General features: G+C 41.1%; 1 protein-coding gene across 2 annotated transcripts; it reads right to left on the reverse strand.

The window, feature by feature from the left end:
* Nucleotides 1-13,460: 13,460 nt before the first annotated feature.
* Nucleotides 13,461-38,411, reverse strand: RAD21 (RAD21 cohesin complex component). Of its 2 annotated transcripts, none has more exons than XM_061994970.1 (14): nt 38,271-38,411; nt 29,823-29,996; nt 29,256-29,385; nt 27,066-27,165; nt 25,993-26,099; nt 24,936-25,139; nt 24,268-24,393; nt 23,950-24,072; nt 22,529-22,752; nt 22,061-22,223; nt 21,004-21,155; nt 19,357-19,506; nt 18,064-18,147; nt 13,461-15,009 (listed from the first exon to the last, which is right to left on the reverse strand). In XM_061994970.1, exons 2-14 carry the CDS (start codon nt 29,964-29,966, stop codon nt 14,818-14,820), a joined length of 1,899 nt encoding a protein of 632 aa, XP_061850954.1. In that variant the 5' UTR covers nt 29,967-29,996; nt 38,271-38,411; the 3' UTR covers nt 13,461-14,817. The 2 variants fall into 2 exon arrangements, with proteins under 2 accessions (XP_061850954.1, XP_061850955.1); XM_061994971.1 differs by lacking the exon at nt 38,271-38,411 and adding an exon at nt 33,639-33,656.
* Nucleotides 38,412-72,089: the final 33,678 nt, after the last annotated feature.

The following is a 72,089-nucleotide window of genomic DNA, read 5'->3' on the forward strand; positions in this document are numbered from 1 at the left end:
GGTACCCTGAGAGGAGAGTGACCACGAAGATCTTAACTAGACACAGGAGCAGCTGGCAGACAATAACCACAACAGGCCAGCAAAGCAGGAAAAGAAAATAACAGACTAATGATGAGTATTGAACCATGATATCACCCGGCACCAAACCCTCTGCCTAACTCCCTTGGGCCAGCGAGCAGCTTGTGCCAAGACAGGCAGTTTGCCCATGTCTCTCTCGAAGCCCCAAAGAGACCATCACTTCCATCTATCCTGTTCAACCTGCAAAAAATTAAGGGTCTCTCTTCCTCCCTCTGGACTGCAGTTTTAACTGTACTAGACGTTTGCAGTGTTTGATAGGTTCATATTTCAGGGCAAGAAGGTACTTCTCTGTGCCCCTGTCTCCAGTAGTGGTCACAGCATGGGTGGTGAGTCAGATGAGGAAGTCTCTGCTTGGACACCCTCCTCCCCTGCCAACTAAAGCTAAAGGGCAGCACCTAAGTTAACACACCAAACTGGTCAGTGGCTGTAGTGGGTCTGGGATGGTAGTGATTTTCCACAGCAGCTCCTGCAGTGCTGTGCTTACTGTTGATATCAATATTATGACTACTGCTTGCACAACATCAGGGCTGTCCCTCCAGCATTCCTTCCCCCACCTTCACCAATAGCTGTGGGTGGGCACAATCAATCTGACCATGGCCAGGACAGCAGACCCAGGCTGACCAAGGAGATATTCCATACCATATGACGTCAGCTCAGTAATATAAACTGGGGGAGAGGAGCAGGAAAGGGAGGCAGGATTAATTTCTGGCCTTCCCAAAGCAACCGCTACGCGTACTGAAGCCCTGCTTCTCGGGAGGTGGCCGGACATCGCTGCTGATGGGAAGTAGAGAGTAACAGCTTTATCTGCTTTTGCTTTGCTTCCCATGCACACAGCTTTGCTGTTTCTTTATTAAACTGCTTTTATCTCAACCCACGAGACTCCCATCTTATTTTCTCCCCTTCCCTGGCTTGCTGAGGAGGTGGGGGATAGAGCAGTGTGGTGGGCACCTGGCATCCAGCCAGGCTCAAACTACCACAGTGGCATAATCACGAAAATGACAAAATGTTTGAATGTTATTTGTATTCTCTTAGCATAAGGAATCAGGAGAGAATGAAGGAGTGGCCAACATCAGCCCAGAAGAGTCCTCTGGGGACACTAGGGTGCTTGGTTGCAGAGGATCCCGTCTTCCCATGAGGTGATGAATACCATCTTTCCACAATACCATTTCTGTTTGTTACAGTGCCCGGTGGTGAGTGAGAACAGTGACACAGCACCAGCTCCCATGGCACATGGTCACCAGCGTTTCTGGCCAAGATTCTAGTGTGTCTCCCAGCTTCATGGTCCCAAACTCCAGGACTGAAGCTCCAACTTCACTGAAAATCCATTAGGATTTTCCACTCCTTCAATAGCACTGGCATTTCAGCCAATTTTACTTCTTTAGACAAGATGCCACATTTTCCCAGAGCGATTTTTCTTCATCCATGCCGCAAAGTTTCCAGCAAGTATTGGATAGACTTTCACCTGCCTTTGGCCCAGAGCAGGTGAGATCTCCACACTTGGAAGAAGAGAATGAAACATTTGCCCTGTACTTCAAATTTAATAAAGGAAAAGAAAAAGAAACAGAGGAAGACAGAGCCACAGCTGAGGAGGCTAGGACACTTGAAATGAGAAAGTTCTGAGGAGATGGAGTATTAGAAAGACAATAGGTCACAGCCACACAATGAATTTAGCACCAGGCTCTGTTGTTTTTCACATAGTTGTATCATCCATCACAGGGGTGTTTTCTCTGAATGAGTGAAGTATATGACAAGCTGCCCTCACAGTTACATGCACATACAGGAGTAAAATACCTTGGCATCATTTTTGCCAGAAATTTCCAAGGATGCTGAGAACATAAGGAGATTTTTTTCCCCCTGATTTCATTTACTGTAGGAACATTCTTTTTTTCCCCCTGTTTTATAATAACCCTGCTTTGAAGGTGGGACATCAGTTGAATTCATTCTACTTCCTTATCAAGTTTGCAAAGATACACAGAAGACATCCCTTGAGGGATGGAAAGTTCTGATACTTACAGAAATAAAATTTAATATCTACTTTGCTGCTGTAATGGAAAATTTTATTACTTTCAGAAATATATTTCAAGTTGGGAGACAAAGGTTTTAGGCAGATCTTTTGGAGAAAATAGTGTTTTATCGAAAGTGGATATAAAAGTAGATTAAGTCTCTCCCTATACATTAATGCAACACACCTTGGTTTGCTTCTGTCTGGCCAGCTTGTGAAAAATGTGTAGCTGATAGTCAAGTTTATCAGGAGACATCCCACAGGTAAGCCCAGTGTTTACATGAGAGCATCCTGAACAATGGGAATAGGCTATAAAACCAGACAAAAGAAAACAAAACTAAGCAATTAGAAACCCCCATACTAACTGAAAAAAACCCCACATTTGACAGACAACCAGGCAAAAATCTCAAAAGCTGCGAAAAAATGTAGCAGCCATAACTTCAGCAGACAAACTGAAACTGGTGCCTTGGAGGCATAAGCACAGTTTTGTCTTCTGCTCTTCTGGCAGTATCTGGGCAATCAGCTAAGGTTTGATGCCCTTGTCTGAGAGTTAACCTCTTGGAGAGAAATGGCATCCACTGGTGTTAATACTCTTCTTACTTTCCAGTGGACTTACTAAGCAGAGAGGGCAGGACATCACCAGAGAACTCTGGCTGTGGGGTCTGTTGGCTTAGAAGGGACTCTCATCACCAAGAGGGCTTGAGATAACCATCTCAGTGTCATGAGGAGATGCAAAGTTAGGTCAGCACAACCCTGTGACAGGCTGTGACTAGCACCACTGCTAAGGAGGCTGGCTGTCCCAGATGCTGCTGTGGGACAGTGACAAGGTGTCTCAGACCTGCCTGAGCCTCTAGTAGCAAATAGATTGAGAAATGACAGCCTCCAGAAAGAGAAAATAGCGTTTTTATGAATGAGTCAGGGGGTGATACTGTTGTTAATCTGGTGCCATTAAAAACACAATGACAACAACAAAAGCCTAAGTAGCTCTTTGACCACAGAAAAACTCTCATTGTTCCCCAACAGTTCAAATTCTCCCAAACAGTTGAAATTCTTCTGAACAAAATCTATCCTGCCATGTGTCCCCCATGCTCACCAATACGAGCTCCTTTGCCCAGTTCCCTGCAGACCCAGTGTACCTCACTGGCCTCATCTCCTTCCTTCAGGACAGTCAACATCTTCCCATACTTCACCCATGGACAGTGCATGAGTGGCTCCCTGCCCAGGTTTCCTGACATAGCTGCATTGGAGCCAGCCATCTCCCTTCCTACTGCCTCTCTTAGGGCCAAAAGTACTAGTTTTTTCCCTAGGTGCCTCCATTCCAGCCCACCAATAAACTTTTGTGCCAGGGAACATGCTGTGCATAGACTCAGACAAACAAGCAACCACTCATGTACACTTTCAACATGATGGACAACCTGAAAAGCCAGAGTGTCATTTGAATGCTGCTTCCATCCCATCTACAAGAGAGAACGAGAAACAAGATGATTCATTTGGGGAAAGTGCAAGAGGGAACTCTTTTATACCACTGCAGCAGGATCTGTGGTGCTTTGCTGAACTAAGCATTGCTGTTGATAGCAGATCTGTACCAGAAGTGCCCTGGGATGGGAACTTAAGGGAGTGGAAAGAGAACAGTTGCCAGAAAGGGTGGGAATCACAGTTCTCCAAAGATTTTTTTGTTGTAAAGAATATTCCTAGCTGGGCTGTTTCCTAACTGTGTAACTTTATTTGATATTTTATATTCTCTGCTCTTACAGGTTGTTTTTAACCGTTGAGTAGTTTGGGTGTATAGTGGTTTTGCCTGGGCCAGGTTTTGGTAGTAGGGGGCTACAAGGGTGGTTTCTTTAAACAAAGAGCTGCCAGAAGCTTCCCCTGTAGCTGATAGGGCAGGTACCAATCAGTTCTAAGATGGACCCCACAGCTGACACAGGCCTGGCCAATTAGTGTTGGAGGTACCACCTCTGTGAATAAGGTATTTGAGAAGGAAAAGTTGCTGGGCAGTTGCTAAACAGCAGCAGCAACAGGGAGTGAGAATGTGAAAACATCTCTACAAACACCAAGGTCAGTGGAGAAGGAGGGGAAGGAGATGCTTAAGCCCAGGAATAAAGACTCCCCTGTGACCTGTGATGCAGCACACGGTGAGGCAGCTGTGCCCCTGCAGTCCATGGAAGTCCATGGGGGAAGCAGAGACTCACTCGCAGCCCGTGGAGGAGCCCACGCTGGAGCGGGTGGATGCCTGAAGGAGGCTGTGACTCCGTGGGAAGCTCACCATGGAGCGAGTTCCTGGCAAGACCTGGGAGCCCATGGGGAGAGAGGAGCCCACGCCAGAACAGGTTTGGTGTCAGGACTTGTGACCCTGTGAGGGATTTAGGCTGAAGCAGTCGGTACCTGAAGAGACTGTTCTCCCCATGGATGACCCACGTTGGGGCAGGGTGTGAGGAGCTGCCCCTGTGGGAGGCCCCATGCTGGAGCAGTTCATGTTTCGGAGAAGTTCATGAGGGACTGTCTCCTGTGGGAGGGACCCCACAGTGTAGCAGTGGGAAGTGTGAGGAGGCCTCCCCCTGAGAATAAGCAGCAGCAAAGTCCATCTGTAATGAACTGACCATAGCCCCCATCTCCCATCCCCTGTACTGCTGGAGGGGGTAGCAAGGAGAATCCTGGGAAGAGGGAAAGGTGGGGGCAGCTTTTAAGATTCAGTTTTATTTCTCATTTCCATGTTCTATTTTGAATGTTCATTAATAAATCAAGCTGAGTCTGTTTTGCCCGTGATGCAAATTGCCAAGTGATCTCCCTGTCCTTACCTTGACTCACAAACCTCTTGTTATATTTCTCTCTACCCTGTCCAGTTTAGGAGAGGGAGTGATAGAATGACTTGATGGGCACCTGGCACCCAGACAGGGCTAAACCGCCACAGGATGATTCTCTTTGCTAGTTGTGATCACCTAAAAGGCAGCTGGCTTGGCCTTCCCTGGGAAGTTGGAGCTCCAGTGCTGACAAACCTGCCTCAAGCCTCCCAGACCCTTGGAAGCATCTCCTTGCTCAGAAGCAGTCCTTCCCTGTCCCCAGCCATGACTGCTACCCCATGCAACACAGCTCTCTCTGTGTGTCTCTTGTTGGCTAGAGGTGCCACCACTTTTGGAGTGTCAGATGACCTCAGCCTCAGGGATTTCAAATGAAGACTCCAAAAAAGCTAGTTAACCTAAATCCAAACCAAGTAGGAACTGGACAATTGCTTTCATAGTTTTGACACATACCTAAATTACACAGCAGCATCATGAAGATCTGCTCTAGTTCTAACTAGTGGGGTGAAGGGACTCAAGAAGCTTCTTCTGCCTAAAAGACTTTTCAGATTTGAAGACAGAGAGGAAGGGAATAGACAGAGTCTCAAAATCTGTTTTCTATACAACTGAACTTCTCCATGGCAAAGAAAGCATATGGTAGGAATGCAGAAACTCATTAGTGCAGACCTTTGGGAGACACTGTGATTAAGCAAAACAGAGCATGATGAACATTTGAGAAAAACAACAAATTGCCAATGCTGGAGAAAAATATCTGAGAGCAAAGTGGCTACAGTTGCAGCCTCATGAACAGAATATCCAGCAGTGTGATTTCTGAGAAAGACTTTTTCCAAGAAGGGTTTCTGTCTCTGTGAGACTAGTCCAGGCATGGAGAGAGTAGGGTGGCTCAGTCCTCGGTGGCGGTGCAGACAGACACTTAGGTTGGTAGCAGAGAACTGATGACCTTTTTCTGATGACCGTTTCTACCTTATAGTACTTTAAATATTTCTAGAATTTAAAATCTTTCTCTGGACTGCTTAGATTCTTGGTCCTTCTTTTGCAGTGAGGTACTCTAAAATTAAACTACCAGTGCAGCAGTGCCATGAAGACAAGTTTCCTTCCTGTTCCAGAAGGAAATGTGGAGTCACCATGGAAGATAATGATTTGCTAACCCACACACATCCTTCAGTCAGCAGGAAATTAACTCCTTTAAATTTTCTTTTCTCACTCTTTTGCCCACCATTACATGGCTTTCATCAAAAACTCATAGCTACCAGATTTTATTGCGTTTCTAAACTCCACACCTGAAAAAGAAGACTAATTTAGCTGATTGGAGGAAAAAAAATGAGGAAACTACAGTTTGTAAGAGATTATTCAAATGCTAGCTACTTCTACTATGTTTAACTGGGATCTAGAAGCTGTTTATAGGAAGGTGTGTTTTAAACATATGCAGACTATGTATTGTGGTGATGATTTGCCAAATTATGAGCAAATTAGTTCTCCAAACTTCTTGAATGTAACACCTCGTTGCTATCTGTACCTTTTGGTTAAACCAGATTTCTCTGTCCTGTGTTCAGAACAGAATTGCTTTGGACAGCATTAACTAGGAGCTGAAGTTTTCAAACAGTACACATTTTTTTTTGTAGCAGGTTAATCCAATGACCTTAAAACATTCATTTTTTTCTTTGCTTTAGCTGTCAGTCACAAATTTAGTGTGAGAGTTTAAGTTACCTCTTTGGATTTAAAACCTGGCACTGACTTGGCACCTTCCTATTGGGGCAGGTGAAAAAGAGTCAGAGATGAACATTCACTACAGAGCTCAGTGCAACATGTGAGTGGAACTGCCTTGATTTCTGCTTAATGGTTGCATTGTTTTCCCATTGCTGTCATGGATCTCTTCTTTCCAGTAATGAATGATAGGACACAAGGAAATGGCCTCAAGTTGTGCCAGGGGAGGTTTAGATTGGACATTAGGAAGAACTTTTTCACAAAGAGGGTTATTATGCGTTGGAACAGGCTGCCCAGAAGGAGGTGGTGGAGTCACCATCTCTAGAGATATTCAAAAGATCAGATGCTGAGGAATATGGTTTAGTTTAGTGATGAGATGGCAGTGTGAGGTTAGTGGTTGGGCTTGATGATCTTACCATGACTTGATGGTCTTTTCCAACCATAATGATTCTATGATTCTATGATAAGCATAAAGATATCTTTTTTGTCACTGAAGTCTCACCCAGCAGTGAAGCCCCAGTTATGCACTAGTGGGTCAGATGTGAGGTGGCTAAACCATCACATGAGGGTTCTGTCGCTCTGGCAAGTCATGCTGTGAGGGTGAACAGAGCATGGGCTTTTCTCTGCGGTGTGCACGAGGTGACGAGACATAGCAAAGAGGTGTCAGGGCACACACTTCAGTCATCTTTATAGGATTCTCTCAGATGGGCTTCTCCTTGGTTAGCCACAATCAGGCTTTCAAGTAGGACAGGCTGGGAAGTCCCTGTGCTGGAGGGGAAGGTGGGTTGGCCCTTTGTAGCCCAGGGGACTTTGTAGCCCAAGCGTCAAGTGCCACTCACTGCGGAGTGTTTACACACACATCCTGGCACAGCGCATCCCTGAGGAGAAGGTCAGCTCCTATGGAGCAGGGAAACTCTGAGCCCAAGGCAGCCAGGGAACAATTAGCAGCTTACAGCTCAATACCAGATGTGGGCAGAACACTCAAGGCCAAGCTTTTCATCTGTGTCAAGGCTGTGTGAGCCGGTCACTGCACTGCAGGATCCCAGGAGCTGGGGTACCCTCCTTTAGTGGTCCTGCCTCCCTCAACCAGACACAACCATCAATACCATCTGCCCCTGTTCTTCACAGATGACAAGTTATAGGTTACATGTACTACATTGCCATGTATCCCAGAACCCAGCTCCTCTTACTGCATGGAAGAAAGTGTTAGGTTCCAAAAACTGATGTTGTTTAACTGTTGACTAAACCCATACACATTAATACAAAAATGGAAGTGCCACACTTAGGAGGTAGGAGCATGTAACCACTAAAATATAAAGAGTAAGAGTAGTCTTGTCTTTCCTTCCAGTACAGTAAGCATGCTTTGGATTTGTTTTTCTACTGATGATGCCCTATTTGCATGCAAGGCAAAGGTGTGTTTTGCTTTACAGTATGAGAGCACTTAGCCTTGATTCCAAACATCAAGTGCTTTGACAGAAAAAAGTCTTATCCCTAAAATTAAGCAGAAAACTCTCTGTTAAAACTGAAAAACTAGGCCTTGGGGACCATGGAAATGGGGAGGAGTTTCGAAGAAAGAGCACAGAGACAGCATGTTCATGTTTGTACATGTGGATCTTTTGAGCAGGCAGGTAACTTTGTCATATCCCTGTCCCAGATAAGCTGGATCCAGCTCTGCAGCTGGCAGGCCTTATGTGAAAACCCCCAGGCCCCTCACTGTCAGTCCAGCCTCAGGGCTTCAGGGTCCTACAGCTCTGCTATATGTGTACCCAGCACATCTGTCTGGATTTTGTAGCTGCTGTATTTCCCTCAGGGCATGAAAGATTTGCACATCACTCTGAGCCAGAAGGGCCTTTTCCCCTCAGGAATGGCATTACTGAGTCATAAGAACAAAGGCTGCTATAAATACAGAATAATTTTAGGTAAGGTTATATGCACACCTATCTAGCTAGACTTAATGCTGCTCTCTGAGGCTTAGCCTCCTTCATCCCAGACTCTGAGCCTTGGGACAGATCTGAATCTGCCCTCAAGCTCTTGGCGATCAGGACAGGGAGTACAAGCTGCAGTGAAAACTTCCTCTGTGTTTGTGTGCAGTGGGGACTGAGCCACTTTGTCAGCTGTGCCCCATCCAAAGGAGCTTGTTGTTAGTAAAACCTGGCTAGCAGATGCTGTGCCCCAATGGCGGTATCAGTCCTGCCAGGGGAGCTGCATGAGTGAAGCGGGGAGCGAGGTGGCTGCAGCACAGAGCAGCTTTGCTGCTGGTGTGAAGGGTGGTTCACATGCTCCTGATATACTCCTCCTGCGTGTGGTGGGTCTGCTCTTCTTGGGCTCGGTTTTAAACCTTTTTTAGGATTAGGGCTACCTGCCCAGCTCCAAACAGAGCCTCCCTGTGCTCCCACAAGCTTGGAGGAAAAGGTGACAGAGAGCCCGGCTCCGGCTCACACCACGGAGAGCAGCCTGGCACGAAGTAACCAACTGGAACTGCTTCTGACAGATGCAAAGATGAAACTTAGCACTAGAAACACTTGATGCCTTCTGCACTTATTTCAATCTTGAGAAATGATCAAGGAAAACCTGCAGCTTGTGTTGCTAAGTAGCTGCCACCATAACAAACCTTTTCGTGCCTTTTCTGGCTCATTGCTGCCTCCCTCAGCATCATCAAGACTAGCTACAACTTTGCGTTCATGTAATAACAAAATGCAAAATGGCACATTTAGATTATTTCCAGGATCTCTCATCAGTTATTTGACCAATCAGAGAAATATTCCTAAACTAAGCATCACTTTTGGCTTTTGAATTCAAATTCTAAGCTGCTTCTATTTTTTCTCACAACATTGACTGTGGTTTCTTATTCCTTAAACATCAGCATTTCTTTTGTTTTGGAGATTAGTCCCGTAGTCAAGTAATATGAGAAGCAGCTTAATTTGTACAAAACCAAATGTAGCCAAACTTTTCTGCAGAAATGCTCAGCAGTGAGTGGTTTATGGCATCCAGGTCCCTCCGCTTCAGAGAGAGCAGCCCACCTCAATGAGTGGTACACACTGCCTATGAAGCACAAGTCAGCTCTCATTCTGGCTGGCTCTCAAGCAACACGAGGACTGGAAATATGAACTTCCAGAAAATGAGCAGAAAGCCCGTGCAGACACATCCTCTGGCAGAGGCTGGACTTCAGCTCTGCCATAGAAATACCCAATCTGTGGGAGGACATTTCAACTCCTGCCTCAGAAACGCAGGATATCAACACTGGTGTGCAAGTTGATGATAAACGTGCCAATCCACCAGCTTGAGCCAGTGCTGGGTCTCCTGAATTCAAACAGCATTATTGTGAATCATTTTCTTAGACTGATTTGACACACATGCAAAGCTGGCACAGCCATCCAAAAGAGCAATCCTCACCCCTTCCCTTCTCTGTTCTCCTGCCTGGTGCTTCTTGTATTATGCTGGCACAGGTTTCTGTACGGCTGCCCAGAGAGTGCGCAGGATGTAGGAATTGATCCAGCTGGAGGGAAAACACCCCATATTTCTTGTGGTGGGTTTTAGTCTGAATCAGTTCCCATCCCTAAACCTGGATAACTAAGTCGTACAAATAATTGCCAGCACTACCTGGGCATTGTGAGGCAAGGAAGGGAAAAGTATTCCAAGAGAGTAACAGAACAGTTTAATTCAGAGGAGAGTCCATGGAGAACAGTACTGGCTTTAAACCCCATCTGCTCTAGAAGGATACTGTCACAAGCAAGTCCCCGTTTCTCAGCACATGTACTCTTGATGAATGTCAAACCTTTATAAAGATCCATGATTAAAGGTCAAGCACACCATCCCCAATTACTTAGTGTTAGTTTCAGGCTATGTTATAAAGTTTAATGTCTTTATTGAAAACAAAAGTTGGGCAAATATGAAAAGCAGGGGGGCTGGGGAAGGGAAAACATGTAGAAACCTGGCTCATGACAGCAAACTGCTTCTTGTATCCTTCCTGGCTGCTGGGGAATAGCTCTGGCCAAGTTAAATTGGAGGGCGTGTTCTCCCAGAAAGTTTCTGGCACTAAATTCTACTTATAACACAACATTAACATTAGTGTTTGGCTAATATGAATATCTTCTCCTAGCCAAGTTTTTGAATATTTCTTTTTCTGGACTCAGTAGGAAAATGTTTTGAAGTAAATGTAAAACCAGCTCCTGTGAGAACAACGGAAAAACCTTCCCTTTTTGTACGTCCTGTTCCTGTCTCTCTGGTGGCTTTATCAGACATTCAGAAGTAAGCAAGAAAGACAGAGAATCATTCTTTCTTCCCTATGTGTTAGAACAATTTATGTCCTGATCCTTTAGCTTTTCTATATATTCATCTTGCAGAAGTTCACAGCAAGTAGCCAATTCTTGTAGGTATAACAAAAGAAAAATCCTTGCAAAAGCACAAGCAGGAACATGATAGCCACTTGAGGAAATATGTTCCAAAAGCAGGGGACACAGAGAGCTTTGGAAACAGGAAAATTTACCATAACCCCACTCCCCCTCAAGAGCCCCATCACACAGCACCACCCAGACATGTGGCGGCTGGATGACAACAGGGAGTGGAGAGTAACCTTTGAAGTTTGACTTCTTTTATCAACAGGTGTAGGAGCATGTTAGCTGGAGAGACAAAAGCAGAAAAGGCAGTCCAGTGTTACAAAAGACAGGCACAGCTCAATATCCTTAAACCATAGATGTGACCCTCCTCCAGGGTCCGAGGCACAGCTGGACATACCAGCTGCCAGCTGGGCTGCTGACCAACCTGGTTCCAACTCTTGAATGGTTTAAAATCCTGAGCATGAGTTCCAGTGATACCTCAGAGAGTATTTTTGGCTAAGTCAGAACCTGCCTTATAAAACATCTTGAGAATTAGGAAGAGCCCTCTGCTTGTACCTTTCCCAGAAGAGGAGAGCTATTTAACCTACAGCTGTAGATAACATTACCTGCCTGATTTCTCTCCTACCCCAGCTGGAATGAGAGCAGAGGTCTCTGGAGAGCTGGAACAGTATGCTCTCAAGGTGGTCAGACATGCAGGGCAGGAATTCATTCAATAACTCAATCTCCTTGCAGGAGTATTTCCTTAGATTCGGCAACCATTTTCCTTTTCACCCACCAAGCAGCAGTCATTTGGAAAGCTGGGCTTGCCTGACTAGCTGCTGATGTAAATAAGATTTGCAGACAGAACAATTCTGCAGCCAGCGGAAGAGAGGGATCCCCTCACCAGTGCAGTGTAACGCTAGGGCCAGGCACACCAGACACTCCAGCCTGAAGGGTAAACCAGTAAAGAATGTATTTTGATTTGACTGCTAATGTTACTGTAAAGTCTCTCAGAGGAAGACTCAGGTTTCTGAAAAGTACATTGTGTTATTCAGTGAACTGGTAGGAAAACGGTTCTTTATCTAGTAAAAACTAACCAAACTCTTCTAGTTAATTCCTTTCAAGCCCTTTAGTAATCTGTTTGAGGAGGAACCATAATAAAATGCAGATGCTGTGCTATTTTTTAAATTACTTTAGTATATTTGAAAAGAGCAGCAGTCATAGGGAAAACTATAAACGTGCCACAGCCAGACTCTCTGCATCTCACCTGTCTGAACAACAAGGCAGGGGAAGATATTTCATGTGGATGGATATAAAGAAATAGAGTGCAAATGCTTTGCCTATCAACATTCCTTAGCCAATGCGTGTGTCACTGAAGGCTGCTTTCCAAGAAACACAAGCCTATCTGTACTTCTCGCAGGCCAAGTTCAAAGCTGGTGACAAATCCCCTACAAAGCAGAGTTTGCATTCATTGCCTCAGGTTCTAGTTGGTATCATCGACCATAAACACTTGTGTGAAATCAGCTTGTCATGAGTGCTCATCATCACGGTGTAACAAAGCAGAACTGATGTCATGAATTGTCCCCGATTATCAACATGAGAGAAGACAGAGAAGCTACCTTAAGGGCATTCTAGCCTGAATACCTGAGTTCTCATACCCTCCCTCAGAGCATTAACCAAAGGAATGAGAAGTCAGGTCAGTATTTCCTGGCACTGTACAGAGGCAGCAGCAGCGAGCTGCAGCACCTGCGTCCCACAAGGCACACAGCCCCACAGCACTGTCACCCCACAGTGCTACAGTCCAGGGAAGGCAGCTGGGGAGCCCAGGCTCTCTCCTCAGCTTCTGTGTGTGCAGAAACAGCTGCTGACCCAGGTCTGCAGGAGCTCTCAGCAACCCCGAGAGACTCTGTGGGAGCCCCCATGTCTGGATCTACTAAGAGCCCATGGCTTCAGGGCACAGACAGACCCTCCCCTCAGAGGCAATTCTAGAACAAGAGAACAGCAGAGCTGAAAAAACTCAATCTGGAAAAGTTCTGGTGGTATGGAGATGAATTGGCAGTCTCCCCTCTTCTTCCAGACATTGGTGGTATGCAACGCTAGAACAAAGCCACGGTGCAGGCAGTAGAAGGGCTCTTCCTCCTTATGCAAGAAAGCCATGGACATGCTGGAGCTTTGCATCCCTCAAAGAGCTACACTGACACTTCCAAACACTGAAACAAGCAACTGTACATGCAAGGTCTCTGCTGCACAAATGACAGGTGTACAAACAAGACACAGAGCTGACAGGTAACAGCTTATAACACAACTTTTATTAGAAAAGTTATACATAACAGCATCAACTATTTTCAAGAATATTAACCTTGAAAAGCAACAAAAACAGACTAAAAATGTTTAACAAGAAACTAATGACCTTTTCTATAATTAAACATTCAAGATATCTACAATGTCTCTTTTTACAAATGGGAAAATCATGACCTTACAGGCACATCATGTTGAAAAGAAAGCTGCAGTAACTATACAATTAACTTTTCCAAGGGTTATTAAAACATGGTGCTCATGTAGTCTCAGGTTGTTTCGTTTATTAAAACATTCACATAATTTTACAGTTGAGTATACACTGAAATTTCAGAATCCCAGAATTATTTCACAGAAGTGCCAACGTTAAACCAGAACCCTCAAGTGTGAATAATTTTGCCCTAAAAACAAAGTTAAGACAGGCTTCCATAATCAACACACTCACGATTTGTGGCGCTCCCTGGTCTAACTGCAAAGCTTCACTCTTTGGAAGTGAAATCACAAAGGACTTCTTTTGCAAAGCAGAAAATGTTCTGAAGCCAGGAGGAGGGATTATTGAGAAAACCGATCCTAACCCCATTGGTATTTCCAAAGAGTCACTGATATCCTACCCAATGAAGTGGAGCTGTGCCCGTTTGTACTGGATATAGCCAAGTCTGTTGCCCTTTCGGTACACATGGTATGTGAATTTCACATCTTTACAGAGGTTCACCTTCTCTTACTATTCATATGCCTGCTTAATAAAAACCAGATAATTTACAATCTAGAAGTCTGTTTTAAAAAGTCTGGAGTTTATATACAGCTCTAACAAACCTAACGTATCTTCAAAGCTTAAGTGAAATGACTATAGAGTATTTATTTGACGCTTATTAACAGTAATTAGTCATTCTCAGTAGTGGACCATAATGAGGTGCTCGGTGAAAAGGAACGTTCTCACCTGAAACATCCAACACAAGTTCCATCCTCTCACATACGCAAGAGTATCACGTAGAGGAAGTGCTTTTCACAGACACCTGTTTCCCCTCAGCATCAAGGGCTACAAAAATCCAACTGCCAAAATGCAGTGACAAAGCAAGCCCACACACCAGGCACCACCTGTCGTGCTGGCAGCTCTAAGAGACCCAGGGTATGCACAAAGATCTAGGGCAGGGGAAAAAAACACTACTCTGAGAGGCAGACTCAACGTTTTAGATGAGTTTGGCAAAGTTTGTAATCAGACAATAGGTTGGCCATTCAGGGTTACTGTATAGGTTTAGAATACCACTACTGAATCAACGAGTCAGATTACCATAAGACACCTTCATCGATACTCAACGTCACATGCACCAATATTGCACACATCTGCTCTGAGCTGTTCAAACCATCTTCAGCTGGGTCCTTGAGCTGTCTGGTTTCTGCAGTTGGAACTCAAGCCACTCACCCCAGCAGTTTCACTACAAATTTAAGTGGTAAATTTGAAATACAAAAAACAAAACCCAAAGAGAAAAAAAACAAACCAAAACCAAGAACTTTATACAGACAATAAAATCTAAAACTTTCTGCAATGGTCTTGTGGGCCCTACAGATGGGGCAATACACGTAACACACTAGTGAGACGACCACTAGCTCTGCTGTACCTAACCATTCAAATAATATGAAATCTGGGACCAGGCGTTGCAATGATGTCACTGTAAGGCTCCTCCTGTGTCAGCTCTATAGCTTGCTGTTTTTTAAGTACCAGGAAACTGTAGAATTTTGCAGCTGCTTGTTTTCTATTTGTATTTCTGCACAGCTCGAGCAAACTGATAGATTCCGCTCCGGTCTTTGCAAGAGCTCTCTGAAAAACACAAACATTGATACCGTAAATTAAACAAGCAACAACATCCATTGGCAAGCTTCTGTTTGTCCTCACCCCGGGACATTGTCAATGACTGAGAAGGACTCAACACTGGATGGGGACATTACAACACATATATGAAGATTTCTGGATGATCTTAGCTAAATCATAGAATGGTAGGGGTTGGAAGGGACCTTTAGAGATCATCTAGTCCAACCTTCCTACAGAAGCAGGGTCACCTAGATCAGGTTGCATAGGAACATGTCCAGGTGGGTCTTGAAGACCTCCAAGGAAGGAGACTCCACAACCCCTCTGGGCAGCCTGTGCCAGGGCTCCCTCACCTGAACAGTGAAATAGTTTTTTCTTATGTTTAAATGGAACTTTCTGTGTTCCAGCTTCATCCCATTACCCCTTGTCCTGTTGCTAGCTACTAGAGAAAAAAGGGATGTGCCAACCTCCTGACACTCATCCTTTAGATATTTATAAATGTTGATAAGATCTCCCCTCAATCTCCTCTTCTCCAGACTAAACAGCTCCAGTTCCTACAGCCTTTCCTCGTATGAAAGATGTTCCAGTCCCCTGATCATCTTGGTGGCCCTGCGCTGGACTCTCTCCAGCACTTCCCCGTCCCTCTTGAGATGAGGAGCCCAAAACTGGACACAGGACTCCAGATGAGGCCTCACCAGGGCAGAGTACAGGGGGAGAAGAATGTCCCTTGACCTGCTGGCCACACTCTTCTTGATACATCCCAGGATGCCATTGGCCTTCTTGGCCACGAGGGAACTTTGCTGGCTTATGTTTAGCTTATTATCAATCCGGACTCCCAGGTCTCTCTCTGTAGAGCTGCTCTTCAGCAGTTTGACCCCCAGCCTGTACTGGTGCATGGGGTTGTTCCTTCTCAGGAACATGAAACCAAGGAGGCTTCCCACTGATGTGTGAAAAAACTACCTGGAATCTGTGCAGCGTACTCCAGAAACAGTGGCCTAACTCAAGATTTTCTTTCTGCACCAATAGCTACCCAGTTTGGGTTTATTTTTTCTACAGGATAAGTATTTTTAAAGAAGGATAAAAGCCCACCCTGGTTTATTTCCCTAAATAAAAAAACCCTTAAAAAATCCCAAACGTTATCTATTGTTTCAAACAATCTTGAGAGCTAAGGTTCTTTAAAAGATGCGTAATTTTGCCAAGGTAAAAGCCTCCTTATTTCTACAACTCCTCTGTTTGTCTGAAGCCAAGTACCCAAAGTCACCTACATTTTTTTCCATGTCTTGGCCAGAATATACAAAAATCAGGAAAATACATCTGTTTGCTGGCTACAACAACAACTGATGCCTTCAATTTAAACCAGAACCGTCTGCTCTGGAATATCTACTAGATGAAAAGACACTTGTCTGGCCAAACCAAATTACTTTATATTAAACAGATCTTAACTTCAAATCTCATTACAGACTTAATGTTTCATCCATTCAGTGTGATGCTCTTTCGGGCACATGGAAGAAGGAACTCAAAAAAAAAAAAGCTAGATGTGGATCCAGAGAGAATTCTGAAGCTCTTTTCAGAAATTGTAATGAAACATTAGAGAGGAAAACATTACACAACATTACTGACTAAACATCTCTATACTTCAAAATCTACTTTTAAGCAACAGTTGTCCTGGTTTGGGCTGGGCCAGAGTTAATTTTCTTCAGAGCAACTCACACGGTGCTATGTTTTGGATGGGAGTAAATGCTTTTGAGCAAGTGGGCTGGGGGTGACACAAGAAATCAGGGGAGACACAGCTGGGACAGCTGACCCCAACTGACCCACAGGATATTCCACTCCATATGACATCATGCTCACCAGTAAAAGCCCAGGGAAAGCAGAGGAGCATGTGAACACTTTTAGGGTTACGGCATTTGTCTTCAAGTCCTACTATCCTGGGAATGGCTATTGGTCTGCCTGCAAGCGAGGCCTTTGCTTTACCTATAAAATTGCCTTTATCTCAACCCACATGTCTTCTTTTGTTTACTTTCTGATTCTCCCCTCTACCCCACCAGGAGCTGGCAAGTAAGTGGCTGCATGAGGCCGAGCTAATCCAGGGCAAAACCACAACATTTTAAGATTGTTTTAAAGGTACAGAATTCTTGCAGGTGTGCAAATGAATATTCTAAATCTCAGTTTACTGAGAACTCAGCAGCACCCCAGCCCTCTCCTGATCCACTACACTGGGAGTTCAGAGATACAACAGCAGTGAGCTTTTATCAGCACAGATGGAGCCTATCAATTTCACAAAAAAAAAAAAAATCCCAGGATGACTTTGGAAAACAAAAACAGCTTGGAGAGATCAAACTGAAACACTGCAGGCACACTAGAATCTCAAAACATTTGAGAACACAGGCAGGAGCTGCCAACTCGACTGAAAGGCAAAGGAAGTCCAAGAATACATGAAGCAGGCACAGAGACCTACATGCAAACAGGCCACAGTGAACTCTGCACTTCAGTTCAAGTGTCTACTAGAGGTGTTCAATCACCAGAAAGCTCTTTAGTTCTAGCAAGGAAGAATCCATCCTACAAAGATTATCTGTCATGGAGATTGAAGCCACGTGTTGAAAAGTAATGCTGCACCTCAGCCAGGGCAGATTCCCACAGTTGTTATAGATTGAGAACTTCCACCCTGTGATCAGCTCAAAGTAGCCGAGCCAGGAGTCAACAACCTGTAAAATGGTTTTAGCCCTAGACCTTGATGGGGTTTGCTGAGGGTCACAGGGAACAATATCAGAGGTGCTAAGGTTTCATTCAAAATTCAATTTCTGGAGTCTTACTTGTACACCAAGGGTGGAAATAACTGGAAAACAACTGAAAAAATTACTTCAAATGTTCTTTGGAAAGAAGTGACAATTACATTATCGTTTAATCCGTTACAAGCATCTTTTCCCCCTCCAAGGTAGCACTGATATTTTAGCTCTGTAACATCTACTGCAAAGAAAGCTCCCTCTTAACCATTCAACTGGGGTTAAACGTGTCAGTTGGCAAACTCAACTACTGCTTTAAGAGAAAGCAAACTATCATGTATACCTGAAGTCCATGAAGCATTTGTTGAGTCCTCTTGTTCCACCTCCTTTCTTCTTGATCCTGATCACCCCCTGTGCCATCTTCTTCCTGCAAGCAAACAAAACTCACACATTTACAATATAATAACCTTTTAATCCGCTGAGTCATGAAATGGAAGAGGTATTTCTGGATATTACTGCATCTTTTTTGTTTCATCAAGTCAGGGGGTTTAAACAACTGAATCACAGGATACATCCAGGAGAGGCAGGAACTGGGCTGAACAACATGCATGTAAGCTGATGGACCCTAGTAAGGCTGCCTGCCTCAACACCTTATGCTGACCATTAGAAAAGCAAAGCATCTCAGTCGAGACACTTGAATGAGAAGAGACATTCCAGTCTAATATAGGACAGCTACCACTGAACAGGGTACCAACAATGCTTTTATTTTGCAAACTATTAATAACACAGATGTTCTCATTTCACTGCAGAAACAGAACCACTAAAAATAGGCTGCTGCTAAGGTCTGCTGAAGCACTCACTGACACACAACAGTAGTTGTTTGTGGAAGATACGTTACACATGGCTTTGAAAGTAAGAACTTCAAATCAGCAACTGAAAAATGACCACGAAGGCAACACGTGCAAACAGTATCTGCTTTGTTTCCAGTCTTAAGGATCTCAAGCTGCAGAAGAACTATCTGGTCATTTCCCAACCCCTCAAAATTAATCCAGCACATACTTCTTCCTCTTCATTGTACTAAAGTAACATTTCTCTGTATGCAGCGCCATCCTAAAGCTGTCAGGCAGTTGGTGTAGATGATTGTTGCAGATTCAGTTCTACTCTGCTTTTTACTCTGCTATGAAAATCACCTTGACTGAAGTAACTGAAGTTCTTGACATTTTTTGTACATATGACTTGTGACTGAATATACCTGAGCATGTGAAGTTCCCTTCTTTTTCCCCCACAATAAAAGGGTTTTTTAAAACTAATTAAATATGCATTTTGGATGTTAAAACGGTTGTTTTGATACCCACAGAACTTTAAGTATCATAGCTAAGAAAACTTCAGTTATATTTTAGGACATGGATGGTTGTCTTAAGAGATCTGTTTTCCTTAAAAATACGTTATTATAAGTATATGCAATTTATAAGACAGATTAACATAAGAAATAAAATGGTCACAGAATAATTGTAAAATCTACACTTCCTGAGGTTATCGTTTCCAAAGTAAGGGCTGCAGATTTTTCTCTTAAGCCACTTAATCTAAAGCCAAATGGTACTGAAGAATACAAATCCTTTCTACATGGAGTTCTTACCTCCTCTTCTTCCTCCTCCTCCTTCTCCTTTTCCTTTTCCTTCTCTTTTTCTGGTAAAAGTTCTAGCTCTGGTATTAGCTGGCAGATGTTTTGGGGCTCCTCTGGAGGCATTTCTACAGGCGGTATTTCCAGCTGTTGTGACGGTGGATGCTTGAAGAGTACACAGAACAGTTAAACCAACAGCACTACTTTGTCAGTACTTTTATAGTACAACGCTGATGCTACAAACCAGCTTCATAAACCTCAAGTCTCTAAATCTTAGCCAATTCTTGCCAGAATTTTCTCTTAAAATGAAAAGCAGTTTCTTTCCTTCTGCTGTCCATACATGTATTTTTAATCCTTTAGATTCTACTCAAACCAGAAATTATGATACCACTATAAGGAAAACTGCTTTCCAAGTAACTTTATTTAGTCCACCATCCAAACTACTGATTTCACCTCTTGGATGAGCAAATCCAACTTCAAAATCCCACATAACCAAACGCAGTGCTACATGAACACACTTTAACAAGACATCTTCAAAATATCAAAATGTTGTTCTTTGCAATAAGAGCATGAAGGAATTAAAGTGTAGGTACTTTGTGAAGTTTCCAAAGATGTATGAGTGACTTCGGTATCCAAGTACCACTCCCAGAAGATATTCATATCAAGAGGAAAATCCAGAAAAGCTGTTCACAGGATGTACACACACCATATTAACAACATCAATATATAGTATTCTCCCCCTGAATCTATACACCGTTAAGGGTTTGCCAGTCAAGTTACCTTGACACCTGAAACTGTTTCTACATATACCCTAAAACAGCTCAAAATGACTTCTGTTTTAGAGTTAGACAGCAAGTATGGCTACAGGTATGCTGCTAGAGGCCTGATTTGGTTGTCATGACAAAGAATTCCCACCACACACCAACAGCACTGACTTCAGCACAAGGTACAAACAGTTGATGCTGATTTCATCCAGCAACACAGCCAAGAGGAGCAGCAGCTGACATGCTTTTTGATAAGGTAACGAACATAATATTTAAGTTTCATTCTACAGCAACCAACTCATTAGCCACGAAACATGAAAAGTGAAGTTAAAAACCACACAACTATGAGAAAGCATAAATCAGGACTGTTCTCACCAAGAAAATATTTAGAAAAAATACACCTTTCATTTTGTCTATTTTCTCTTCAGAGATACGATTTCCCTTCACAGAAGGGGTAAATACGAGAGAGTTTCCAAGTATACTCATAAGTCAAGTAGGAGACCTTTTCTTTGAACCTTTAACCCTGGAACACTATGACCATCTTAAAAATGAAGTTTGTGTAGCCAGCACAACCCTTTCTCCATCAATGAAAGTCATTTCTAGGCACTTGCCAAGCAGATGAACTTGATAGCTTTGTAAGCAACACACTTTACTGCTCAAACACATTTTTTTTTTTCCTGGAGAAAACAGTGCCATTGCTTTATCCTGCCTGCATTTTAAATGTTCGATAAGACTTCTACTTAAGAAAAATATCATGAAGGCTACTCAGGGACAAAGATTCTGACATTGCTCCAGCATACCTCAACATCACAGAAAGCTAGTGCCTCAAATCTGTGTCACTTCCTGCTCAAAGACACTACACAGCTTCTCATTCCAAACGAAAATAAATGAATCTTACAGGTAACACCGGCTCTGGTTCCACTTGCTGCAGTTTGCGTTTAACACCTGTCTGAGGTGGTGGAGGTGGCATAACAGATTCATCCAGGTTGGTTCTGCTGCCTTCCATCATCGATTCTTGTAAACGACTTGGTTCTTCCAGAATAGGTTCATCTACGTTCCACAACAAACCCAGTTTTAGATATTTTGGTACAGTTTCAAATTATGTTACAAAGTCCAACCTGCCATTAATTTAGAACTGAACGCTCAACTCCCACATAGATTTTGCAGTGACTCAAACCAAATAGGTACAGATGTGCATATGTCTTAGTTTTGGCTGGAATAGAGTTAATTTTCTTCTTAGTAGCTGCTACAGGGCTGTATTTTGAATTTACACTGAAAACACATCAGGGATGATTTGGTTATTGCTGAACAGGTCTTACACAGCATCAAGGCTGTTTCTGCTTCTCACCCTGCCCTGATAGTGTGTGGGCTAGGGACGAGGAGAAGCTGGTGTGCACACAAGAAGCCAGGAGGGAGCATGGTCAGGACTCAAACTAGTTTAAGGGCTATTCCATACCACAGCATGTCATGTCCAGTATATAAACTTGGGGGAGTTAAGTTGGGAAGGGAGGATCACTGCTCCGACAGTGAGTGGTGAGCAATTGCACTGGGCATCACTCTGTTTTTACATTTAATTATTTTTATTATACTTTATTCTTCTTACTGTTCTATTTTAGTGTAGTTATTATACTTGCTCTTATTCTTAACCCACAAGTTTTGATTTGCTTTCCCAATTCCCCTCCCATCCTATGGGAGGTGTGGAGCGAGTGGCTGCATGGGCCTTTGTTGTTGTCGGGGATTAAACCATGACAGCACACGACCCAAACCAATCCATACCCATTTAATCCACTGCAAACAGAATCTCTAATCTTAAGTCATAGACTTTATATTAAGCTTAACAACCATTACAAAGCTCTTTGCTTCATTGGCAGTCTTTGGTGACTTTATATAAAGCACTAACAAAACAGAAATGTAAGCTCTGACAGAGAGCAGAGCATCTCTAACAAGACACAAACCAATGACATCTCGTTGCTGCTGTTGCTGTTGTTGCTGCTCCTCTCTGGGAACCTCAGGGTTTTCAAAGTCTTTAAGGAACTCATCAAGGTTGTCAGCTTCTCCACCTTTCCTCCTCTTTCTTAGGTCTTCTGGTACCAGGGGTGTAAGACAACGAGTAAAGAGCTACAAGTGAAAGGTTATATTATTCACTTTATGGTTAGCAGTGTCCTTCATTCCATTTCATTTCAGATAAAGTAATTATGGGTCTTCTTCCTTTCACATTTTAAGTCCCTCTCCAACAGTAGTAACAATTAAAAAAATATATTTCTGTAACTGATAAATATTTTAAGCACTGGGGTTACCTTAGTTGTTTTAATGAGTTTTAAAACATGCCATCATTAGATCACTATACATATGCTGATGTTTAGTGTACAAGACGCAATCCTGAATATAATCCACTTACAAAAGACCCTGCACAAAAACATTACCTTCAGTAGCCTGTTATTCCACAAAGGCTGTGCAGGCAGAGAGAAAAGCTTTTCCACTCCACCAGTTTCTTTCCACATCATCAGTTTCTTAGTAGGAGGTGCCAAGTCCAAAGTAGTAACAATATCAGAGTAGTCACTTAATTGGGCTCGAATAGTCTTGCTGTCCAGTTCTTTCACACTGTCCACAATCAGCTTTCTCTTCCTCTTTGCTTTAGTTTCCTTGACTGTTGAGATTTTTAACAAATAATGAAGGTTAGCTCAAACAGATACCCCACTGTAGGAGAACCTTGCTGCTTCTCTATAGGTCTCATCTGCCCATGTTAGGGCAAACATAGCCATGTTAGCTTTGGAAAAAGGAACAAAAAAGCTTTAAGCACTCTAAAAGGTCAAGAATTATTAATGTTGGCTCATAACCTACAAATTCTTCTGCATACACTTGTAGTTCTACTAAATTTCAGTGTGCTTAGTAGGACATGCCTCACTCCCTCGTGGCTTGCTGGTCAGGCTGACATTCTTCAGGAGCAGATCCCTGAGATGCAAGGTTCTTCTCATCAGAAAGTTGAAATACCAAGCCAAATTTTTCCTCTTAGCCCTATGTGAGCTTTTAAAGTGTTAACATGAGTGACCTGCTTACCTGTACCTCTCATCCTGTTCCAGATTGATTTTACAGTAAATTACCTACAGCCTGGCACTCTGCACAAGCCCTGAAATTCTGGCAAGGGCTGCCTTTGTCCAAGTCAACCAGCCAGGGCCTCTGTTGTCAGCCTGCTAGCAGAGGCAGCACCAGAACTTTGGAACTGGCTGAGCATCACCCTCAGGGTCTGAAGATCAGGCTGAAAACACAGGACAAACTTCATCTTTTCCAGATAATTTTTAAGAAAGCAAGGATCTGTTTATAACAAGCCAAATACAGCACCAGTTAAAATAAGAAAGTGCCTTGCGTTAGAGACTTTAGTAAGTACTACTAAAGGTAGTACTACTAGTAAAATTCCAAGTAAAAAGATGCAACTCCTGATTTCAGCAATCATTCTCAGTCTAAACAGTCACACCTGGACATCAAATAGTACATCGAGAACCATGCTGCCCTACAGATGCTCTATTAGAATTAAAGACATTAAGTTGTACTGCAGCTCTCTGTAGTTTGACTAGCATGTTTATGAAAAACTACAGTATCATGCTGCTATACATAGTGACTGGAGAGGCTAGAAACTAGTATCTTCAAAGACTATGAACGTAAACTGCCTACCTGGAAAGTACTGGTCAGCTACTGTTACAATAAAAGCTAATGGGCACTTGGTCCCTGGTTTCTCTTCCATGTGGTTAAATAGAGTCAGCAGCAGTGTCAGACATTCATTTCCACCCCATTGAACTATGGTGTTCTCTGATGCCCCAAGTAAAGTATTCCCAAAGAGCTTACTTACCTGTTATGTCAATAGGCTCCAGAGCAAAAGCCTCTTCCTCATTGGGAACAAGTGTTGTCTGATCAGTCATAGTTGGTAATGGTTCAACTGGATCCACAGAGTCTGGGCTGTCAGGTCCACCCACTGCCAAGTAGAAAAAGCATCTTGCACTGTGTCAAAACATTAAGAACTGCCATCTTTTCCATCTCCTTCTCCACAACTTATATTTGTTTACCAGATTTCAAACTCTGAGCTCAACAGGGTTTTAAGGAATCAGAATCTCAATTAAAAATCCATTAAAAACAAGTAATTCTAGATCTTGCACTAGATCACACTCACTTGACACATTATCATCATCATCCATATCATCGTGGGGAGGTTGCTCTGGCATCATTACTCCACTTTCTGAGAGTGCAGGTGGGTCATCAAAAATGCCACCATCATTATTGCTGAGAAGCTTGTCATCTGAAACAAGTATATTAAAGAATCATTTTTGCATCAAGTCATGAAACAAGTACAGACAAATTTACAACAACACAGATTGTGCAAAGGCTACAGAAACCAATACTCTCCGTGCTGACACAAAAGCAATTTAAGAATACTTTTTCAAGGTGGATTTCAGTTCAAATTCTGAGCTGGCAGATAACATTTATTGTAATAATGTGCCAGATATTTGCACCTTACTAGGCTTCACAGAGAAGCACTCAATAGAATTGTCAACAACTTAATGAAATCCTTGGAAGGAATCAAAGAACAAGAAGAGTTGCATATTGATTTTTCTTTTCTGAAGGTTATGTATAGAATGGAAAAAATCTGAACAATCTAATTTTATTTCATTTGAATTATGCCAACTCTTAACACTTTATGCATCATCCCTATTGCTGTAGCCCTCAAACCAGAATTCCACTGCTAAAGGCAACAAAAGAAATGACGTTTCCCCATCATCCCAAGAACTAATTATTGAAGCAGGGGATAGGACAGCACAAAAACAAACTTCTCAGACATACCCAATATTCCACCATCATTTCCTTCTCCAAAATTATCGTCTTTGTATTGGTCTTCGTACTCCAGGTGATTAGATTTCTCATTGAGGTGACTGGTACTCTGTTCAGGTTCCAGTAGGAGATTGGAGGCACTGGTGCTCACTAGCATGTCATCCTCAAATGCACTACCCTCTCTCATCATCTCCCGATCATCCATCCCAAAGTCACCTGCAAGAATACAACTTCACTGGTTCAATTGCTGAAGAACCAGCTGATCAACCAGCAAAGGCCTAAACGCAAGACCAAACTTTAACTCTGCAATTAGAACTTGAAATAATGACATAAGGAATTATGTCCAAGGATACCACAGCAAAAATACTATTAAAACAGTTATCAAAATAACCATATCTTCTTCAAAGCACTTTATTATACTTATTTGAATTGATTTTAGCAAGATTCTACTAAATTTTAGCTGTATCCGAGTCCAAAGAATTCCAAGGAATTAAAAAAGCTCTCCTGTATGTCTCGAGGTCGGGCTTCTCATGTACACAGAGCAAACCAATACCAGAACAACACCATCACATATACCTAGGCTACACTTTCAAAAAGATTACTAAATCATGGACTACATTATTGTACTCCACAAACTAGACATTCAAAAGAACTGTCTTCACGAGCTGAATTTCTGATTTGGATCTTAGAGTGCTGTCCTTGAAAATATACTGAAAGAAGTAGTCACCACTGACTGCTTCAGCTTTAGAAATCGTATAACAATTTCTGACTGAAAACAAGCCCATCATTAAAGCAACGTCTGACCTCAGTCACATCACATTTTGAAAATTATCATTGACATGGCACTTCAGAAATTAACCTGACTTCAGCTTTATATAGACAGAAGCTAGAAGCTTGCTGAGTATTAGAGGACAGACTTTCTGGAAAAACTTGACATGTACCAACTAAAAATTAAATGTATGGAAACACAGCATGTTTGATTTCATTTCTTTATGCTTAGTGGGTATTGTACAGCTTTACAGTTACCAAAGCTAGCTTAGTAACACGTAATAATACAGGAGATTTTTACCAAAGTCGTTATCCTGGAGGATACTGATGTTGCCTACTTCTTCTCTCATTGTAATTTCTTCCACTCTACTCTGGTTCAAACTGAACTGCTGGGCCACATCAATATCACTTGAACAAACAGAAAGCAATTATTAAAAATCTCCATTAAAAAAAAAAACACAGATAAAGCTTGCTTACATAAATGTGATCTTATTTCCCAAGAAGTCCATTATACACTTGTGACAATTAATGAAAAAGCTGATGGTGACTACAGAATAGAAAACACTACCTAAGACAATTTAACCATTGATGGTTAAAAACCCATCACCCAAATTGCATTAACTTCTGGAAAATCTATCAGCAATTTCTCTTCTTCCTTGCTGTGTTGGGGTCACTAATTTTAAAGGCCAAATTAATAAGCAAGGAAACACTTCCCCCTCCCTTCAACTTCAAAAGCTATTAATGTTATTGATCAAAAATTACATCTAGTAAGACTCTGTTGTGTGTGAAGATACGTTTCTTAGAAGACAGATGTTTTCACATAGTTTCAAATTCACATATACTCCAAATGGACTATAAACCAAGTAGAACACTGAGTAAAGCAAACTGCATCCCAGAAACTCCATTAAGAATAATCCAAAAGGGTAACATCAATTTTTTTAAAGATCAAGAACTACTAAAGCTGTTATTATGCTTACAAGCAACCCACTGGTATTAAAAAGTTTTAAGAATTAAAATTGCCACTAGAGATGGTCAACATGGGCAATTCCACAGAACTAATCTTGTCTAGTCTGAGAACATGTGATGTGGAGTGCCTTGTATAAAAAAGAAAAAATACATATGGGTTTTTAAAAAGCTTCTGTAAGGACAGCTTTCACTTTGGTTAAAATTTCATGCTCCCATGAAATAAAAAACCAATACAAAGATGACTACATACCTGTTTTGGATATTAAGAGACTTAAGAATACAAGTTACTTCCAGACTTTTTTTAAAAAAAACAATAATCCAGCAACGACTTTGCTGTTTAAAAACAGGTTCTCCCCAAGTAAAACCAAACATCATTTGTATGGAAAGAAAAGAACAAACCAAGCTTACTCTAGATCTGGAAGTGGTTGGTCAAAGTCATGAAATTCCTCAGGTAAGGTGATGGCATTGTAAGCAGCCTCTCTGTTTTCCTCAGGCAGATCGACAACCCCTGCAGAGAACAACACTCAAACATGAGTTCCTGTTCCTTGCAAGGACATCATTTTTCCCTGTGCCTTGAACATCGTTCTCTCTGCAGAAGCTTCTTGTCTTTAAATTGTTGAATGAACCAATGTTAGACACAAGCCTTGGATAATGTTAGTACTGAGATTCAGTCCAAATTCAAAACATATATCCTCCAGCCTTTGTACTGTTTTTGCAGAAGCCAGAAATCACTTGATAATATTTATGTAGCACAATGCAGAGCTGTGCAGCTATCACAGTTGTATGTATCACACCACCACGGAGGTACCTGCTGCCATCATTTCATCATGATGTTCCAGATGAGCTACTTAGTGCTATATTTGGTTTGAGCAAAGCACTGGCATCACAGTATGACTGCTTCGCCACTGGTCATTTGATCAGTTCAGTTAGCTTTGAAAGTCCTAGCACAATACTGACTGTACTTGGCTCACACAAATTTTAGGCTTCTGAATTAAGAGCTGTATTACCTAAATCACATACATACCTTCTCTTATCCTCCTGAGATGCTCAATCTGCTATTTAGTGGGCATTCTCAGAGCATGGCTACCAGATTAGACATCTCACAAAAACAGTGCCAGTAGCTGATGACTCTTTTATTCAAAGGCTTAGAGGTCTGGATACTTGAAAGTGCATGGGAAATGCAGGTTCAATTCCTTCTGTAAGTTGCAGAAGATTCCAGCTCTATGTTCTGCCTTCTGACCCACACAACACAGGAAATTCTGAGGTATAGATACTTCACAAACACTGCCCACTGTGTTCCCCTCTGCAATGGATAATCAAAGAACCACTGTCCAGATAGACCAGGAACAAGAAAAAGTCTGCAGTCTACTCATCTTCATACTTGGCTAGGAATGAGGAAACCTAGTCCATTGTTTCAGGGCTATCCAATACTTCTACCTGTTGGCTGCTTAAAATAAAACATGTGAAAAATTTTCAGAGCAGACAGGATCAAGACAATGCCTGAGTCACAAAACTGATAACCTCAGAATAAAGACAAGCGTTTCAACTTATTTCAGGTCAGCATGCTGCTTTTTGTAAATCTTGCTTTAAAGAGCTTCACCGTCTAAATACACTCTGTTGGAAGTGGGAAAATTGGAAAAATACAATGCCTTTTGAAATTAGATTAATTTAAGTGTTCTCATCATCCAGAGTTAAATGCAACAACAAACAAAATATTGGCAACTGTCATTAAACTGCCACTGAAAGCTACAAAAAGTTCAATGCCTAAATTAACATGAAGATGAGGAGAAGATAAAGGTGGTATATATTTTTCTCAAATTTACTGTCGCACTGGCTTTCAAGAGTCACCTTTAAAAAGTCTAAAGTTCAGCTTTTAAATCTCTTGTACTTTAAAAGGTAGGATATGATTCAGCAGCTGTGAGTATCCAACAGTGTCACTGCCACAGCTACACACCAGATGGAAAAAGTTTCCCAAGTCAGAATTAAAGAAAACTATCAACTGTTTATAAGCCAAGTAATTAATTGTTGGGTGGAAAGTAATTTCAGATATTAATGGAAAATCTGAGGAGTAAGCAACAGTAGAGGGAGAAGTTGTGTCACGCATACAAAAGGGAAAATATTTTTGCTGCACACATGGCAGTTCACATTATTTCCAGAAACTAAAATGTTAAAGTGGCAGAAAAGTCAGCTTACTTCTATATTTCTTTTGTAACTCAGGGCAAGATAATCATTACCCTTGAAGGAAACAAGCTCCCTTCTGTGCTTCTATTCAGTACATGCAACTGACCTTTTGCAGACTTGTAACATAAGGTAAAAATCATGCAGCATATTTCCATTTAGCATCATATGCCAACAGCCAAAATCATTAACTGATATTTCGCTGAATCAGCACTAATTGAAAAAGTTTTTGTTCAGAATTCAGTTAAAAGCTGTTTTTCAGCATACAACTCAGTCACGTAGCCTGAAATTGCACTAAAGAAAGTAATATATAACTATGTAACTTTACATCATTCTTCTATAGAGAAAGGAAGGTGGAACTGTATACCTTAATAAATATCATTATAACGTTTCAAAGAGTGCTTAGATAAAGAGAGATACCTGGACGAAAAGCCATCTTAATCTTAATGAAAGCCTCATTACAGTCTGCAAGAAGATATTTTGCTTTCCTGTGGTAGATTCTAACAACACCTAGTAAGAGATGTCCTGATGTTCGAAGTGCCATCTTCACCTAAAAACATATTGCACAATCAGTGAATTAGATGTAGCTTTACTTTTTTTCCTTTAATGAAATTTCTGGCAGCTTTGCACGAGTCTCATACACATATTCAAACAAGTATAAAAATCAGTAGAAAACTGAAGGAAAAGAAAGAATGCAAAGTCTACAGTTTCAATACAATACTCCACATATTTACTTCTAAATGATGCATGGTACCTCTAGAAAAAGTCCTCTATTTATACAAAATGTTTTGAAACTGAATTGCATGATACTTTGGCATAAGAAAATACTCTTCAAAATCAAAGAGTCAAGAGAGTATTTAACAACTTTTCCATCCTTTAAAATAGCACCATTAAGAATTTTTTTCAGTGACTCAAATAGCAACTAACACCTGTACAGACAATTTCTCTTCACTACAAGATAACATTACATCAGTATAAAATAGATACCTTTGGAGAAATGATACTCTCCACACTGCTCTCCAGATTACATTCGAACACATGGGCTTTGGTTAACTTCTTATCCCAGTGGGCCGCCAGCCAGATTTTGGCCAGCGGCCCACGCTTGCTCAGAACAAAGTGGGCATAGAACATGGTCCCAGATGTCTAAAGCCAAGTGCACACCTGGAAAGAGAAAGAGAATTTTTTTTTTTTTTGAGGAACATCCTTGTAAACACACCTCTTATCCTCAGTAAGCAAAGCACATATTTGCTTTTCTATCATTAAGGTCAGACTACTTGCATAAAATATTTAAAAAGCCAACACTTATAAGTAGTGGCCATGTAATAGTGTATATATTTACTGCAGAGAAAACAAATCAGGAAGAACAGCAACCAACGACCATTTACATAATTTGAAGATGTTTACCATCCTGCAAGAAAAAAACCCCTTGGGATATATTAAACTTCATGGTAATGATACCAAGTTCAGAATGCAAACAAACATTTTGCAGTTTTCAGTCCACAGTTCTTTTTTACCATTTTCATTTCTTTTTATTCTTTACTCAGCAGTCACTACCACACTACACCAACTATATATTCTACACAGTTTCAGTAACACATTCAGCATTATAAAACACAGTTTCAAACTTTTTGGACTTCACTACATTTTCTTAACAAACAAATTACAACGACGTTTTTGTTTCTGAAGAGACTGCTCTCTTTTATAATACTCTTAGTAATGCTTAATACTTACTATTAAAATAGATAAAAAAGGTTATTAACTGCACTATTCCACGCTTCCTAAATATTTCACTTTCTCTTTGGTCCTTCACCAGAAAGAGATTCTTTTTTGTCTGCTCATCTAGCTGCCATGGTTTAACCCCATTCTTTCACGCCTCCCAACTCCAGGAGGATTAGGGAGAGAAACAGAAAAAAGTGGGAAAACTCTTGGGTTGTACTCATGTAGAGCTCTATACTAACATGTACTAATAAACCTTATACTACCTTATCGCAGTAGTATAAAGCTTATTTTTCAGACGGGACAATATTCACACAAGCTGTAAAAAGGTCGTGCTTATCTCCTTACACAATACCTCCGGGGTCCTTCAACTTCCTTGAAGGCAGAAACCAGTTCTGTGAGGGGCCAAGTGATATCTGAAGTTGCCCAAAGATCAGGGGTGAGAAAGACTCAGGACTTATGAGCCTTTATCTCCCAAGGCCCCAAAGACCATTACCGACTATCACCGGGAGACATCACGCAAATGAAAGGAAGAAAGGACCTAATTTACATGCGAAATCGGGGACAGGTTGTGTCTTTGTCTAGGCAGATAATGTCATCATATGATTTTGTAACTTTGTAACAAATATAAGTCAAGCAAGTTGCCGAGTCGGGTGGGCACGTTTGTGGTGGAGCGATCCCCCGTGCGCCCGGCGCTGAATAAACGTACCTTCTTTATAACTCTTTGGGTTACAGAGTCTGTTTCCGCAAGTCAGAACGATAGTTTATAAGTAAAGCAACAGCTGTGCACACAAGCAAAGCACCACGAGGAGCTCACACCACCAGTACACACCATCTTCCTGCTACACTCAGTGCCACCTGTCTGCCATGCCAAAGCCCGGCTCTGTTTTACTACTGAGCAGAGTTTGCACCATCCCTTCCACCCAGACTTCAGGCAGATGGGTGTGGCACCACATGCTGAGGAATAACCCTCGCGTCAGTTGGGGTCAACAGTCCTGGCTGTGTCCCCTCCCAACTTCTTATGCACCCCCAGCCCACTCACTGGCAGGGCAAGGTGAGGAACAGAAAAAGCACTGCAAGCACTGCTCAGCACTAATGAAAACACTCCTGTGTTACCAACACTGTTTTCAGCACAAATCTAGCCAAAACCAGCACCTTAGTAATTATCTTTTACAGCTGATAAGATGCCAACATATCATACCATGGGGAAGCAGAATAGCATATCTTATTATCTAAACATGCCAGATTCACAGAAGATAAGCATATGATTTTGTTGGAGTTGAGAAAACAAAATGTTTTCTTTACAGAAGTAGAACATTCTCCACAAACAGCTTTTTCTCCAGCAGTATCTGTAGCTAGGGAAAAACAGGAGAGATGCAACAAGTGCATTTCCCTTTTCACCTCCTCCATGTCTGCAGAAAAACTGCCAGAAGCATGACCTGACAATAAAAGCAGGGCAGTTTAATCTGGGCAGAGACAGAATCAGGAGCATTAGTTCCTATCCATAAAAACAAAATACCAGCATTTCCCAAATGCATACTGACACATAACAAATAGGGAACACAGGGAAACACAAAGCACTGGTAAACCTGACAGTCAGAGAGGGATTCACGGGAAAGCAATTTCTAAACCGTATCAACTCACTTGTAGGTAAAAGAAACAAGTTCCAACACAGCTATGGGAAAGCTGTTGCTATTTATCACAGAAAAGAAAAAAATGAAAGAAAAAATAGAAGCAGCACAACTGTGACGGCTAGAAAAATAAGTATAGGGGCAAGAGGAGCACCGGCATTACTGGTTCAGCAGAAGTAAAGCCAACCTCTAGCTATCTGGTTAACAACTGAAAAATTGTAGACCATGAGGTAAATCTCTGCAGGGGCAATATTTTTTTTTTAATGTGGGCTTTTTCTGTTTTAATAAATGGAAGTTGAAGGAACACAAAGGATAGAGAGAGTTATCTTTTTAGAGATACCACACTCTGTACTTGTACGACTCTTAAGTATTGCTCAACATGCAAGATGATGAAAGCTTTGAATTTCAGCTGCATTAAACAGAGAACGGAGTTGTTTGGACAACAGAATTGATTATCAGGCTTATCTGTCTCAATGACAGACTGGACACTGATTCTGTTCATAACCAAGCCTGGACAAAGTGGAGAGGATTTAAAGGAAATAAAGGCCATGTTCAGCTTCAGCTCAAGGTAACAATGTAGACAGAAAGGATTAAAACTACTCTTAGGAGTGAAGCTGATTAGCTTTGAGTCGTAACAAAAAGTTAAAATGTCATTTTTATTTGTTGAGATTGTGTGAGGGCTGAGGGCAGCACTGCACAAAGATGGACATAAGTAAGCTTTTCTAGGAAGCATCACAAAACAATTTTGGAAGTCTCCTTTACCAATAAAACTTATTTAAAGAAAGGTAATCTACTTTCAACACACTGTGTTTTTTATTATATCAATGTCTCAAAGGCTGACAGACAATTCAATCCCTTGTGCATTTGCAAAGACCTCTCTCAATATTTTTGTAAATGCAGAGGCTTAACCTTGCAGCACATTTTGATATCCTGAGTTGCTACCACAACCATGCAATTGCTCTGATAACAACAAGCCTTTAAATTATCCTTAAGTAGGAGGAAACATACAGCTAACAAAACCACTTGTATTATTCTGCTAAAACTTTCAACAACAGTTGAATGTACTTTGATTCATGGAATTTGGCACCATTATTCACTAATGCTTTACAGTCATTAAAATATGTAGCCTGGGCTTCTCAAAACTTCAAACATATTTAACAGCAACACTGAAAATAAACTGAAAGGTAATGCAAGCATAAGACAAAACTATCTAAGATACTTAAAAGGAATCAAGGTTTCCCAAAAACCTAAAGTGTCAGGAACTCTTTAATGGTTTCTCAAGTTTTGGGTTTAAGAAGACACCTTGCTAACTTTCAATACAAGTCAAAGTATTCCCCATACAGAAGTCTACCATTTGTGAAGGGTTTCAAAACATATGCTTCACTAGCAATTAAATCTAAGAACAAGGGCTGAAAATCATTGCATAAGGGAAGGCACAGAAACAGTAAATGGTTACCTGTGCATGTAGTGTTTCCTAGGTCTGACTGCCACTCAGTACTGGAGTTACGGATCAAGCCTAAAACTAATGAGAAGATGATAATACATGTGCAGGGTACTTAAAACTTTTGGAATTAATAAGATCCCAAAACACCTGGCTTATGTCAGAAGTTGTCTGCTTCTCTTCATCCAATTGTGAAGCCTTGCAGCAGCACTGGCACAGGCTGCCCAAGGGTCGGTGTGATGTCTCCTTCTCTCGAATTTTTCAAAATCAACCTGGACATGTTCCTGTGTGACCTGATCAAGGTGGATCTGCTTTACCAGACTAGAGATCCTTCCAACCTCTACCATTCTGTGATTCTGTGTTTTAATCGAAACTGTTATTAACAAATAATGCTTCTATTCCCTGAAACATTAGTTTCCTGTCACAATATCTCTGCCATGTCCAAACTCCAGCAAACGCACTACTCTGTATGGTAATGCCTGGGTCACAGGAACTGTATGAATCCCATCTTTACAGTTCCAAGCTGCAACAGGTCAGCTACTGTTGTTCCGAGAATCAGTACAATTGCTTAGAGCAGGTTCCAATGCTTGCCTTCATTTTCTTCAGATTTCTTTTTTTTTCCCCCTCCTTTTCCTTATTTCAGGCTTTTTGTCTGATCTTTAATTCATAGGGCAGTGTGCTGACGCAAAGGCATAAAGAAGAAGAAATAAGACTTTCTGGCATAACTGGAGAATGGGATGAATGTTAAAGGAACTAAGTTTCGTGGAGCGGCACAGTGCTTATGCAGACATGTAAAGCACATGGTGTTGGCTGCAAAAGCAACTCTTAAGAATCTTCAAAAGAGAAAGGGTAGCTGATGGCTCTTAAAAAGTCTGTAAGGTAAAATATGACTGTTAATTGACTGTATACGAACCAGGACCTTAAACTTTAAAAGAAAAACACTTTGTTTTCTGTCTTATTTGCATTGCTTTGACACAAAAATAATGTGCACTCACACAAGATCAGATGGGATCAAATCCTGATCTTACCAAAATGTGCTTTTACAAGACCTTAAACTCGATTTTAACTTTGAATTTGCTTTCATGTGTCACAATTGTCCTCAAGTTCCTCTGCCAAAATTGGTCCTCAACAATTGTATAATCTTATTTTTAATATTTTTCTTTCTGTAGAAGTGTAAAGGAAGTCTATAACTCTATAGAAGCAAGTAAATGAACATGTGAAGTGACACTAATACAATACCAGTAGTACACAGGATCTGACCCAGAACCTGTCGGTTTCATTCTCTTATCTCAGTATCTGGTAACTGGTTATCCTGGAGGAGAAACAAGAAAACTGGGTCGATACTACCTATACACTTCATGTTAACCATCAACTCACAAATACTAAACTTTAAACTCCTTCACAGAATCACAGAATGGCAGGAGCTGGAAGAGATATCTAGAGATCATCCAGTCCTGAAACCTACTAAAGCAGCTTCACCTTGATCAGGTTGTACAGGAACACATCCAGATGGGTTTTGAAAACCTCTAGAGAAGGAGACTTCGCACCCTCCCTGGGCAGCCTGTGCCAGGGCTCCCTCACAGGAAAGAAGTTTTTTCCTCATGTTCAAGTGGAACTTTCTTTGCTCCCACTTGCGCCTATTACCTCCTGTCCTGTCACTGGGCACTACAGAAAAAAAAGACTGGTGCTATCCTCTTGACACCCACTCTTTAGGTATTTATAAGCATCGATAAGGCCTCCTCTCAGTCTTCTCCAGGCTAAACAGCCCCAGGTCTCTCAGCCATTTCAGAATGCTAAGGCTATCTAAACTCTGAAAAAGCACTCTCCCATAGCTTGAGTCCCATCCCTCAAGAGAAAGAAGTTCAATGAACTAACAGCTAACAATAATACTGCAGAGAACAGATAAAATATGGTCAATATTATATTTGACCACGGCGCTCTCGAGCCCATTAAATCTGCTTGCCTGTTGTTCTATTAAGTCCGGTTATGCATATACACACCATTCACAAGTTCAGTCTTCAATTTCATTTATTGTTATCTACTTTTTTCCTGTTGTATGGCTACTCTAGAAATACACTGATTCACTGGTCAGCAGACAACTTCCATGCTACAGTCTAAAAATCAGCCAATCCTTTTAATTAATTTGTTCATATGCTATCCTTCAACCTTTTCCACTGGTTTTACCCTACATATAGGTTTCTTCCTACACTGCCCATGTTTCTCTTTTGCCAAACCAGACCCAGGGAGGACCAGTTGCAGTTTGAGCTGGCCCAGTGGACTTCAGAAGTACAGAAGGATTACCCTGACCCTGCAATTGTACTTTAAGTTCTTAAATTTTAACGCACAATCCTTCACTACCCAGTCCTCCCTGGTGCAGGCACTTACTAATGTCTCCCCAGTAGGTTTCATTAGCACACTGTAACACCTGGTGCCATCAGAAAAAAATCCCAAACTCACCACAGGATCACTCTTCACAAACTCCATTAATAACTTCTTACAGCTCAATGCTTCTTTTAAGCACTACTTTATTTCATCTCTTTCCTTCAACCACCTTTATAATTGTCTGTTTAATCCACATTTTTCTGGATTTTGATGTATTTCTTCCTGGCACCTGCAGCTTTACTGAAGTTCAGTGACAAGTTGCCTCAATTTCTTATGTCCACAAAACTCATTATAGAAAACATGAAACTGAACTAGTCCAACTTGACATATCTTTGATAAATTCACACAGTATTTTCCATTTGTCTCCAGGTCTTAGAAAAAAAAAAAACGTTGATGGAAATACCAAAATCCCATGGCTAAGATTGCACTACCAAGTCTACAATCACCCAAAACACCCTAGTCTTTTACAGAAACTTTGTTCATTGTTCTACAATTACAATATACTATGCATCTACATAATCAAATTGCTAGAATCAGCACCCCACTAAAGTCACTAATTCAAAAGCCAGACCACTCCAAATTATTGCACAGAGCTTGACATTACAGAACCCCACGAACACCATTCCCCAACCCCATTTCCTTATCTACATCTCATTAGGTATCTTGACCATCACCCTAGATTTGGGAAGTCCACTCATCCAGTGGAAGAGAGCTTTTTCAATTTTAGACCATATCTCAACTATCACGACCTTTTTTGTGCAATTGCAGTTCCACATCAAACTAATACACTTGCAGAAAACATACATTTATGCATCTCTTAAATGTGCATGAATTGACTAAGATAATAGAACTCCTTACGTTACTCCATCTTTTCCAGCAGTGGTTCCTCTGCACTGTCACCCAAAAGAGCCAAAAAGTAAAAAGCTAACTTTCTTACATTTTGCCTCTAAGAAGTATAACTCATGTATTAACTGAGACAACTACTGTCATTTCTATGGTCATTATCATGATACCATCAACCCTGATAACAAGAAAATAGTAATTTAATTATGTGGTAATTTTATTTTAGGTTTCACTAACTTTTTGATCCTCCTGTTATTCTCTTACCACACTTGACTTCCTCTCCAGTGTTTCCACGTTTCCCAAAATGTCAAATACTTACAAACAAACCTCCATAAAATAAAATAAAATGCAAGCCTGGCCCTACTAATGCTTTGATGTTTCCTAACTTTTGATGTATTGGGTGTTATTGAGGAAGAGATTAACAAAAGAGTATGCTTACTGCATATGGAGGCCTAAAGGACGATTTCTTCAAACTGCCAATGTTTTCTTCCACGAGTCTAAATTTAATTAAAACCCATTTTCACTAATACAGTGCCATGCCACTCAATTACACTGGCCTGCAAACTTCCCTTTCAATTGATAACAAACACACCATCTTGTTGCACATTTTACAGAACCTTTTCACTCAGCATCAGAGAGGAATCTTAAGAACTATCCCAAGGTTTACTTCAGCATACATAACAGTGGCTTAATTCTTCAAAAGGAAGGCCTTTTTAAAGGAGCCTTTTATTTGCAGATCAACAGTCAGAGAGCGCTGGAGGTAGCTCACATGTTACTAGTGAGGACTGCATGAACATCCAATAGTCTGCTTTATATACCAAGCTGATGTTAAATTACATTACAAAACAGGAGAGGGGCAGACGAAACTTTGCTCCACTCTCCTTCCCTCGACTGCAGCAGCCCCGGAGCTGCGCCGCCCCTTTCGCCAACCCACAGCTGGAGATCTCTTACGTTATTCCGGACGCCTGACCCCAGTACCTTGCTCCCTCGGCTCCCCCGTGGGAGTGGGGAGGTCGCTGCGCGTCCACCTCAGGCCAGGCTCCTCCACGGAGCGCTCCCCGCCCGCCGGGCTCCCGCGGAGCCTTGCCTCGAGCACACGGACAGGGCCCCGCGGCGCCCGACGCTGGCCGCCTGGCCCCGCGCTCCCCACCCGGCTGTGATCCCGGCGCGGGGTCCTGGGGCTGCCTCGTCACGTTGAGCCTCCAGGGAGCCCCTGGCAGGCCTTTGCCCTCCCGCCGCCGCCGCTCGTCCGCCCTCGCCAGGCGGGCCGGGCCGAAGCGCCGGCGCGGCCGTGCCCAGCTGCAGGGGCCCGGCGGCCGAGCTCGAGTAGGCCGGCAGCGCCCCAAAGAGCAGAGCTGCGGCCGGGCCTCGCCGGACCCCCTTCGCAAGGCAGGAGCGAGCGTGGCTGCAGCCGCTTCTTACCTCGGTTCAGCGTGGGGGGCGGCTGGCGAGGCCGGGCTCGGTAACCGCTCCGCTCCTCCTCCCCGACCAGAGCGGAGCCGCTCACTCAAACAAACAAGATGGCGTCCGCGGCCCTTCCTGCCGCCCAAACCGGCCGTTCAAATCGGCAGGATGTTTACTGTTAAAATGCCCCCCCCGCCGCCGCCGCGCCTGCGCGCCCAGCCCGGCCCGAGAGGGAAAGGGGCGGGGCAGGGCGCCGGCGGCTCCAGGGCCAGGGGCGGGCCGGCGGGAGCGGCGCCTGCGCAGTCGGGGGGTCGGACAGCACTGCGGCGGCGGCCCCGGGCGGGGGGTGGCTGGTGGGCTGCCGCGTGCGGTTGCCATGGCAGCGCAGGGCTGCCTGTCGGCCTCTCACGAACCCGCGTCCCGCCGTGTGGCCGAGCGGGCCGGTGGCCCCGGGACCGACCGGGCTGCGCAGCGCGGCCTTGGAGCGCAGCCAGGGCCCGCCTGGCTGCGTGCGGGGCGCAGCTCTCGTGTTAGCTGGCGAACAAAAGCGCTGCGGCGAAGGGCGCTCTGAACTTGTAGTTACCTTGTTTTCCAACAAAACAAAGGACTCATTGAAAACAAACATGCAGATTTAACAGGCGGCTTCCCTAAGGAGGTTCGCACACCAGGTCTTCTTTCCGAGCTTTGCAAATTCCTCCTGTCTGGGATGATGCGAGTGTTTCTTTTGTGCCCTCGGGGGTGTTCTCTGACTGCCTTGGAAGCAGCTGCACACACCACATATTTTCGTTGGACTAACTTGATTTCAGCAAGCATTGGAAAGGTTTTCTTGTTTCTAATTTGCTAGTCAATGATAGCCCGCTGTGATGTAACGAATAGGGAACTGTGGCTACAACTTAAATAGAAGTAGCCAATGACTAGGTAAAAGGAATGGAAAGGGAAAGGGAGGACATTGCTTTTGGGAATATATTTTTTCTGGTCTCTCTGACGCACTAGGAAGTCCTAAGCAGTGATCACATAAAATAACGTTCTGGAGCAATGGCAAATAGTCTTTAGCCCAAAGAGACTCATAGTACAAAAACCTCATTAGAATAACTTCTCTGAAGTACTACTTTTTGTGTAATGGGGCATTACTTTACAAAAATAATTTTAGAATACCAAGAAAGCCTGCCAACCAAGGGTTTGAGACGTATAACTGCAAGGATAAGTTCCTGTGTGATGTACTCTAGGTGGTCCTGCTCTGGAAGGGGGATTGGATGATATTTGAGGTCCCTTCCAATCCTTGAGATTCGGTGATTCTGTGATGTATCTTAGTGGATAATCCATTAAAAAAAAATGTAAACCCATGCAGGCTCAGTTTCCTGATTCTCCTTCCTCATATTGAATTTTGCAGATTTCAGCTTTTTCATTCATAATGTCTCACTAGAACTTTTATTCAGAACAAATATTTATTCTCTATATGCTCCACATGGAGTTCTGCTAGGTATAGTAATGTTTCCAGGTGGGTTTTTTGGGCAGGAAAACATCTGTTGTATCACCACTATTTATTCCCTCCTCTGTTCCCTTAGGAAATGAGTTAGTGGTCCAGACGTTGAACCAAGGAGTGTCTAGGCTAGAGGCTGCTGGACCTCTGATTTAGTTTAACAGTGCTGATACACTGGACTGCATGAAATCCAAAACCATGGACCAGAAAAGATGATTTGTTTGCTACTGTAGGAAAGTAACTACGCACAAGCGAAGGAAAGAAAAAAGCCACACCAGTAAAACAATAGCACAAACATGTGAGTTGGTAATCTGAACTCTTCATACCCCAACTCACATTATTACTGAAAAGTCTATAAGCATAGCCTTGATTTGTCTCTTGCCCTGCTGATTACCTCAGTTATATGCATTTTAATAAAATGTCCTTGTTTCTTTGCCTCGGCAAACACTGAGTATTAGTGGGTTTTGGCCACAATTACTTTTCTAGCTAGTATTGACCAGTGGGTGCTGATTGCCTGTCTGGAAGCCCTACATTGGCTTCCAGTTGGCTGATAGCAGAAATTACCTGTGGGAGAGAATCATGATTTTATTTTATTTTTATTTGTCACAACCATTTCCGTACTATTTTCCCATTTATTTAATAAAATAATAAGGAACGAGTTTCAGATTAGTTATTTTCTCATGCCCTGTACAGTTTGAGTAAGCAATTCCATCTATAAAAGATATTCTTTCTGAAACCAAAACTGGGATGCTTATAGTTAATGTTTTGATAATACCTACCATCTAATTAAAAACATAAAGCTCTATGTCCAGTCCTTTCCAGATGACTCTCTGTAGTCATATTTCACAATTCTTCCAAAGTTTAGGTATAAACCATACTTAGTTATTATAGGACTTTAAAAGTACATACTTCAAAGAACCAAGTATATGCAAATCCCAGAGAGTTTATAGTCTAAATTTGGTTCAATTTAAATCAAAAGGATTTGAATTGTTATCACATCTGTTTCTCATGGCAGTATGTGACTACTGTGAAGATCAGCCTGTAATCTTGTCCTCTAATTTATTCTTGAATGTGTTCTAAAATGATGACAGTCTGATTTAATATGGCTTATTTTTTCCAAGGTCTTTTAGTTTGATACTTTTCTGCTTCATGTAACAAGAATACTTCCTTCTGTCAAAATTAAAATCAAGACAGTTCATTTGCATGGTCCAAGACCAAGGTTAATTGCTCGCTATAAAAGTGTTTAATTTTTACTCTGGAGAAAATGCACTTCATGAGCAAGTTGATATTTAAACTTCAGCATAATTTTTAGATGTTCTGCTAAAAATGGAAACAGTTATAGTACAGTAGACCAGGAAGACCAAAGTATAGTATATTGGAACTCGTGTCCATTGAATTAGTTACACTGATGTATCAGTTTTAAAGAACAGAAATGAACTCTCTTCATTATTAATCATAATGACTCCTTCAAATGTTTGTGTTTGTCAAGTATTTTTCAATGGCAGCATTCTGCACTTTGGTTCTCATGAAAATCAATTCTTTCAAAAAACTATGTTTTCCAATACTAACATGTCTTTACAGTTTTCTTTTCACTCAGGTTGGAAAATGCCCTGAATGTCCTGGCCTGAGACAAGACAGCATAACTCATCTTCCTGACCCACTTTATTCTTTTTCTTTCTAAAGAACTACCACAAGAAGAGGAGCACGCTGTTTGATTTGTATGCGGCACTCTGTACTTTGCTGAATTTCTCCTCTGGCTTTGCTCAGACACATACATTCCAGATGGTACTTAAAAAAGCAAGTTTCTGACTATTATGTACACTCCTGCTAGCATTTAGCAGATCACATTATGCAGTGACATTTAGAAAGCAACTGAGGCCAAAAGCCCATTTGTTTCCAGCTTCGGTCAAGTGTATTTCATTAAGCAACACAACCATGATTTTCAAGTGCAAACTTAGTTGTCTTGTAGGAGAAAGGACAATGTTATGATTCCCTTTGAATGACTGAAATAATAGTTTTTCCTTGGTAGGCATTTTCTCTTGAGATTTGAGATCCAGGTCATTTTTAGAACCACACACTCATCTTCCAGTTCTTTCCATTCTAAGCCCAGTCACTTCAAAGTATTACCAACATAACAGTTGCCAGAGAAATTCCTTTTTCGAGCCATCAAAGAAGAAAATCAGGACAGTCATAGTCTGTGTCTGTCATGTGGAGTAGAAGAAAAAAAAATTATTTTGTTAGAATGTGTGTACTCTAAAGCTGATCCAAAGCTTGTCCTTTATGTTGGACCTTTTGTGAGAGGCAAATTCAGCCTCTGTTTACAGAAAATCAGCTCTGCTGCAGCTGTATAGAAGAGCAGAAGGTGCTAGAAAGGAATACACTACTGCAAGTTGAAGAACAGAAGAAGGGATAGAAATTTTCAACTGTAAGCCACAACTGCCTTTAGGTGATCCATAGGTGTAATTGTTTCTGAAACTGGAGTTCCTCTGCAAACACAAAATCAGCATGGTGCTCTGTTCTGAACAGTAGAAGACAGACATTTACACTCTATCTGGTATTTTAGACTTCCTGTTTCCAGTATGGGCCATCTGGCACAGGTCCCATGGGAAGTGTGTGAAAGATGTGAATAACTGAAAACATTGCATTCTTGCTACTTGGGTTTTTTGTTTACGATACATCCTTTTGCAGGTAGCTCCGGGCAGAAAGGTGTACTGTTTGCTGGCAATTCTTTACCTGACAAGTCAAAGATGTTTCCTACCACTTTATTTAATTTGAGAAACACAAAGAGATACATTTGCGGGGAGGGGTGAAGTTTAGGTTTCTGAAGTTGCAATGGAAATTGGAAATTCAGCTCTTGATATTTTCTAGTACTGCATTGGTGAAATATTGTTAGCATCTGACAGCAAATCATGCACAACATAATCAGTACAAATAAACTTGTTCGTATTGGGGTTTTCAAGGTCTCTGTAATTTCGTTTCTTAGAACGAAAAGGATTTTTTCACAACTCAAGAGATATGGTATAGGAATTTAAAATTATCTATAGCCTCAGCATTCTTGTATTGGCCTTTTTGACTCAATTACATATGAGCCCACTTCTGCTGAACAGTTGTTAAAAGATTTAAATCTGTTGTTATTCAAGAAGAAAACTTGGAAAGCATCCTCCTTTTCTCTTCCTCACACATTTTGTTTCCAGTAAATGTAAATATACTCTTAGCCATTTGTAATATGAATTTTCTGGAAAGGCACTTAAAAAAAATCAAAAGTGCAGCTTATCAGATGAACTTTTTCTTGCATACTGAAGTCTAAACACTAGTAATGCTTTTTGGGGCTTAAAGGTACCAAAGCTTCCAAAGTTGACCAGAAAGGTGAAACTCGTGAGGAAAATGGCTGGTAGTAGATAGGCCAGGGAAAAGAGCTCAGGGACAGCTCTGCAAGGAAGGGAGAGGCTGAAGGAAAGCAAAAGAAATGTTGAGTTTTTGATAAGATTTTCAGTGAAACTGTACACATACCTTGAGTGCAACATTTTAATTGAGAACACTCTTAAAGGAATGTAAACTTTGCAGAACTGGAAGTATACATCAGATCTCTGTCAGCATACATCAAATCTCTGTCAGTGTGGTGATATTCCTGCAGTACTTGCCCTGGGAGTAGTTAAATACTAAAATGCTGTTAGGGGATTTTTTTCTGATTCATAGAACCAGAAAGGTGTAGAATGCTGATACGTATGAAAATTGTCTGTTATTGGTAATGTCTAAAAGCATTCCCAAAGTGTAAATGCACAAGGAGTTTCACTATTTCTTACACGTTATAACCCACAGTATCTTTCTCTAAATAGTGAGCTTTTTAAAAAGATTTTGTAATTAAAATCATTAAAGAATCATGAAACCTTCTTTAACTGTGGCTCTGAGACTAGCACATCTCTGAAAGATAAAATACTGTGCACGTTTTGAGTGGGGTAGAGTTCATTTTCTTCACAGTAGCTGGTATGAGGTTTTGGGTTTGTGCTGGAACAGTGTTGGTAACACAGGGATGTTTTTGTTACTGCTGAGCAGTACTTAAGAGCATCAAGGCCTTTTGTGTTTCTCACCCCACCACACCAGTGAGAGGGCTGGGGGTCCTCAAGAGGGGACACAGCCAGGACAGCTGACCCCAACTGACCCCAAGGATATTCCATTCTATGTGGCATCATGCTCAGCATATATAGGTGAAGATATCTTCATAAAAAGAAGGAGGGGGACATTCAAATTGATGTCGTTTGTCTTCCCAAGTCGCTGTTACACATGATGGACCCCTGCCTTCCTGGAGATGGCTGAACACCTGCCTGCCCATGGAAAGTGGGGAATGAATTCCTTGTTTCCCTTTGCTTGTGTGCATAGCTTTTACTTTACCTATTTAACTGTCTTTAGGTCAACCCATGAGTTTTCTGATTTCTACCTTTCTGATTCTCTCCCTCATTACATTGAGGGGGAGTGAGTGAGTGACTGTTTGGTACTTACTTGTCATCTGAGGTTAAACCACGACAAATACAAATTAATAAAATTTTGGTATACCATAGTAATGAAATGGATTAGAAAATTTTAGATTTTGTAATGAGACAGTTAAGTATATATTGTTGGTCTACTTGTCATTAAGCAATTCAATTTTACCTCACTCCTTTTTAACTCACTTCTCAGGCTCCTATGATGTCATTTAATATAATCATTATTTTACATGTTTTGACATAAAAGGTATATTGACATCAAAACTGTAGTTTTACTTATCTACTCAGAGCATAGTTGTGCTGTATTGGTAGACTTAAGTCTTTTGAGTGAAAATTGTTAAATCTGATTCTTTGGCAAGTATATACTTGTAGGCTAACCTGGATTAACCTAATTTAGGTTAACCTCGATTGAGTTGCACAGGAGCATGTCCAGACATGTTTTGAAAACCTCCAGAGCCTCTCTGGAAAGCCTGTGCCTATGCTCTGTCACCCTGAAAGGAAAGAAGCTTCTTCCAACATTCAAGTGGAACAAATCCTGATGCTTTACAAATTTGATTGCATTCTCAGAATTACATTGACTTTCCAACCTAATGGGCTTCTGTTGTGTGTCCTCCAAGCCTTCATAAAAGCCATCCCCCAAAGCATCATGTTTGAAAGGGGGGTGAAGAGACCAGTATACCTCTTCCCCAAGTTGAGCATATAATTTGAAATAACTTCTGTTCTCTGCATAGAAACAATGCATCATGGTAAAGTAGAAGTCAGCTCATTGAACATGGATGAAGCATCCTCATTACTGTGACATGTCTGTAACGAATATTCTTACTGCAAGGTAACCTTCTTGTAGGCAAGGCTGAAGTCTTGGGGAAAAAAGTGTGGAATAGAGATTCTGAATCAAACTATGTAATATTAATGGATGTTGGGCAAGGTTGCCCAGTGGCATAAATCAGCCTGCCCTGAAATGAAGTACTGGAAGTTAGTAGAAATAATGTATTTCATATCAAATAAATTTCGGCCTTAAAATCTTTCACTTTTAGGAGCAAAAAGGCAGTTTTCTCAGTGAATAAGCTTTTTCTTTAGTTATAAACTTTTCCTTCGTGAGTTCGTACATGTCACAATTCCTGTTTGTGGTTACTTTACACTTCAAAGTGGTCATTTCAGTATTTTTCAGTACAATTCCTCTAGGACTATCTATCTGTTGAAATTTTCTCCTGAATATTTTACTGTATATATAGATATGGCTGTATACGTTTCTTTGATAAAATAGAACAATTAATTAAACCATTTCAGTGGGCTGCGTGATTTATAGAGAATTATGATAGAAGTTAGAGCAACGTGCTGGATCAAAATAGCTATTGAATAAAGAATGAAGCCAAATGCTGTTCAGCCATAAAGGAACTACATATTTTAAATATATAAGCTATGTTATCCAATTTCTAATGCTATTAAACATGTCAGCATAGTTCCTCTGTCTTTATAACCATGAATGATTTTTACAGGATACTGTAATTTCATTCTGTTAATAATAAAGATACATTTTATATAATATAACCCCCCAAACAATACATTTCCCTTGATGAATGAATCATACTTTATATGAAGGGTACACTTATAAATACTTCATGTGGAATTAATAGATGATCAATAAATGTTACAGGTAAGTTACAGCTACATACAGAATAAGCTGAAGTTGGCTGGAAACATATAAGTGGAAGACATTAGAGATTTTCATACACCTAGGTCGTAAGCAAACTATAGACATATTGGCTGTTACAGCTGTCTTGAAGGATGACCAAGATGTAGTTTGATGCGTATTTGTAGACTGATGAACCAGAAGAGTCTCCTTTAATTGTCACTTTTCTGTGGACAAATGACATGATGTGGAACAGATCAGGGATGATTATGGCAAGGTAGGGAGAGATGCTCAGGATATGGAGCATCACTTCCCATTTGCCCTCTACCTGTTTAGCCTTCATTTATGTTCTCCATTTACCCTCTGCTTTAACAGTGGTGAGGTCACATCTCAAACACTGTATAAAGGCAGGGCCCTACCCTACCCATGGTATAGTTCTGGAGCAGGTTGCCCGAGGGTCTGTGAATCTTTGGCCTCAAAGATATTTAAAAATCAACTGGATGAATAGGAAATAATGTTGCAACATTGTTATCAAATCCGTGTGAAAGATCTTGTGGATGTCAGGGCCCTGAGTGGCCAATTAGCCTTAATTGTCCTGATGAGCCTTACTTGGGACCTCCACCTTCATCCCAGGGGCTGTGGAGTTATATTTCTGCTCGGTCCTATGCTTTGGGCAAGTCTTTGTCCTGCCCTGGCCCTTGCTAATAGGACTTTCTAGGCTAATCTTAGACCTGACCCATCATTTTGCATTCATATGAGAGTCACTGGGCTTGCTTGACCCTGGCAGCCCAGTTCTGCTCCACTTGCTAAGGGATGGTGAGAGAGTGCCCAGCCAGTGAGGGCACTGCCTCAGCCTGCACATGCTCACCCTCGGCTCCAAGCTCATTTCCACTCATAGAGCAACCACACATGCTGCTCCCTGAAAATGGGACTGCAAGGTGATTTGCTATAAAACTGCAACAATTTCATTAATGCAGACGCATTTTTATACCCTTCAGGGTGTCTCAGTGATGAGTTTCTTCATCCTATCCCACCTCTGCCCTCCATGAGTTGTCTTTTGTCTCTAATCAGAGGTGTCCTGAGAAGACAATATCTCTGATCATGATGAACTGCTGATCTCTAGGTGCCTTCAATAGAGGTCATACCTATTTGTCTTCTGTCCTTGATCCTTCCTGCTGCTGCTTCCCTGCCTCATGAAGTATCTGTGAAGTATCCCTAAAGTAGCCCTATCTTGAGCAGCAGGGTTGGACTTGATGATCTGGAATGTCTCCTGCAGTTTATCATATAACTCTATGACATAGTTGTAATAATATAATATAGCCAAGAATTGTCACTATGAAAAAAGAGATTTTAGGATATTTGTCTCCTAGAAAACATTTATGATAACAGTACTGAGCACTAGGGATACTGGTCCCTTGGGAGTCTGTTATATGAGTGAAGAAGTGAGAGGAATTATGAGGAGTGGGAAAGACATCTGGTTTTAGCACAAATAAAAGAAAATTTGATTTAAAAGTAAACACACACACAAAAGAATATGTTAAAGAGCAGGAAAACATTGCTAGATATAAGAAAGTATTTATGTTAATAATAATAATAATAAAGATATGGAAAGGACGTGTCTCATCTGTCTGAGAAATTGGACATAAACAGTAAAAAGCAACTGAAGTATCTATACAGTAATTATAAGGGGTTGACACAAAACAAAGGAAAGGAATTAGAACAATAAATGTAGAATGTGAAACTAGATGTTATAGGAACAACAGGAATACAGTGAGTAGCAATCATTTTTGTAAAGCATAATATGTTCAGAATAAGTAACTAGAAATCTCATTTTCAGAAAAATCGTTAAAGACAGTTTGGAGTGGAACAGATTGCCAAATGCTTGGACCTATAAATAATTATCCCCTGTAAAAGGAGAGAAAAAGAGACAAAAAGTAGTTCTACTATCCCTTTTGATGATTGTTAAAAAAAGAAAGTTTCTTGAAGGGAGTGAATAAAGTTTGCCAGGGATATCCCCTCAGGTGTCAGTTTAGACACAGATGTAATTTAATTAAGTCATTCTGGTGTAAATTGGAGAACAAACAGTAACATGTAATCATAATAAGCTAAATATGAGCCAGCAATGTGCCCTCATGGCCAAGAAGGCCAATGGCATCCTGGGATGCATCAAGAAGAGTGTGGCCAGCAGGTCAAGGGAGGTTCTTCTCCCTCTCTACTCTGCCCTGGTGAGGCCTCATCTGGAGTCCTGTGTCCAGTTCTGGGCTCCTCAGCTTAAGAGGGACAGGGAAATGCTGGAGAGAGTCCAGCGCAGGGCCACCAAGATGATCAGGGGACTGGAACATCTTTCATACGAGGAAAGGCTGCAGGAACTGGGGCTGTTTAGTCTGGAGAGAGGATATTGAGGGGAGATCTTACTAACATTTATAAATATCTAAAGGGTGGGTGTCAGGAGGTTGGGACATCCCTCTTTTATATAGTAGCTAGCAACAGGACAAGGGGTAATGGGATGAAGCTGGAACACAAAAAGTTCCATTTAAACATAAGAAAAAACTATTTCACCCTGAGAGTGATGGAGCCCTGGCACAGGCTGCCCAGAGGGGTTGTGGAGTCTCCTTCCTTGGACATCTTCAAGACTCGCCTGGACATGTTCCTGTGCGACCTGATCTAGGTGAACCTGCTTCTGCAGGGGGGTTGGACTAGATGATCTCTAAAGGTCCCTTCCAACCCCTACCATTCTATGATTCTATGATTTAGATATTTCTCAGCCTGGTACCTGGCAAAATCACGACCCAAACATCCGCAGAACCAGTCAGAAATGGTACTATACTAGACTTGCTTTGCAATGTGATATTATTGAAAAGATGATCATTGAAAAATACTTTCAAATGACAAGAAATTAGCTCAGCTGTGATTAAATGGTAGTATAAACTAAAGCAGCTTGTAAGGGCCTCTATTGCAAAAGGTGAATTGATGTGAGGTCATCCATGTAATGTGTCCATGAAAACAGAAAACGCAATCAACTGTATCATAAAGTATCTCTAGTGGAGATAGTGAAAGCACGTAAATGAAGTCTCAGTAATGTCTGAAAGTCTGTGATTTTATCTGTATTAGTAAATAAATGACTTACAGTCTTGAATTACATTCCCCCTTCCCAACTGCCATGTTTATAAGAGAAGTTCAGGATTCATCTCAAAGCATCTGCTGGGAATGGCCATGACTTGCTCTGTCCTCCAAACCGTGTGTTTTCTGGATGGCATGGCCTCAAGTTGTCCAGGGAATGGGGCAGCATTTTGATAGGATGGATGATCCTGTACTTGTGCTCTTATTCCCCAGTACTACAAAATTTTTTATTGGTATAAGTATCATTTTTATGGTTTTCCATTCCTAGAAACATAGACTTGACTTGCATTAGAGGGAAGTGGGAGGTACTGAGAGAATCAGGAGAACAGGGTGCCTTTTTATGTCAAGAGAATAAAAGGGACTGACTGGTGTGTTTAATTAACAAAATAAAAGCAGAGGCATATGATGGGGCTTTTTTTTTTTTTGGCAAGAGAGATGAATGCCAGAGAAGGTGAAAATTCAATTCAGCCAATTGACAGCAATGATTCAAGGACAAATGTGTAAGCTTTTCACAAGAAAACTGAGGCTAGATGCTAAAATTGCCAATCATCAGAAAATTATTACTCTAGATTAGGAAATGCAAGACTCAACACTTCAATTCTTTTTAATAGTAAGCTTGGTAAATTTGTGAAGGAGGTGATACAGTGTGATTGGCAGATTGTTTCCTATTTGACATTCCTAAAACCTGTGATTTTATTTCCTAAACCTTTATAGATAATCTCTATTCAAGAGGATCATTTCTGTTTCAAATACAAATAGCTAAAATGTGTTTAAGCTATTTTGTTATCTTCTCAGTACAAAAAAAAAGCATGAGTCATTTTTCCAAGGAGTAACTTTTTCTAAACTCAAATATTGCAATGGGAGTGATTATATTTGTTCCTAAATTATGCCATGATGGGCCTAGTTCTGAACTGCTTTCTCAACCGTGGCCCCCCTGTAAGCTGTGAGAATCTAGTCAGCAATCAAACTGAGATCAAAAGACAGGAGGGGCTGGGTCTGAGTGGGAGTTAGGCAAGGCATACTGTAAGACAAGTGATAAAAGAGGAGAAAATACACACCATTAGCCTACAGGAGATGCAGGGTGCCAGGAAGCAGTAAGGTTTTTTAATTCCTCCAGCTATTCTCAGGAAAGATCAATGGAAAAAGTCTCATTTATTTCTTTGGGATTTGAAGTTTCCACTGGAGTTTATCTTGCTTAAACTGTTCTACTCTAAGTTAGTGGACTAGGCCTTCTAGCCTTAAAGAAGGTCAATAAATGGGTGAGATTGAGAAGGAGATGAGAACATAACCTGCTCCTAGTTTATAACAGTCTGCAAGGTTTAGCCACGAGTAAAAGCTTACAGTGGAACCTCCAATGTAATTAGAAGGCAATATTTATACCATTAATAAAAGAAAACGTGAACCATCTAACGCAAGACTGACCCTTGGCACTCATGGTCAGACTCAGGTCAAGGGCTAAGTAAGCCATGTGAAAACTTAATATTTGTGTAAGTAATATCCCCACGTTTAGAGAGAATTTTCTCCAGTTATATAAACCCCGTATGTCACTGCATAAAGCTACTGCTACTGTGTTATGAAAACAAAGGGACGTTTTCTCCTGTATGCAGGTTGCCTCCAAATTGTCTGCCCCATATTTCTTCACTACAGGCCATCCAGCATTTTATGTTGATGACTATTACTGGTCAATGTTTAATTCTGTGGTACTATGGTAACACATTTTAATATAGAATATACATTGTCTAATAGAAATAGCAGCAATCTGAAAGCAGTAGGAGAAGTTATAGTGCACAATAATAAGAGATGCAGCAAAATAATTTGTCATTGCCATACTGGTCTCCCTTCTTTGTAGGTCTGCAAATTCATCTGTTACATTGCAGAACAACTTTTAAACCTGCCTTCTACTGAGGTAGTGAAAAAGATAAAGGCATTCCTGGCTCTGGTGATGCTGTAGGTATTTTAGAATCAGTTTTAATTTGCTGGTAGAGTTTTGATGCTCACTGTAATAGTTAAAAAAGCTGCAGGTAGTAATTTCGAATCTAAATACTGCAAGCCCAGATTCCATCATTAAGTTAGGAAAGAAAAAGAAGATTTTCACTTTTTACTGTTGTTCTTTGCCTATAGTGCCCTTCTTTTTGCCACCAGAAATATCTCCGTGTACCCAATGTCTGGATAAGGCAGGGTTAATCAGATCCAAATACATACATGTATATATGTATATGTATGTACCTATCACAGTTTTTGGAGATCTTTTTGCAAAAGCTCAGTACAGTGAAAACACATGTATGATGCCATAATGATTATTTTTAATAAGCAGGAAGCCATGTGAACTTCTTAATTCTCTTTTGCTATCAATTTGTGTCTCTGTTACTACCTGTTCCCTCCCCTCTACCCTTACCTGGGAGTTCACTAGCCTCCCTCATGGCACCTAGCACTTTGCTTTTTCTTAAAATATTCCTTCCCCATTTTCCTTAACTCTTTCCCCCCACACTTTGTCCTTACTTTCCTTCCATAGACAAGGCAAGAGAAAGCCTATACTGTGGCTGATCCTGGGATGCTAAATGCCCCAGCTGTACCACTGCTGAGGAGCTGCGTGTCAGGCCAAATGCAACAGGTAACTTGAGCTCACTTGTCTTCTTCATTGGGTGGTAATATTTAATTCTTCCTTCTTTTTGTATTTACTTCTTTTCTGAAAGCTTTTAGGAACTTGGGGCTGCAGAGACTTCAGTCCTACAGTCTTTTTTTTTTTTTTTTAAACTGGCCATCTGGTTTAAAAGTTATTAGGAAAGGATTGACAGAGAACTTAATTGAATAAGCCTCATTTCCTTTCAAATTCAGGCTAACAGCTTGTTCTGCTGTAGGCAGCATTTCACAGGGACAGCCAAACACAGATCAGTAGGATTGTGCTTGCATTATGCCAGGCTCCAAATTCTTGCTTCAAGTCATTGGAAAACTAAAGCTGCTCAACTCATCTAAATTGTTTAACATGGAATAAATAGCTGTTTTTCCTATCTTATGGCTCACTTTATTCCACGAAAGAGATTAATTGTATTTGATTGAAATTTTGAACCTATGCTCATGTATAATCACCTACATCCTTACTCACCTATGTTCTAGTTTCACTCTAACAAGTCCTGCTTATCTCTAACCTCAGCATACAACAATCTCAACATCAAGAGCTGTTTTTTTCAGTTAGTAACTATTTCTATTAGTGTGAACATTTAACAGGCTAACTGGGGCACCACAATCCCAGTTTTTTTCTTGCCTTTATCATTATGGTGTTTTGAGGCTGAAAGCCATATATGCATACACACCCCCTCACATTCTATTCCGAGGTTTTATGTATCATCAGAACAAAGTTTTGCATAAAACTTATACAATCTTTCAGCACAGCAAAGAAGTTGACCTAGTGAGCACATGTTTTTACAAAACTGAAGTGTTTCTTTTATAGAGACAAATCAGTACTATTTGCCTGTAGTGTGATAATGATCCTTTTGAGATAAAAATGGTGTCAATGAAACATATCTGTGTTCTGATCAAAAAAAATCTAAATATTCCCACAGGTGCCGTAACTAATTTGAAGAAATCTCTTAGCTCTGAGCTTTCTGGCTGCCCAGAGGGGTTGTGGAGTCTCCTTCCTTGGAGGTCTTCAAGACCTGCCTGGACATGTTCCTATGCGACCTGATCTAGGTGACCCTGCTTCTGCAGGGGGGTTGGACTAGATGATCTCTAAAGGTCCCTTCCAACCCCTACCATTCTATGATTCTATGAATGTCCTCAACTCTCATCAGTTAAACCCCACATGCTGTTATAAATTTAAACATTTCTTTAAAGTAAGGTAAGTTTACCTTCATATTGTAACCTTAGCATGGAAAAAAATCAGACTGTAGGAAAGCACTTGAAAATCACTGGTGATAGGAAAGTGTCCAAAATGGCACGGGGAGAGGCTTGAAGTCAATTTATTTGAAATGTAACATTGTAAGATTATTATTTAGAAGCACAGAAATCTCTGTTCTGTGTATATTGAGAAAATACCTTTTAGTCTGATTCATTTGTATGAATTATATCACTCTGTGTTCATAATTTCTCTTTATGTATTATTTGCTTCTGTTTTCCTCAGATGTCAGTAGAGTCCTGTTTTTACCTTAGCAATGAGAGGGAATGAATGAATAGGAGGTGGCTTGTAGTGAGCACCTCCTCTATGACTATGTGGACAGTTTGGTAGAGAGATGCAGTTAAAGGAGAAGGAGAAGGGGAAGGATAAGGAAAAGAAGAAAGAAGGAGGAAGAGGAGGAGAAGGAGTGCTGGTCTCAGGCCATCTAGGATCAGAGTGACATGCTGAAACACACTAAACCCACTCAGGGTTGCTGAAGGGAGAGCATTGGCATGAGCAAGTGCTGCTTTGCTGTATGCAAGCCCCCGATTTCTTGTCAAAGTTACATAATATCTGTTTTTTGCTTTTACATCTTGCTGACCTTCAGGCTTTGCCTGTTTTCCACTCTCACACTGCTACTTCTCATACTTGCAACCGGGCATTCTATAACATTACCTCCTTCACCAGCAATCAGTCTCATACTCTGAAGGTCAGTTTACAGTTTTTTGCCAATTACCAGCTCTTTATTCCCACAGAGAAGGAGAAGGGGTGTCTAATTTTAATGAATCAAGTTTGTGGAGTTAAACTGAAGGACTGGACTATTCTGGCCTTGCACCTTTTCACGGTGGAGGCCAGCCTAGTTTAGCATCAGCATTGATTTTACTGTGCCATGATCCAACAGGACTGAGATAACAACAGTTAAAGTAGCCACAGCAGAAATAACAGAGGAGCTGCACTTCAGAGTAGGACTTGGATTAGGGGAGATTGGCGAAAGAACGGTATTTCTACATTCAGCTGAGTCTGCTTACCCCTGAGAGTGATGTTACAGGGAAGCATAGTTTGTGAGGTGGACAAGAATGCTAAACCATAAAAAATTTAAGTTATGGGGTTATCCAGACTCCTGGTGTGCTAGTTTGCATACTTCATTTTGATTTTTGACTTTGGGCTGGAAAAACTTCAGCAGCTTTTGTCTGCTGGACAAGCTCTGTGCATATCTCCATGCATCAGACTACTGCAAGCAGAAATACTGAGGAGTATGGTGCACAGACATCCCAATAGCAAAAAACAAAGCTAAAATGGCTCTGCAATGAAGTTAATAAACATAGCAGGAAACCACTTGGCTCCAATACTTGATGCTGGCTGGTGTTTTTAAGCTGACACTTAAAAAGAAGCAGAAGTATAGTCATTAAGGACAAATTCACTCTGTGGACATATACAGATGACTTAGCAGAATCTGTGCTAACAGCTGAAATCCTATTGTACTATGTTTTTTAAAACATCACATCTATAAACTCAACATCTGGTTTGCTCTGCTGTAAAAAACTCTTAAGAGCTACTGTTTTAGATAACTATGGATTTGTCTTATTATTGGATATTGTTTATCTTACAACAAAGTATGACATTGCAGTTAATGCTGTACAGTGCATGTAGAAATCCACAGTTTAGTGGGGCTTAAGCTGAGATTCATCCCACATAACATTAATCACTTTTCCAGGTTGCCTAGAATGGAAAAGGCTAGCACTTGACTCTTGCTGTAGTCTCCCAGCAGACCTTAGATGGCCTGAATAGACTCAGAGTGCCTTTCTCATGTTCTGCTGTGCAACCCTGTGGTATGTCTCACTCTCAGGGTGTCCCTCAGGTCACTCAGGCAAATGACTCCTCCCATAGGTACCTTGGAAGTGTACTTAAAGAGGGAGTGAATCTGAGTCTTACAGTGCAACAGTACCTCTGTAGTGAGCTTTATGGCACCAATCTTCAATCATGTAAAGGTTGAGATTGCCTAAGCTTTCTGTGTTCATATTTAGTAGGCTGACATGGGTGCATCCAGAGGGCAGTTATTCTTATTGGTGCCAAACACATATCTTGAGTTGTGTATCTTTGCCTGGTGAAGGTACTTGTCTTCCTTCACAGACTGGAGAGCTTCCCTGAACAGCTGGTTAGAACTAGATGGCCAACTTTTAGATAAGAAATGTGTAGATGCACCATGGATGACCACATAAAGTTCCTTTTGGAATATTTAGAGAGATACAGCACTGAGTGCAGATTTACTTTTTAGGAAGAGATCTGATGAGAAGCAGTTGAAGTGTTGTAGCTGAGGAAGATAGTCCAATGTAGAAAGGGACTTTATTTTCTTCAGCTCGATCTTGATTTGAGCATCTATCAGAAAAGACATGAAGAGAGCAAAAGAGAACTTCCATATTTTGGGTCCTTTAACATATTTTTTTTTAAATATTCCTTTAAGAAAAAGTATACCTCTACAGTTAGTTTCCTGTGTCATTTTTTATATCTTGGGTGGGTTGGGTTTTTTTCCTCTTATCTTCCTAGAATGGTGTAACACACCTTTTAAGATCATCATTACAAATAAACTAACATCTGACTTCAGCTCAGATGATTCCTAAAACTATACTGTGGTAGTATGTCCCATCACAGAAGAATTTTTCCCCTGAAATGATATTATATTGCTCAGGAGGTGCAGTCAAAGGAAACAGAGCACTGAGAAGACAAGAGACAGAAAAGATTTAATGGAAGAAAATGCAGCAGAGTCCTTTTATAGAAAATTGCTGGTTTCTAAAGGTCACCAGCAGAGAAGCTTTTTAACGTTGTTTATAGCTTGTTTGCTTTTCCTTACAGTGTGCAAAGAAAGCTTTGAAATGTGTTATTTTTCTCAAAGCCAGTAACAATTTCAAAAAGGAGTGTGTTTTCAAAGAGTAAATTTCATGCCTGCTGTGGAAAACGTAACAGCTGTGAGAGACACATACCCGGCCCTGAAACGCTCTTCTCGCCAGCAGTTTGTACTTCCAGCTCACTCATCAGTTTAACCACAACCATTCAAGTATCCACATATGTTTGTTCAGAGAGAAGGAGAGAAGCACTTAGAGTTGTGCATGTGTATAAAATAGGCTATTCTTTTGCAGCAAGAACAAGGCTGATGAGAAATAACATTTTCACTCAGCATCTACCTGTTTTTCATAGAATGTAGATTTGGAAAACAAGTTCATATCTGAGGGTACACTTGCATATGCTTTCAGAAGCCTGGAGGAAACGGTGAAGTTTGGGGTTGGAGGGAGACATGGAGGCAGTTTTAAAGGCCTGGTTTGTGCAAAGGGAAGTGGTGATGGGTGAGGAATACAAGGAATAATTTCTTCACTGTGAGCGTGAGAGGACACTGGAATAGGCTGCTCAGATGGATTGTGGAGTCTCCTTCTCCAGGGACATTCAAAACCCATTTGGACGAGTTCCTATGTGACCTACTCTAGGTGGTCCTGCTCTGGCAGGGGGATTGGACTAGATAATCTTTCAAAGTCCCTTCCAACACTTAAGATTCTGTGATTCTGTGAGAAGAGGGCAGAGCAACTCTTGTGAGCCATGCTGCTGAACGAAGACTACATGTGTGTAATACTCACATCACCTACTCACTGGCCGTTCTTCCTGGGAATCAAGGACCACTGTTGTAGGTGTGTTGACAGGACATTTGCTAGTGATTGAGTTCAGCTCCCATCAGAGAGGCTCAATGCATTTTCTTTCCAGTGTTGTTCCCTGTCACAAGTCAAATCATCTTAAGTATAAAATTACATACAAATTAACCTCTCTATCGCCTCCTCTTTGTTTTCAAAGTCTTCCCTGAGGAGGCTTTTCTTCACACAGCTGAAACATTGGAGGATTAATATTGTTTGGAATTCATTTTATTGTTGAGGTTACTGTGTTATCTTCTGATCCAAGAAGCAACAAATATCACAAAAGCTGAAAACACATGGTCTAGGGCACCTATCCAAAATAATTTTGCCTCTGGAGATAAAGACAAGAAATATTTAACAGATTACACCGATTTTTTTTCTTCTGTACTAAAGCTGACGTTTGGCAATTCAGACACACAGGCTGAAGGCTCATTTCTGTATTATATCAGTTTTACATTGGAATAAAACTGATACAGTGGAGTAAAGAAGTAGGCCCACTATACATTACATATGTTAGATTGGTGCCAGGGGTCTCTTGAATGTTTTAGCCATTCCTGATGAAAGAAGATTGAGGGAATCCCTGTAGAGTTTAAATAAGATGGCAACTATTGAATATGGAAGATTATGCTAATGTCAGAGATTAATGCCAGAGCTTATGCTTTAAATCCTTGCATAGTAGGACAAGGTTGTTTTTAGAATTTCTTTGGACAGTGGGTGGCTGTACAGCATCACAATGAGGTTGTCTTCCTTTTCACACTGTCTTCACATGCCGACAGGCCCTGCTGCTGAAAGCCTGTCAAAAGTCACCCATCCCTTGTCACAACATCCTGTGCACACACCCGTGATGTGCACATCACATTCCTCTAGCTCTGCCCTGCGGCTTCTCGGAAAGAAATGACCTTGGTCCCAGCCAGTACCCAAGTGCAGCCATGCTCTGATGAACCTGAGCTTCATGATCCTCTGGATCCCAAGTGTGGCTAGTGTATAGTATTTCTGCATATGGTATCCTGTAACAGCTAGGAGTGGGTGGTGATGGAGGGGAAAGCCACAACACTAGCCAGCTGGGCCCACTGAGCTCTCACAGCTCTTAAGGATAGTTTGCATGAAGCCATTTGAACTTTCCTTGCAGAAAGCATGTCTGCATTTGCTGTCCTCCCACTAGAGGCCTCTGTTAGCACAACAAAACTGACACAAGCATTTAGCTGGGATGGGCAACAAGATGTGTAGTGAGAAAACTGTTTCTGAATTTATCCACTAAGCAGCAGCATCAAGGTTATTAGATACCAGTATCCATATGGTATCTGCACTTCTGGTCTTTGCCAGGTCTGCACTGCTCTGCTTATTTTCTTCTGTTCTGAAGGCCTGCTAGGGGTATTTGTCAAATTGCCAGTTTGAGGCTCTTGGGATACGCTCTCCTCCTCCTTGCTCAGTGATACTCTGGGCAGAATCACATTGGGGTAATGTCTTCTGTACTCAGGTGAAGTGAGATGGGGGAAGAAAGGAAGCTCCAATATGACCTTACAGAGTGAAATCTCCCTGGGACAGCTTCTAACCCCAGCCAAGTCAGATCAGTTTGAAGCTAGTGACAGGAAAGAAATGATAAGCATGAAGTGCAAATTTGTAGGTCCCACAAAAATGATGCTGTTAAAAATAAGTTTTGGTGTTTTTTTTAAGTGCATAATTAGACTTAAAGAGCACACCAGCAGCTTTAAAATAAATTAAATGTAAATTCCTAAATCATGAGTTCATTTGTTCATTCCTGGGTTTATTCTTCTCATTTATAAAATAATTGTGTATGTAGTTTTGTCACCTAGCTGCTAGTTAGAAGTACCACCATAAGAAAGTGGAAGAATGAAATCATCTGATGATTCACAGAAAAAATACCATGACAGTTTCAAAATTGCAAGTCACCATACACCATCAATACAGGTACCCTAGAAATATTTTGAGTAGGAAAATGTTTCAGCCTTGTGGCCATGTGATTCTTAGCTCCTGAAGAGCCACCACCACACACCATTGACTGCATGGTCAAACGTGATGGCTTTTCCATGTGAGAATAAACTCACATGGTCTTGCAATTGGACTACAGCTTTTTCTACCAAGCAGCCAATCATTATTAATGAATTCAAGTCCTTAAAATCCAACCTAGATTTGTCCTGGATTTCTGGTAATTGGGATATTTTTCAGCTGAGATGACTGGGTTCTGAATCTAAGTCTGAATCATGGGGAAAGCTATGGGTTTGTGAGTTGTATGCAATGCATCTTCTCTCTAAATTTCTGATGCACCTAAGGATGCTATGTCTTTTCATAAATTAGATATGCTTTTGGGTTTTGAGTACTTTGTGACAAATCTCATCTGCCAGATTTTATCATCTTCTTATACTTTCTTTAACTCTTCTCAGAGTGAAGATTTCAAAAGCAAGTTAGAAGTTCTGTCAACATCTACATGACAGACAAGAGTAAGGAAATTATAACTTTCTATGTTTCTCCCTAGGAGAGTCTAGTGCAAATGAGAGAAAATGTTTTCTGGAAAGAGATTCTGAGTCTCTCTCTGACTACAAGTTTTACCAAAGTTCTTTGCCTCTTACTAGATATAGGTGGATTAGAGCTGTGAGCAATTCACATGCTATTAATCATTAGATATATTAATGTATACATTTGCATAGATTCCCTGAAGATTTTATCAAGCCATCTTCCTAACAAGACTAGGCAATCTCTCTACTTAAACCATAAAGAATACCTAATGTTTGAAAAAACCCACCAACCTGAAAGCATCCTCCTACCATCCCACTTTAAAACAGGAAGCTGACTACTCTGTTGCTGATTTTGTGTTGAAAAAAAAAATCCTTTTCCAAACAGGTAAAATTCAGTCCTTTGGTTTGAGTGACTTAAAGGGTGATTGCTTTTTAAAAATGTATTGCTTCTTGAGCATCTTTACTAAGATAAGTCTTGTAGAAGAGATGTCATTGCCCTGCTAAATGAACTTAATTATGCTAAGACATACTGTAGCAGGTGACCTTTTCCTAAAAACAAAGGGTTTTATTTCTGTATCATTAATTATTTGGTACTTTTCTACAGAAACAGGAGAGAACAATGTATTTGGAAAGCATTTTTTACAATTTCTTTACCTGTGTGATCTGCAAGAATATGTTTCTTGTTGGTTATGGGGAGAGTGCCCTAGCTTTTTTGATGTTAGATACATAAAGTCACTTTTATATTTCAGATTAAGACATGATAACCTTAGTCAGTGTTTTACTGTAGGCCAACAATTTATTCTATACTCAGCTAGTACAATGCTATTAGCACTGCTAACCTTGTACGATGAGGAAGCAACAAAGAGCAGCTGCAGGGCTGTGTTGGCACTGAAGTGATGGATACTTCGGTGTCTGAGGCAAACTTACAGGATTTGTGAGAGGCCTGTTACCTTCACGGCAGTAAAGGCCCAGTATCTGAGAACCAGCACAGCACACTGCATCATTGTCACACCTCACCTTGGAAACAGGGCATAAGTAGTTGGTGCCAAGGTGCAAGTAGAGCTTATTTCGTAAGCAGCCCTTCTGAGCAATGTGAATTGTTTGGTGAGCCACAGGTAGCTTGGAAACAGGGAGCTGGCCTCCTTTGCCATCATTATTTAATGACTGTAAAAAGATGAGAGATCCATGCTGACTTCCTGAACTAATCATCTAGGCAGGAGTTCTCCTCCCAGAGCATGCCAGGTAAGTCAATTTTCTAGTTACCGAGAGAATTCAAAAAACAGCCTGCCTTGATACTTCAGCCTCAAGGCTGATGTGGCCGCCGTGGTCCCTGTAGTCTCCTCAGAAAAAGAAAGACTGAAAATAAAGATCCTCCCAGGGTTTTATTCTGTAATTCACAGGACCTGCAAATCTATTCATCAATCCTAATGGTTCTCCAAAATATTTTCACCTCAACACTAATGGCTAGATTGCCCCATAACTGAGACAGATTTTATGATTTTTTTCCTAGTTCCATGGTACTTTTAGTGGCTGGAAAGCTTCCATATAAGTTAATATCTTGTCTCTCCTTCAGGAAACAAGGTCAGCTATAGCACCAGTTTAATATATAGCACTACATCTATCAACACTTCTGGATCTTGCAGTTGCAGGGGACTGTTTCAAAGTGTGCAATCCTAGGCTCATATTAAATAACAAAATGCTTTTAAAGGCAATTAAAACTACTGTATTTGCTCTGGGATGGTGGTGATTTTCCACAGTAGTCCTTGTAGTCCTGTGCCTTCTATTGGCAGCTAAAAACGTATATTGATAGCACATCGATGTTTTGGCTGCTGCTCGTGCAGCATCAAGGACATCCCTCCAGCATTTCTTCCCCCATCTCCACCAGTAGCAGTGGGTGGGCAGGATCCTGGGAGGGGCCATGACCAGGACAGCTGACCCAGGCTGATCAAGGAGATATTCCATACCATATGCCATCAGCTCAGCAATTCAAATTTGGGGAGAGGAGCAGGAAGGGGGAGGCATGATTTACTTTTGCCTTCTAAAGCAACACATACTGAAGCCCTGCTTCTCGGGAAGTGGCTGGACGTCACTGCTGATGGGAAGTAGAGAGTAACAGCTTTATTTGCTTTGCTTCACTTCTCACATGTGTCACTTTGCTATTTCTCTATTAAACTGCTTCTATCTCAACCCACGAGGCTTCCATCTTATTTTATGCCCTGCCTGGCTTGCTGTGAAGGGGGAAGATAGAGGAGCTTGGTGGGCACCTGACATCCAGCCAGGGTCAAACCTCTTATTCCTTAGCTGTTTCTCTGCTGCTTGGCCTTAGTTTTCCATCTTCTTTCAGTCAGCCTGGAAATCTGGTTGCACTTTCCACGCTGAACTTTTCCCACACCCAACTAAGACTTGCAAACTTTTATTCCTGGCTAACATTTATCAGACCTTCTTTATTATCTAGTTTTAGTATGTGCTGAGACCCTCTTTAATGATGTCCTTTCCTGGCCAAGCCAGAGGGGTTCTTTTGATCCAGACCTTCCTTAGTACAACTTTCAGACCATTGACTCTTCTCAGCATCTTCTTCCATTCCGCCTTATCCTTTGGTGAGTCTGTGCTCTCTGCTTTCTACTTTACCTCAGTCACTGTTCAGCACCTTCTCTGGTAGATCCTCCCACTCCCTCTCTTCTATCTGTTGACATCCTTCAGGTTTTCACCATCAGTCATCCTCCTTTTATCTTTGTAGCCTCTTTTGTGACTAACTCATCCTCCCCAACAGTTTCTGCTAAATAATTTCATTCTGTGTGCCATTAGCTATTTTATCCATGGCAATTTATCTGCAGTGCTAAGATACTTGTCCATTTCTGCCTTTATTACCACAGATCCTTTTGCTGTTTTCTCATGTAAACTCATGCTAAATTCATCTTCAGTTTCCCTTTTGTTGTCATGTCTTCCTCCAATCTGAATAATTTCACCTGCTTTGTGAATCTTAATCTCTAATCTTTTTTGAATGTGTTAGATAATCTGCCCCTCCAAGAACCAATTTGAGTTTACCTACAACCCCCTCCCTGGCTTTTTTCCTCCTAGTGTCTTCATGTCACTGTCCTTTCTTTCCAGACTCCTTGCCATTTGAGGAGGAGTAAATGTTCTGAGTCCCCTTTCTTCATCTTATCTCTGACATTAGCAGGCAGATTGACACCTTTAATGCTGTCATAATGCTCACATATACATGTACATACTAGAGAGAACAGAGATGTATGCAATGGGGTGGGGCTTCTGAACTGAATTTATCATGTCCCTTTGATTCAACATTGGTTTATTTACATTGCTTTCAAAAACCTCGCTTCAGTGCTAGTGAATTGCAACCAGTATCCTTTCATCTCACCATCTCAGGAACTTGGGGAGCAAAAAGGTAATAAGGAGAAAGTATTTATGTGTTTATTATATGAATCACGTTTGATGAGGGAATAGTCTCAAGCCTTTGTAAGGAAAAGTAAGCATTCCTCTGCAGAAACCAGCTGGGAACATTAAAATAGTGCAACGGGAACATGTAGCCAGCATTTTAGCCCTGAAATAAGCAGTGTGACAAATAATGTCTTTGTCTTTTTATGTACTGTTTTATAGGATTGTCCTTCATTTTATCTTACAGCATTCCAGCTGGCATTCCAGCAAAAATGGCTTTTGCAGTTGTTAAAATGCTGAGGTGTTTACTCACAAATTCTATGTTGCGGCATTTTTTTTTCTCTCTTGAGCACCAATCTTTAAAGAGATACATCAACAAAATCCAGTGATACAAATTTCAGTCTGTCCCTTTCTAATTCTAATTGCTCAAGTTGGTGTAATATCTTCCTCCAGACAAAAGCCTCAACTGTGTTTTTAAGGACAGTGTGAATCTTCAGTAGGTATCACCCTGACAGCCTTTGAGAATGAAAATCAGGTTATTACTGTAGACTATCCAAAGTGCAGATCTCCTGATATTATTGTCTTATCTCACTCTGACCTGCAAATGCTGCCAGCAGAAACTAAAGCAGTAGTCACTGGATTTGCTTCGAAGTTAAACCAGGCTCTCAAGGGTATACAAATAATACAAAACCATGGTTAGCTTTGTGATAGAGAGCTGCGATATACAGTTTTGTGATACAGACACCAGTATGCTTTAAACTAGAGAACAGTCAAACCATTAGACTCACTTATTGTAGTAAGAAGACAATAGATTCCATTAATGATTAGTCTGTAGTAACTGGGGAACTTTGGTGGGAGAACACTGTTATGTGAGATCTCTGGGTGTATGAGCTCTCTGTCCTCCACTGTGTTTATTTCGCTGTACCTTTAAATATTTCCAAGATGATACTTGATTTGCTTATGGGATTGTGTTTTACACAGAAAGTTGACATGGCATTAAGTGGATTATTCATGCATTTTTGTAACTTGTAACTAAATGAATATTTAAAATGACAGTGAAAGAAAAAAAAACCCTCAATAATGTAATATTAGCAAGATGCCTCCCACCTACCAATATGCAATAACTGAAATCCTTTTATTTCACCTTTGGGAGGAAAATACCTTATATTTTGCTGTATTTATATTTAAATGTCTATTTCCTCTTCTGTGCCTGCAAAATGCCTAGTACAACTCATCAAGATTATAGCCAAGCAAAAATCTATAGAGTGAAATTAACCAGCGACTGAGATCTACTGAAGAACATGCAATGGAAATTGTTAACATCCAAGTGTGAAAAGATCACACAATTTTTAAATATATCATATGATGAACGTTAATTGCGTTTTTAGGCACCCCAAGTCTGCAAATTTTAAGAGCACAAAAGAAACTATAGTAACCTGTTAGACACTTGTCCTTTTTTAGACTTTTCCTTGACATCCTCCATAAGCGAGTGCTAATAGAGAGGCTGACAACACAATGCATTTCTGATGCAAAACACCATGGACAGGATGAATGGTCAAACCTTCAAGAAAAGAATGGGGCCTTTTTGTTGTGGAAATGAAGCTGTGATAAAATTTTCAGACTATAAACTGGCAATCTGGAATGGCAAAAACCATAGGAGCTTTTGCAAATTCTTTATCAATGTCAGCAGAGGTTTTTTTCCCTTCCTGTTGGGGTTTTATCTAAAAAAAAAAAGGAAAATTTATGTGAACAGTTTGTTACTATATACAGATCTTAGCAACAGGACTGGTGAACGTAAAGGCAGTAATTTTATTGACCATTCAGGAGAGATGATTAACACTATTAATGACAGAAGAATTCTGTGCACTGAGGTGTTCTGTTTCCAGAAATTAAACCACAGTAAAAAATGAGTTAGGCTCTGCAAAAAGTCACCTGTAGACAGGAGTACTTAATAATCTTTACATGACTGCCCACTGATATCTGCTTTACTCATGGAATGAAAGAGTCAATGCAGCCTGTAGCACCATCCGTCTAAGGGTCTTGGTAGTTTTATGGTACCATTATTGTTAATACATGTATAATATTTCTGTCAGTATGTAGATGCCATGAGTGATCTCAGTGAGGCCAGGATACCTGAATTATGTTGCTACTCTCTCTTTCCCTGTCCCTGTAAAAACCTTCCTCTCTCCTGCCTCCTCCTGGCAAAACATAGTCCTTTCCTTCCCCATCCCCTACAAGGACAGTATGGCACTTGCTTTGACTCCTTGTCTCCAACTATGGGAGAGAAGGAGGTACGTTTTCCAGAGAGGGGAAACATTCACAGGGAGATACAGACTGCCACCAATATTTACTAGAACACCTTTTATGAATTAAGCTCTTATTATTACTAGAATCAAGCTGTTACTACTGGTACCATGCATTCAGTTATCCCACTCAATCCTTCATTTTACTCAGCTAGAGCAGCAGTGACGAGGCCAGTTCTGGATGCTTACTGAGAAGCAGAGGGCCCTACAGATGTACCAGTGGTTTTTAGGGAGGTATTCAGAAATCCCTTCCTTCCCCAGGCCTATACAAACCCTGTAGCCTGTGGTCTGTGTCTGCATATGGCAACCACCACCTCCTTGGCTATGGTCTGAGTTATTGTTGCAGTTCAAGCCCAGATGGCAATGAAGGCCTATGGAGCTGCTCACTCCACACTTCCTGTAGGATGGGAGGGGAATTGGGAAAGGAAATCAAAACTCGTGGGTTAGGATAAGAACAAGTATAATAACTACAGTAAAATAAAATATTGCAACAGTTAGAAGAATAAAGTATAATAAAAGTAACTAAAAAAACATAAACCCAAGAAAAGGACAAGTGATGCCCAATGCAGTTTTGTACCACACACTGACAGATGCCTGAGCAGTGATCCTCTCCTCCCAACTATCCCCGTTTTATATATTGGGCATGACCAGTATATTCCAGTATACATTCCAGTATATATTCCATGCCATCCTCTGGCTAGTTTGAGTCGGTCGTCCTGGCCATGAGCCCTCCCAGCTTCTTGTGCACACACTAGCCTCCCTTCATCCCCGCCCTCCATGGTGATTCAGGGTGGGAAGCAGAAACAGCCTTGATGCTGTATAAGCCCTGCTCAGCAATGATCAAAAGCATCCCTGTGTTAACAGTCACAGAATCACAGAATCTTAAGGGTTGGAAGGGACCTTGAAAGATCATCCAGTCCAACCCCCCTGCCAGAGCAGGACCACCTAGAGCAGGTCACACTGGAACTCGTCCAGGTTGGTTTTGAATGTCCCAGGAGAAGGAGACTCCACAACCCATCTGGGCAGCCTGTTCCAGTGCTCCATCACCCTCACAGTGAAGAAATTTCTTCTTATGTTTCTTTTGAACCTCTTGGGGAATGAACTCTCAGACAGTAGTACAGGGGAAAGGGACCTGGGGGTGCTGCTGGACAGCCATGTGCCCTCATGGCCAAGAAGGCCAATGGCATCCCGGGGTGGATTAGAAGGGCTGCGGGCAGTAGGTTGAGAGAGGCTCTCCTCCCCCTCTACTATGCACTCGTGAGACCACATGTGGAATATTGTGTCCAGTTCTGAGCCTCTCAGTTCAAGAAGGACAGGGAGCTACTGGGCTCTTGCTGTTCTCAGTTTATCAACTGTCTTGTATTCAATAGGACTGCAAGTCTCCAGAGCTTATCAACTTTTGGGAGCCTTTCACACACTGGCTCTCTGTACAAACTTTTCCTCTTGTTGTTTGCTGGTACCTGTTTCTGTATGCACACAGGTATGTATCTACAGAGAATATTGACACAAATTAACTAAGAAGAGAGGTTTGTGACAAGGATCTGTAAGAATAAGCAGCCCTTCCTTTGTTCCCTGCAGCATGAAGTGGATGCTTTCTTTGCACCATCCCTGTAGGAAACTCCAGTAGAAGAATAAATCTATGCTGCATGTTGCATCATGGCTTGGAGCTAGCTCAAACATCAAAAGCATCTTCACCACATCAGCATGGGCCTTTGTACATCCCAGAGAAGCCCTGTGACTTTGCCTGCACAAATATCCTCTTTAATGAGACATATAATTTAAATCTAGCACAGCTGTCTCTATCCTGCACTGCTACTCTCGCTGTACAAATGCAGCCCTATAAAGCATTTGCCCTGAAGACCACAGAATTACAGTCATGGAGTGGTAGGGGTTGGAAAGAATCTTTAGGGATCATCTAGTACAGTCAATACATAACAAAGACAATTGGCAAAATGGACATAGAGAGGGACCAAAATATACTGAAGGTCTCCTAGCCCAACCTGCAGCATGACCCCACAGATCATGCTGCAGTGAATCAAACTTCTTAACATTCTAATTGTTGTATTTTTTTTCCTTAAAAAAAAACCCAAAACAGACCAGAAGATATAATCAAGAAGTCAATGACAGATTTGGGCAAAAAAGCCAGTTGCTTGCCCTATGCATTAAAAATTCTTTATTCTTGTTCATTTCTTTTTGCTGAAATGAAAACCGCTCTTAAATTCAACATAACAGAAGCTTCATTGCTAAAAACTTCTGAGTCAGTTCAGCTGAGGCAAGGCACAGTCTCTACACAGAAAGCCTGCATTTGGTCTTTCCCCTTCCCTGTGATGAATTCTTTTTTCCAAAAAGGCCAGCATACATTCACCCCATGCAACAGGAAACTGTGAACTACAGATATTTCTTCAGTAATTATCCAACCAGTCTTATCAGGTCTATTGAGGCACCATCCATCCCTGCAAGTGTTTGAAGACAAGATCAGACCCCTTAGCAGTCAATAGCATGGAAATGTAACTAATTTGCACTTGTCTAATTTGGTCAATTGAAGGATAAAATAGCTCTTAGTGAACTTTTGCCATTGGAGATGGCAAAGAATTGATAAAAAATGTATTTTACTAGTAATTTTACACAAGCTTTGCAGGTATGGTAAGGCAAAAGATAAGAGACAGACCTAAGAGACAGAAAAGCAGTTCTCCCAACCACTAGCAGTGCACAACCATTCTCTGACTCTGTTGTGCAGAAACTAAACTGAACAGTGAAACAAACCCCTCTGCTTTCCCCTCTCTACCTATGAATAGTAATATTTTTCACTTGCATCTGTATTTGTAACACTTTTAACCTAATCGTCAAGCAATATATATGCAAGGAAGATAAAACACAATTTCTACTCACTGACCTTTCAATCTCTTAACATACAAAATCTTTAACAAAACCTGCTGAATATTTTCTTATCTTCTGTCATCAGAAATTTCATGCTCTTGATGGGACTCAGTAGGATATTTAATATAGACACTGCGTGGTGTGCTGATTGATGGGACACACTGCAACCCCAACAGCTTTCTGTGATTTAAAAGAAAACCAACCACAAACCTGCAGCAAACACACAACATTTCAGAAGTACACATTTTCAGAGCTACATTTTCCCTTTATGAGGACCTGGACTGTCCTGGGGCTGATTTCAACAGAGGGAAGAGGGCTGAATAAAGTCCTTTCCCTGGTCACCAAGCAGCAGGCCCCCATTCCTGCTCCTCAGAGCAAGACCTCCAACCCTTTAATACTTGTGTTTAATTCTTTTTATGTATTATGCAGAGACAAGATGAAAGCAGAGGCAACACATTCTCTCAGTGTTAGTCTCCAGGGCTATATTCTGGTGTGGTATAAAAGCTATCCAAGGCAAGCTGTAAATGAGAGAGGCTGAGTGCTGAAAGTGAACTGGCTGCAGTACTGCTGTGTTTTGCACCAGCAGTCTTGAGTAAAATTAACCCACGTGAGCTCTGTTGTAATGCTTCAGTACGGCTTCTCCTACTCATATTTTTTAATTTAAAAGTAATTCAGGTGTCTGCACGTCCCTGCAGCGAGCTGTGCTGATGTGTGCTGTGAAACCACACTAGCGCTACACAGGCTGCTTCAGTTAATGTAAGGGAAGGGCTGGATTTAGCAGCAGATGGAAGTCTGATTTGAGCTGTGACATCCCCACTGATGGTTTGTTTAAGATGTAACTTAAATTTTCTCCCTCTCCTACTAATAAAAGTCATTATCAGGTGATGTTTTGACTTCAGGGCAGCTGAGCTGCTAAGAAAAGCTGAATCCTAGTCAGTAGATGCAGTGAAAAAAAGGTTGAGATTACAAAAAGTCACTGATTCTAAATCTAATCATTGTGGTAATCACTCTGCTAGTTTGAGCTAATTTATGAGTTCAAGTTGTGGTTTAACCTCCATGGATAAGTAAGCACCAGACAGCCATTTGCTGAGGAGTTGGGCATGGGGCATGTGTTGCAGCAAGGGCTTTTTGGGCAGCCAACTCAGGCATGACATGTGGTGAGGGTATGGTGAGCTGCTCTGAACATGCCATGGGAGACTAACATGGCAACATACTGTTTCTTTTCCCTCTGCCTGAGGCATGGTGGCCAGAGGCAGACAGCCCTACAAGACTTGAGGTGTTAAAAGGCTGTCTCTGTACTGCTGACATTTGTCAAGGGAATTCTCCACCAGACCTTACAGTGTTTGCTTACTTCATATACTCTATATTTGCTTGATGCTGGCTGCTTCTTCTATTTTTATTTTTAAGTATCTACTCCATGTAAAACATAGGAAGGAGCTAACACTGACCCTTTGAAAGCTGTGTTTCTTCAGTAATGCTTCCACTGTGTGTCAGTGAATGCTGAATCTCTGGTATACGTCTCTGCTCTTAACTTTCTTTTTAAGAGCATTCTGAGAAATTGAGATGTCCATAGTATTGTCACATTTAAAAGAGAATTTAAGTTTAATTTGAAGCAATTATTCAAATAAAAGTTCTAATAAAAAGGTATACACTCCAGTTAAACATTAATAATATTCCAGACATTAAATACTGACAATGCTTTATACTCTCATTAAAAAAAGAGTCCAGTAGCATCTCTTTTTACAGCCAATTTTCTAAGTCCACATCAGAGAAAAACACATTCCCAGTCCAATTAAATATATGTAATTAAATATTTACACGCAGTTTATGACTTTGGGTTATAGAATTGTTAAGAGTTAAATCCAAAACTAGGATTGTATTTCCAGTACATATATTTTATTAATTGTGGCTGCAAATACTACGTACTTTCAGAAAGCTACTTTCAAAAGTTAGGATGGGAAAATGAAGGACAGAGAATTTAGGACAATGCAAAATTGGGACTATTTAGTTCTGAAAAGTTAGAGCTATAATTTGCCCTGATTATGATATATATGAAACAGTTTCACCAACTAATGTTCTTAGTGTTGCCAGCAAGTCGAGGAGGTAATCTTCCTTTCTGCTCCAATCTGGTGAGGACATTCCTGGAGTATTCCAGGCTTCCCAGTATGAGAGAGACATGAACATACTGAAAAGAGTCCAATGAAGAGCCATGAAGATAGTTGAGGGTCTGGATCATCTCTCCTATGATGAAAGGCTGTAACAGTTTGGCCTGCAGAAGGATTGAGGGGATCTTATCACTATATATAAATACTTGCACAGATAGTGTAGAGAAGATAAGGCCAGGTTCTCTTCAGCGGTTTCTAGTGGCAGGGACAGAGGTGTCTTGCACAAGCTGAAACACAGGAGGTTCCCTCTTAATACCTTCACTGTGAGGTTGGCTGAGAGGTGGTACAGATTGCCCAGGAAGTTTGTGGAGTTTCTCACCTTGAAGATATTAAAAAAACATCTGGACATACTTCTAGGCAACTGGCCCTGCTTGAGCAGAGGGGTTGGACCATATAATGTCCATAGATCCCTTCCAACCTCAACCATTCTGTGATGATCTGAAAGAATGTAGAGCTGAATTAGTCACTCCTGTGTTCCCAAATAGCTACAATAAATCTGTTCTTCTTGCAGCTTTGTGCTAATCTCTAATGATCCTTTTCACTGATGAAAGCATTGGCCAGTTCAACTATCATGTGTTTGTGTAGTTACACCATTTCAGCCTATAGTCATTGTTGGCTATGTCATCCACATCAAACCTACTTACAGGGAGACACCTCAAGATAATAGGGATAGCATTTGGAGCTCATCAGTCCAGCACATCACTTCCCAAGTGACAATTTATAAGGAGCATCCTTAATGTTCATATTCCCTAACCTGGAATACTCAGTCTTACAGACAGTGTAGTCTTCTGACACTTCTAAAATCTCTTTAAAAATTAATCATTTTACCACATCTAATTACATTTAGTAGATCCACAAAGGACAGTCAGTATCACTGATCTCAAGATACTTAGTTAGATAGCTCAGACTTCCCCTAGATGAATTCAAGAAGAACCTGGTAACACTTTTACAGAGCAGCTGCCCAGCAAAGGTTTGAAGGACAGCTTGAGGGGTGCTGAGGTCAGTGTGTTAATCATAGGGCGATATTGTAGATCACGAACTGTGGGTTCAGTTCTCAGTTCTTGAGGTGAATCTTCCTTTGATTTTTACAGATAGACATGCAGTGCCTTTGAGCTGTTAACAGCTTAGCAAAGTGGACTAATTTTTGTTGGAATATACGATACTGAGTCAGCTCTTTGCAACAGAGGAATAATGGAGCTGGCTTCTGCAGTTCTGTGCTGGCCCTCTTTGGACTACCCAGGAGTAGTGTGGGCTGGCAAAAAACAGCAGGTGAGGACAGAATCAGGGAGATAAGATTAGGAAAATCAGGGAAGTACACTTTGCATTGGAGCAGCAGAGAATCAGGGGAGCCTTAGTACTAAGAAGGTTTCCCCTTTGCCCCTAACTTAACTGTTTATGTTCCCTGGTAAAAGGGTGATTTCTGCAGCGAAAATTTACTGAGTTATGAATCTTTTCCTGACAGTATGCTTGCTATACCTGATATTTATAAGTTGTTACAAGGGATGACAAAGCATGCTCATTTCAAATGGGGTGCCTAGTGATATTTTCAGCAATCATCCATTAGGTTCTGCCATCCACTGTGTATACAAATGTAACATACCTTTAAAAATTATTTTATACATAGTATTTATTTTTTAAAAAGGATATCTAGAAAATATATATAGAATATATATTTATAATATCTATACATAAAAATAAATATTTAGAATCTCGTCATTTGCTCAAAGTAGGGTTTTTGCATGGGAACAGCACAATTTTTGCTAAGTTGCATTTCCCTGCTGCTATAAGTAAACATAAAGAACAGTCTAAAAAAGGCAACTAAAATATTAGTTCAAGCTCTTGCAAAGTTACTGACTTTTTTCCCCTGTACTTCTCAGAAACAGCTGAACTGGCTGTACCAAAACCTAAAAATCAAAACAAAAACATAACCAGTTAGAGTAAAGAAGGAAAATATAGTCTAAGTGGTTGTGTTTGGCAAAATATGAGCCATTTAAAACAAGAACTTCATGGGAAAACATTAGACAGCTAGAATTATCAGGATCACCTGTCATGATCCCCTGATCATTTAATAGGGTTAAAATGGAAATTGGTGTTGACTTTAATGAAATCACATTATGGTTTCATTTTGCATTTATAGGAAACATCTGGAAATGCTGGAATTTATTCATACTTTATGTCTTTTAACTCTTATACTTCATCCCTGGAGCTTCTGAGACGCTCATAATAGTTGGCAATTTTTACCCTTGAAACACAACTCTGGCCTAAACATAAATCAACTTGAATTTACTATGAAAGCAAAGGTGTGCGATAATCCCTAGGAACCATCCAGCATTTTCTGTGACATTTAGTTCTCTTCTAACAGCTTTGTA

Source organism: Colius striatus, chromosome 4, assembly GCF_028858725.1.
Source record: "Colius striatus isolate bColStr4 chromosome 4, bColStr4.1.hap1, whole genome shotgun sequence".
Classification (NCBI taxonomy): domain Eukaryota; kingdom Metazoa; phylum Chordata; class Aves; order Coliiformes; family Coliidae; genus Colius; species Colius striatus.

What these genes read in the sequence shown, in the direction of transcription:
- RAD21 (XM_061994970.1), bottom strand. Translation starts at nt 29,966, where the DNA reads ATGTTCTATGCCCACTTTGTTCTGAGCAAGCGTGGGCCGCTGGCCAAA. An exon ending in CCTCCAGGATAACGACTTTG is followed by an intron (nt 25,140 to 25,992) that starts GTAAAAATCTCC and finishes GTATTCTTGCAG; the next exon opens with GTGACTTTGGGATGGATGAT. An exon ending in AAATGCTTCATGGACTTCAG is followed by an intron (nt 15,010 to 18,063) that starts GTATACATGATA and finishes TGTGTTTTTCAG; the next exon opens with AGAGCTCTTGCAAAGACCGG.